The 71,659-nt window shown below is 46.4% G+C and overlaps 3 protein-coding genes and 1 non-coding gene across 5 annotated transcripts; 3 read left to right on the top strand and 1 right to left on the bottom strand.

The window, feature by feature from the left end:
• The first annotated feature begins 28,608 nt into the window (after nucleotides 1–28,608).
• On the top strand, nucleotides 28,609–32,815 carry LOC117839255 (uncharacterized). 2 transcript variants are annotated; one of them, XM_034719550.2, is made up of 4 exons: nucleotides 28,609–28,790; nucleotides 29,965–31,415; nucleotides 31,498–31,644; nucleotides 32,075–32,815. In XM_034719550.2, exons 2-4 carry the CDS (start codon nucleotides 30,203–30,205, stop codon nucleotides 32,566–32,568), a joined length of 1,854 nt encoding a protein of 617 aa, XP_034575441.1. In that variant the 5' UTR covers nucleotides 28,609–28,790; nucleotides 29,965–30,202; the 3' UTR covers nucleotides 32,569–32,815. The 2 variants fall into 2 exon arrangements, with proteins under 2 accessions (XP_034575441.1, XP_072146714.1); XM_072290613.1 differs by lacking the exon at nucleotides 28,609–28,790 and adding an exon at nucleotides 28,813–29,079.
• A 120-nt stretch (nucleotides 32,816–32,935) lies between these two features.
• TRNAY-GUA (transfer RNA tyrosine (anticodon GUA)) lies at nucleotides 32,936–33,021 on the bottom strand. The gene is given in 2 exon segments: nucleotides 32,936–32,971; nucleotides 32,985–33,021. It is a non-coding gene; the product is annotated as a tRNA-Tyr (tRNA).
• A 506-nt stretch (nucleotides 33,022–33,527) lies between these two features.
• On the top strand, nucleotides 33,528–34,847 carry LOC117837118 (protein PHOSPHATE-INDUCED 1 homolog). The gene has a single exon (XM_034716708.2). It carries the CDS (start codon nucleotides 33,593–33,595, stop codon nucleotides 34,589–34,591), a length of 999 nt encoding a protein of 332 aa, XP_034572599.1. The 5' UTR covers nucleotides 33,528–33,592; the 3' UTR covers nucleotides 34,592–34,847.
• Nucleotides 34,848–47,668: 12,821 nt separating this feature from the next.
• Nucleotides 47,669–50,131, top strand: LOC117838842 (SEC1 family transport protein SLY1). Its single transcript, XM_034719023.2, has 2 exons — nucleotides 47,669–47,828; nucleotides 47,933–50,131. The coding sequence occupies exons 1-2, from the start codon at nucleotides 47,798–47,800 to the stop codon at nucleotides 49,771–49,773; spliced, it is 1,872 nt and encodes a 623-aa protein (XP_034574914.1). The 5' UTR covers nucleotides 47,669–47,797; the 3' UTR covers nucleotides 49,774–50,131.
• The last annotated feature ends 21,528 nt before the right edge of the window (nucleotides 50,132–71,659 follow it).

Raw genomic sequence — 71,659 nt, 5'->3', positions numbered from 1 at the left:
GGCAGGCGGTGCAGGGCAGCCTCGCCAACGCCCGCGCGGCTCTGTCCTCGGTGCTGGGGGAGTTGGACAACGTCGTCCTCCCTGGTAGCCAGGTACGTTACCTCTCCTGTTGGTGATTGTCCCTTTTCCCGTTGCTTTACCCCTGATGGTGTACTGCTTTGTAGGCTCTCCAAGAATGTAGTCGGGGGAAATCTGATTTCCTCCGGCTGGAGCGGGGGCTCTGGGAGCGCTTCAACTTGGAGAGGGAGCGAACCAGGGAGCTAACTATGCAGGTTGCCGCCGCCCAGGGGGTCATCAACGACCTGCAAAGACGCGAGCAAGCGGCGCAGGAGGACGTGCGGCGGTCGGAGGCCAAATTCAAGGCTGTCGTCGATAAGGCCCACCTCGACCGCGAGGAACTCCAAGCTGCTGCTGTCGAGAAGGCCCGCCTTGATGCCGAGGAGCTCGGACGGCTGAGGGGGGATCTCGATGCCCTTCAGAAGACCGTCGAGCGCATCCGGCGCGAGCGGCAAAAGGCCTGGCAGGAGCGGGATTCCGAGGCGGCCCGGAAGAGCGAGGCTGAGAAGATGGCGGCCGAGCTTGGCGCGGAGGTCGGTCAGCTCCGGGTACAAGTGCAGGGGCTCCAGACCGCTGTGTCCCAGGGGGCCGACCGAGAGCGTGAGCTGAAGGCCCGGTCCGACAGTGAGACTCCTTTTCATTTCTGTGTCTCCGTGGTGATTTCTAACTTGGTGGGTCTTTCCGGGTGGTTCTTGCAGACAAAATCGCTCGGCTAAGGGAGCTACTCGACGCGGAGCGTGGTAAGCACGGTGCCCTGCGGGAGGCAGTCCGCGTCGTCAGCGACGGACTCGGTGTGGTCCAGGGGGAGGGGTCGAGCTCGCTGACGGCTCGTGTCCTCGGGATGTACCGCCGGGCCTGCTAGATCGCCGTGGATGTGCTCCACACCGGCGTGCGGCGAGCCTTCGGGGTCTTCGGCTCTCATTACTCTAGCATCAACTTCACCGGGATGAGCGGAGGATACGCCGCCGGCTACTCCGAGGCCGAGCTGGATGAGATCAACGCGTCGGTGTTCAACCCGGCGGAGGCCCTCGCGAAGCTCTTGGAGGATGAGGCCGTCCCTCCCGAAGATCCCCCGGCGAGCTAACTGTGTCGGGCTGGCGCCCTAGATGTAAATACATTAGTTTCAGACTTGTTTTGTGATGGCCATAGAGGCCTTTTCTATAACTTGTCGTAAAAAATTTCTCAATTCCCTTTCTTATTTTTTGGACTTGGAAAGTTTAGAGTGCGTTGTCGAGCATGTCAGTAAGCTTTGATGAGCGAGGGCACCGTAGCCGCTGGGGCGTAGGTTTTTTCGCAGTCCGATCAATCTTGCCTGAACACCGTTCGTGCACTCTCTCCTTTTTATGCCCAAAAGTTCAGAAAGGGGGGCTCGGTTCGGAAGGAAAAACATTTTTTAGATGGTGCCAAGTGGCTTGAGCCGGAGCCCCCGATAACCCCCGAGGGATATGCGACCCTGGAGCGAAGCCAGGGTCGGATATCCCTGAGCTCGACGGAAAAAGCTTGAACGGAACTGGCTTGAAATTCCTTTTTCTGTAAAAAGAAAGCTTCGAATTTACAGAAAAGTTTATGTACAGAACTTGGAAACGAAAACTAGGGGTAGAAACGCCTTAGTTGTTCTATGTTCCAAGCATTGCCGAAGATCTGCCCGTTGAGGGTCGCTAGCTTGTAGGTGCCTGGCCGTAGTACTTGCGCGACGATGAAAGGACCTTCCCACGGGGGAGTCAGCTTGTGCCGACCCCTGTTATCCTGGACGAGGCGGAGCACCAGGTCACCAACGTTGAAGACTCGGCCTTGCACCTTGCGGTTGTGGTAACGTTGTAGGGCCTGCTGGTATTTGGCCGAGTGCAGCAGGGCCACGTCGCGCGCCTCATCGAGCTGATCTTGTGCGTCTTCGAGCGATGCCTGGTTCCCTTGTTCGTCGTACGCCTTGACCCTCGGCGATCCGTATTCTAGGTCGGTGGGCAGGATGGCCTCGGACCCGTAGACCATGAAGAACGGGGTGAAGCCAGTCGCCCGACTGGGGGTTGTCCTCAGGCTCCAAAGGACTGCGGGAAGCTCGGCGACCCACCGTCCGCCAAACTTTTTGAGGCAGTCGAAGATCCGTGGCTTGAGACCCTGGAGTATCATGCCGTTGGCTCGTTCGACCTGCCCGTTCGTGCGGGGGTGCGCCACGGCCAACCAGTCTACCCGGATGTGGTGGTCGTCGCAGAACTGGAGAAATTTCTTCCCAGTGAACTGCGTGCCGTTGTCGGTGATGATGGAGTTGGGGATTCCGAAGCGATGGATGATGTCGGTGAAGAACTGTACCGCCTGCTCGGATTTGATTTGCGCAACCGGTCTTGCTTCGATCCACTTAGAGAACTTGTCGACAGCGACAAGTAGGTGGGTGAAGCCCCCGGGCGCTTTCTTGAAGGGCCCGACGAGATCCAGCCCCCAGACCGTGAACGGCCACGTGATGGGGATGGTCTGGAGTGCCTGCGCAGGCAGATGGGTTTGGTGCACAAAGAACTGGCAGCCCTCACAGGTGCGGACTACTTGGGTGGCGTCAGCGACCGCTGTCGGCCAGTAGAAACCTTGCCGGAAGGCGTTACCAACGAGGGTTCTTGGCGCAGCGTGGTGGCCGCAGGCTCCGGCGTGGATGTCCTGGATCAGTGCCTTTCCCTGTTCGATCGGGATGCAGCGCTGGAGGATGCCGGTGTGGCTTCTCTTGTAGAGCTCCTGATCGATAACGGCGAAGGATTTGGCGCGACGCGTGATCCTACGGGCCTCCGTTTTGTTCGCCGGGAGCGTGTCACGGATGAGGTAATCAAGGTATGGGGCTCTCCAGTCGGTTGGGGGGTCGGGCCCCACCGCGGGGTCTGCCGCGATTTCCATGACCATGGGGCTGGAGGGGTCGGCTTCCGGGGCCGGGTCAGGCAAAGCGGTGCCGACCCTGTCGGGGCTGGTGCCCGGGCCTGGGACAGGTGGCGCGCTACCGACCTCCCCTAGGTCGGGACCCGAGCCCAAAATTGGTGGCGCTTCGCCGACCCTCGCCGATTCTTGGTAACGGATTGAAGGCTTGGACTGGTCGCTGACGAAGATGCCGTCGGGGACGGGCATTCGGCCGGATGCTGCCTTCGCTAGTTGAATCGCCTTGTGACGTGGTTGAGCTCCAGCCCGTCGAACTTGTCTTCAAGCTTGCGAACCTCGTTGCAGTAGCCTGCCATCTTGGGGTCGTGGCAGCTCCACTCCTTCATAACTTGTTCGACGACTAGTTGGGAGTCACCCTGGATGTCTAGCCGTCAGATGCCCAGCTCGATGGCGATGCGAAGCCCGTTGAGGAGGGCCTCGTACTCGGCAACATTGTTGGACGCAGGAAAGTGGAGGTGGATCATGTACCTGATGCGCACGCCTAGAGGAGAGACGAAGACGAGGCCTACTCCGGCACGGGCCCTCATCAACGACCCATCGAAGTACATTGTCCAGTACTCCTGCTTCTCCAGCACCGATGGCGTTTGGATCTCCGTCCACTCTGCCATGAAATCGGCGAGTACCTGGGACTTGATGGCGGTGCGGGGGGCGTAGGTGATGCCCTGGTCCATGAGCTCGAGCGCCCACTTCGCGATCCGTCCCGTGGCGTCTTGGTTCCGGATCACTTCGCCTAGTGGGAACGACGAAACAACCATTACCGGGTGGAAGGTGAAGTAGTGGCGCAGCTTCCTTTTCATGATGAGGATGGCGTAGATGAGCTTCTGGATCTGCAGGTAGCGTGCCTTGGACTCGGACAAGACTTCGCTGACGAAATACACCGGGCGATGCACCTTGAGAGCGTGTCCCTCCTCTTCTCGTTCCACCACTAAGGCCGCGCTAACCACCTGGGTGGTTGCCGTGATATAGAGCAAGAGGGGCTCGCCGTCGGTCGGCGGAACCAGGATCGGGGCCTTCATTAGGAGGTCCTTGAGTCGGTCAAGTGCCTCCAAGGCCTCATCGGTCCATTCGAAGCGGTCAATCTTCTTTAGGAGTCGATAGAGAGGAAGCCCTGTGCGAGATGAAGCGGCTCAGGGCCGCTAAGCATCCTGTGACGTGCTGGACTCCCTTTATGTTTTGGATTGGCCCCATGTCGCTGATGGCCGCTATCTTCTCTGGATTGGCTTCGATGCCACGCACGGAGACGATGAAGCCTAGCAGCATGCCCTTTGGAACTCCGAAAATGCATTTTTCGAGATTGAGCTTAATACGCTTATCCCTCAGCCTTTCGAAGGCTAGTTCGAGGTCAGGGACGAGCTGGTCACCCCTCTTGGATTTGACTACGATATCGTCAACGTAAGCCTCAACGGTCCGCCCGATGAGGTCCCCAAAACATTTCACCATGCATCGCTGGAACGTAGCCCCCGCATTTTTGAGGCCGAATGGCATCTTAACGTACCAGTAGGGACCGAAGGGGGTGATGAAAGAGGTAGCAAGCTGGTCGGATTCTTTCATCGCGATCTGATGGTAGCCGGAATACGCGTCAAGGAAGCTAAGGGTTTCGCACCCGGCAGTTGAGTCGACTATCTGATCTATGCGTGGCAAAGGAAATGGATCCTTTGGGCATGCCTTGTTGAGACCGGTATAATCAACACACATCCTCCATTTCCCATTCTTTTTTCGTACAAGAACAGGGTTAGCTAGCCACTCGGGGTGGTACGCTTCCTTGATGAATCCGGCCATCAAAAGCTTCTGGAGCTCCTCGCTGATGGCCTTGCGCCTCTCCTCATCGAAGTGGCGTAGTCCTTGCTTCACTGGCTTGGTCCTCAAGGAGTGCTCGGCGACTTCTCTCGGAATGCCGGGCATGTCCGAGGGCTTCCACGCGAAGACGTCGCTGTTCGTGCGGAGGAAGCCGACGAGCGCGCTTTCCTATTTGGGAGATAGGGTAGCGCCGATCCGCACGGTCTTGCCGTTGGAGCTGCTGGGGTCGAGGAGGACCTCCTTGACGCCTTCGGTGGCCTCAAAGGAGGTGGCCGACTGCTTGGAGTCAGGCTGGTCCTCGGCGCCCTCCGCGAGCTGGACCGCCAGATCCCCAATGAAGGTGATGGCTGCGGCGTACTCGCAGCATTCCACGTCGCACTCGTACACCTTTTGGAAAGACGTGCCGACGGTGATGACCCCGTTGGGCCCCGGCAGCTTGAGCTTGAGGTAGGTGTAGTTGGGGATGGCCATGAACTTCGCGTAGCATGGTCGCCCCAAGATGGCGTGATAGGTTCCGCGGAACCCCACCACCTCAAAGGTGAGGACCTCCTTCCTGTAGTTGGAAGGGGTCCCGAAAGTGACGGGCAAGTCGATTTGCCCGAGAGGCATCGCCTATTTTTCTGGCACGACGCCGTGGAACGGCGCCTTGCTGGGGCGGAGGCGGGAGCGGTCAATCCCCATAGCGTCGAGGGTCTCGGCGTAGAGGATGTTCAGGCTGCTGCCTCCATCCATGAGCACCTTGGTGAGGCGCGTCGTGCTGACGATGGGGTCGACGACGAGGGGGTAGCGTCCTGGATGCCGGACGCGTCCCGGGTGGTCGGACCGATCGAAGGTGATGGCTGGTCCCGACCAGTCGAGGAAGGCCGGCGTTGCCGGCTCGGCCGCGTAGACTAGTAAATTTCTTTTATGCGCGTAAGGCTTCGGATGGTGGCGTGGGAGACACGGGGTTAGACTAGTTCGGGCAAAAGGAAGCCCTACGTCCAGTATCGAGGCTGCTCATGTTACCCACGCGGGGTTCTGTAGTAGGGGTTACAGATGGGCGAGAGAGGGAACTGATCCCAGGTCTCTTGAGTGTGCTTGTGCTCTAAGGGAGTGTGAGAGTGTACTGTTGGCTTAAGAAAAAGAGTCTGAGTCCCCCGTCTCAGGATCCCCGGTCCTCCTTTTATAGCACAGGAGGGAGCTCGGGGTTACAGCCGAGCTGGGCGTCAGGAGAAGAGGTAGAAAGGATAAGCCAAGTAGAAAAATAATGCAAGGGGAGGGTCCCAAGGCCGCCGTTCTTGCTGCGGCCTCCGGTCCCTGTCAGCGCGTCCGGCGAGGCAGGGCGATTCCTTCCAGATCTTGTCAATGATCTCCCTGGTCGCCGTCGCCATCGAGCGTGATGATGAGCCTCAGCCTCGGCATCCGTGCCCGCCGGGGAGGAGGTCCGATTCTGTTGCCCCGCCGATTACCGTAAGACCCGGACGTCGCATCCCTGAAACTGCCGTTGGGTGCACGGGACACGAGAGCAAGCAATGTGCCCTCCTGTGTCATTCGGCGCAGCTCATGAATACTCTGTGGCGAATCAAAAGGAGCCATGGCCACTGCAGCTCACGTCGCATGGTCGCGCACCGGTATTCGGGACCGGTTACGTTGGGGACGCCGCTCCCTTTTAGCTTGACAGGGCCGCGGTGCATTTATGGCGAGGTCGATAGGGGGACCCATGAGATCGTCATCCTGATCCCCCAGTCCGTGCTCGAGGCGAATATTCGTCTTGTGGACCCGAGCGAGTCCGACCCCCGCGCCCAGGGTCGGGTGAGGCGGAGTTTCTGTGGTGGGGGTCGAGCGCTCCCGACCCCAGTCCCCTGGGTCGGGTGAGGCGGAGTTTAGTCTTCAAGGGGTCGGGAGCGTCCGACCCCGGGACTCCGGGTCGGGCGTGGCGGAGTTTAGTCTTCAAGGGGTCGGGAGCGTCCGACCCCAGGACTCCGGGTCGGGCGAGGCGGAGTTTAGTCTTCTAGGGGTCGGGAGCATCCGACCCCGGGGCTCCGGGTCGGGCGAGGCGGAACGTGACCTCTCCATTTCATGTTGGGCTGACGACAATTTTGCTACCTTAGATGGGTCTGGGCCTTCATGATTGTTGCTTTAAGCGGCATTAGGAGGTCGTTAATATTTCCCCCCAACACATGTGTGTCCTCACATGAACTCCGACTAGGGACAACTTTAGAATAACCATACGAGTAAAGAGTTTCACATACAATTCACATAATTGCAAATCAATTCAAGTAGCCTTTAATGGATATTCAAGGAACACAATATAAATCATAGATACAAATCGAATACCATCATCTATATGATTGCCTCTAGGGCATACCTCCAACAATTATAAGTGAGCCTTCTATAATTTACAGGTGACAAAAGTCACTGCACATGTTCTGAACTCCACACAGATGATCCGATGATCATTGTCAAAATATAGTCTCTATATACATATGATAGAAGATAGTCACCAAAATATGTTGTACTTTTGTTGCTATTTCTTTAAGCAAAAATTGTTGCTTAAATTTTGAATTCAAGATGAGTCTTGAATTATTCTATGCAAAATCTTTTACATTGTGACTTGAATTACATGTAGTGTGAACCTTATCTTTTATAGGCGATGAAATTGTTGCTATTATCAAGTGTGACTCGATCATCATGTGCTAGTGAGTTAACACATCAAAAGGTAATCACCAAAATGGTGTAAACTTTAAACTAGTGGACAAGAAACTAGTTGCTATAGGCATAGTTTGCATGAGTGCAATAAATGTCTTAGACACCACTCATATATGTTACACTAGTAATATTAAATGGTCACATGGGGAGTAATCACCATGTTGGTGTTATGATTATGCAAAAATAGTGAAGGCAAGATGATTCTTGCAACAAAAATTAAGGTATATGTCAATGGGAAGTGCAACTGCTATAAATGTATTATTTTATATTCCTTTAGGAATTAATGACTTCATAGTCTTATTTAATTCAAATTTGTCATTGCATGAAATTTTGGATATACACATTCAAGGTAATCATCATAAGATGTAGACCTCTCAATGATAAGCAAATTTGCTACCTAAAAGCACGCTCTCAAGGCAAAAACATTCTTAGATAAGAACTTATCGCAGCCAGCGCCTAGGTTGCGTCACCTTGTGTTGTTCCAAAAACATTTTATATGCCTTAATTTTAATTTTGCATCATCTTATACATAATTTAGAATATTGATTAAGTAATAATTATGCAAACAAAATAAATTGCATAGGTAAAGATTGTTCTGAAACCAATGTGAGATTTGCAGATCATGAAGATTCTCAATTACTACTGTAAGTTTGGCATCCTTATTACATTGATGCTAATACCTGATGGTATATCTAGCAAAGTGTATGACAACACATAATTACAGAACAATCCAGGGACTAAAACATAAATATTTAGAATAGAATATTCTAAAACATGTAAATAGTTAGAAGCCTTGTGGCTTTATTGTAAAATATGGAGGCAATTCGGCTAAGGCAGAAATTGTTGAAGCCGGTCCAGTCTGCCTAGGTTTTGGCCTACCATGCGGATGTGGGGCCTGTTAACCTTGTGGCCCAAATCGGCTTGAGGTGGTCCGGCTAGCGGGAGCCTGGCTTGCAGGCTTTGCAGGCCACGTCAGCCTATGGCAGCCCAAGGTGGCTAGGCCTGCTACGACTCGGCCTGCTGGTCCGTATAAAAGGGTGAGGCGGCCACCTCCCCTGAGCCACCACCGCCTCCTATTGCTACACCGCTTCTCACCGAGCCGCAGTCGTGCTTGCCCAGCCACTTTTTGCTGCCACCTCACCTCCGCGGTCGCACTGCTGCCACGTCGCTGCCTCTTGCCCCGTACTCGGCCCCCATGTGCTGGCCCATCGCCGACCACTAGCCGGAGTCGAGGATGAAGCTGGAGTGGAAGATGTGGTAGGCGGGTGGCTGTTGGTGGAGAAGGCTTGTGCACCCTGGCGAGCCACCATTGTTCCGATGGTGAAGCTCGGATGCGCTGCCGCCGTCACCCTTTGTCATCCTTGCCCACCCCAGGCACCGGCTGTGGTCGGCCGCAAGCCATTGCCGGTCTACTGGTTGCGATGTGGCTGAGAGGGCTGGGTGCTGAGAGCGGAGCTAGCAAGGCCGGGGACGGAGGTGCCATCAGTGATGTAGGGCCAGGCTGCTGGTCTTGGTCCAGTGGTGGAGCAAGGAGGCATCCATGACGAGACGTGTCGTCGATGATCATCCGAGTCATGGCATCCTGCAGGATGTCAACCATGGTGTGAAGCCATCGTCTTTGTACGCTCATAGGAGGTACTGGTGCCACTGGTGGCCGCCATGCACAAACAGCATAGCCGCATAGCAAGGATGAGTTGCATCTTTCATTGTGTTGAGCATGGTACAAACTTGTTTGTTCATCATGTCTCATTACGTGTAGATGCAATATAACGACTCACCAGTTCTGTGCTTGATTTTGTGATTAAAGATTTGAACCACAGTGCCTCGCCATAGTTGGTGATAATGAAGTCGTGGAAGATGTCGTCGGCAAGGAACCCGATGCTGCTTGCATCGTCACTGGACAGAGGCCAACACCTCTTTCATTCTTCCATTCCTTCAATGGTTGCACTCTCATCGTAGAGCATGCATGACTGATAACATGTTGAAAATACAAAGAGAGACTGAAAGAATGAATACGATAATTCTCTTCATTGATTGAATGAATGACGTGGTTACATATTTATACATGGTGAAAGGACATGCCCAAAAAGGTAGATGTCCCTTAGGGGGGTTGGCTCCTTCAGGGGTGGCCCCTTCGAGGGTTAGCCCTTTCAAGGAGGCAGAAGCCAAAAGCCAAGAGCCACCCAATAATATTTGCACGTAATTGAGGACGTCCGAATGGTAGCAATCATGTACAACAAAGAAGTAATTCCACACACAGGTGACAAGTGGGTCTAAAGATGTAATTGCTCATTTGTTTGTGTGTATATATGCATCTATTGATACTACATCAAACTGACATATATAGGTACTAACTAATTAGGCGAGCCTCACTGCCTAAAAGTATATACTAATAAGGTCGTTTAAAGAGAGTTTTTTAACTGATAATAAGTTAGATGCATGCATTGATTATGAGGTATGTTGATGTTCCTTTTATATTATGCATTTCTTTCAATAAATAACTTTATTTTTCATATGGTTAGATCTTTACAACCTATAGTGTTGGATTGATGCATGCATTCTGCTAGGCAAACATACTGATAAGAAGTACCTGTTCAGCAGATGAAGCCCTCAGTTATTACTGACGACCTTATCGCAGATAGACATTGCAAGAAAATATAGTAACATGTATACAGCATGTCAGCAGATTATATATATTCGTGGTAGAATTTTTACCTGCAAATATTTACGAGTCAACAGTGGAAGCAACTTGTACTATGCATCTGTTCACTTAAGCCCTGGGCTAGATGAACCTTGCTGGGAGTCAGTATGTAGCTGCGACCAAAGAATAATTTACGAATCAATTCCGTTGACATGAATCAACCTAATCAACAGTCGCAAGTCTCGCGACTCTGCAGAAAAAACGAAAGGCACCGCACTGTATAATACTACTACATCTTGTTTTCGATATTGTGTATAGATCAACTTGATTATTCCGTTGCATGCGTATGGTTTCAAGCTACACGAAGTCAAACTCTTTATATAATGAAGTATGAAGACGACTATCATCAGCCGAGGCCAAATCACATGACAAGGAAACAAAAATAAAGAAGAACATAGTATATATGTGATGCTCTATCTGGCAGAGTACAATTGTAAAAAAAGATGAAAAGAATTTTATGTGCGGTTTGTTTCACGGACAGTAAATTTTACTGTACCATGACCCTACGATATTCCTACACACGTTCCAAATAGGATCTCAGATGCGACAGTGATGGTGGCCAACTTATGTTGCGTATGGAAGGAAGACAGTGTTTGGTACCGGGTGCTAAACTTTAGACGTGTCACATCAGATGTTCGGATGCTAATTAGGAGGACTAAACATGAGCTAATTATAAAACTAATTGCAGAACCCCTGGGCTAATTCGCGAGATGAATCTATTAAGGCTAATTAAATCATCATTAGCAAATGATTAATGTAGCATCACATTGTCTTAATAGATTCGTCTCACGAATTAGACTCCATCTGTGTAATTAGTTTTGTAATTAGACTATATTTAATATTCTTAATTAGTATCAAACATCTGATGTGATAGGTGCTAAAGTTTAGCACGTGGAAGTCAAACAGGTCCAAAGTTAATCCAACTGTTCTACTGTCGTCGCATGCTTTACCATGTCACTTCAGCAGAAGGAAAAGGAAGCAATCACAAATCATCCAGGGTTGCGTGGCATTCGTGTACCATATTTATGTAAACTACCCAGCTTGGTTGCATTGGTTGATTCTAATCTTTTTTCATTATTAGGTACGTCATCTCCCTGAATATAGATGCTTCTGGGAATTTTAGCGGCTTGCTTTGTTGTCGCTTGCGGTGTGCGTAGCCTCTTGATGGTTCAAGTTGACCAACAGAAAGCCTGCTCTCATCCTAGTAATTAATAACTATGCTTGGATCCACCTAACTAAAATTTAGTTAGCTAATTGCTAGAACTAAAATTTAACTAACTAATTAAAGTAGCAGGTAGTTAAAAAATACGTTAGGTTAAATGATAGTTGGAGATGTATTTATCTCATCAATCTTCACTCTCCCTTATTCTACTCCTGCTCCACGCCACCACCAGCGTCTCCCTCATTCCTCGCCTTCCGTGTGGGGCCACACGGGGCACTCCGAGTGGTGGTGAGTGGCGACCTGAGCCCACACCAGGGGCAGGAGCCATGGGCGGAGCGGCGACCAGAGCTCGTCGCATGGGCTGAAGCCACGCAAGCGAAGCGGCGACCGAAGCCACACGGTAGGAGTAGCGGCGATCACGTCAGAGACCCGCGACCGGAACCACACGGGCGGAGTGGTGGGCGCCGCTGACGGGCGAATAGAACTAGGAGGTGCAGCAGCCCGAAGCTAGCAACACGGGGCCGGACTAGCGCAGGAGGGGCTTGATCGGCAGGGGTGGACTGGTGGCGGTGGTGGAGTGCGGCAGCACTAGGGTAGTGGTAGAGAGATGACAGAATCTTGCGATTTGGGGGAATGAGCGGCTGTGTGCAGGGGGGTTCCGAGGAAGGTGGAGGGACAATTCAATATTTAAACTTCTTTAGCTGGGATAGTTTGCTTTCCAATTAGTTAGAAGAGATTTAGCTGCTTTTTAGCTAGCCTGTTTGAATCCATCTCAATCAACTTTAGTCAGCTAAAATTTTGCTAGTGGATCAAAACAAGATCGGGATATGTTTGGTTACATGTATCATTTGATTCATGTATGAAATGGTTTAAAATGGACAATCATCTTTTGTTTGGTTAGGTGAACTGTACCAACTCATCGAGGATGTGATGCCATCCCACTTGGTATGACTATCTACAAAGAACGATGAACAATATGGTTCAACCAAATTAGTTGACCCATATCATCCAGGATCATCCATACATGCATCATGTGGTGCACTCAACCAAACACACCGAAGTATCGATGGCTGTTCCAAATATTAGAGCAGGGTCTACAAATGCATGCATGAATGGTGTCTTTGCTTTCCTAGTAACTTACACACCTCACAGAAATTAGATACTCAATCTGTTCTCAAATAAACACTTTCAAACTGATGTGACATGTAAAGAAATAACTACTACTTGGGTAGTTAGTTACATGTACAATATGCTAGGATCGATGCATATGCATGTCCATTCTTTTGTTTCGAGAATATTTGATCTCTTTATCTTTGGTCTCTTTCCACCTATCCAAAAATTTACTTACCAATGCCTTTTGATTTCTTGTATACTTCTCAAGAAACAATTGGGCAGTAATGGATCAATACGTCAACGATATGGAAATTGTGCGCATATCACAACGAGATAAAAAGCTACTTCTAGTGTGCCTCAACTAAAGAGGATTGATTTGGGTGAACAGATAATTTCCAACGCACAATAAACAGTTAATCATTTCCCTTTTAGAAGAAGAATAATTCATGGACCGGCAGATGTGAAGGAACGACATGTCATCTCAGAGTATATATACTTGAGGTGAGATTTTTGCATTGCTCCAGGGATAGGAGAGGGATAGAATATGATGAACATCACTTTTGAAAAGGATGGTTATACTTGGACAGATATAAAGGTTTTTCTTTGTTGTATATACAATGCAGTAGTTTGATGTGACCAGTATTGGTATTTTTTTAGCTGAAAAGAAGAAACCCACTATTCCTTTTTGGACGATGCCTATTATTCGGAGATGTTTTCCATTTGATGAAACTAGCAAACATACCCATGTATTTCTATGGATGAGAATCATTGAGATATATTATATGATGCTTTTGCTACTGCTAATAATATAAGCTTTAACCATCTAATGCATTTTTGCTAATAAAACATAATCTCGATTAAAATATACATGTTCCTTCCTACATTAAAACATGTAATAATTGTATTATTTAGGCATCTAATATTATTAGTGCATAGCAGTAACATCATTCTCCACATACCACCTGTTAGATTTCTCAACTTTTCGATTTTTACTAAAGGTTATGTAGAAATACTGAGAACTCTCGTAATAGCTTCTTTGAAACTCACATAATTTTTTTCAATTTCTATCATATTGCACTCAAATAATCTCTACATTATTTTAGAAAATTTTTAGAATTTTAACTTTAACTTATATAATATGCATTACATCTCTATTTTTTAATATTTTAGCAAGATAGTTCCTAGAAAAAAGTAGTCACGACCATATTCTACCATAGAACAAGACCTCATTAGTATTGGAACAGATATTCCAAAAGGAAGCATTTTCAAGTTTGAGAATTGTTGGATGGAGCATGAGCATTTTATGGATATTGTTAAACATGGTTGGTCCCTACATGTTAATCATTCCGACAAAGCAAAGGTCCTAACAACCAAGTTCAAGAATCTTAGAAGAGTGCTTAAAGCTTGGCAGGCTCAGCTATCTAGTCTCAAATCCAACATCTCCAATGTGAAGGTAGTTCTTTCTCTTCTTGAGATTATTGAGGAATATAGAGATCTTTGTTTGGTTGAGTGGAACTTCAAAGTCCTTCTTGAAGAGAAATTGGTATCACTGTTGCATCAGCAGTGAATTTATCGGAAACAAAGAGGGAACATTAAGTGGTTGAAACTTGGTGATGAAGGCACTACATTCTTTCATGCAAATGCTACCATCAAGCACAAAAAGAACCTCATTACAAGTCTAGAATACAGTAATGGACATATATAATCATGGCATCACATCAAAGAGTCAATCCTTTGGGAGGCATATAAACAAAGGCTTGGAACTTCTGATTCTCATGGTATACTCTTTGATCTTGAACAACTCTTGAATGTTTCTAATAAACTTCATTGTCTAGATGATCCTTTCGCTCATGAACAAATTAACTATGTCATCAATAATTTACCTCATGACAGGTCACTGGGACCAGATGGCTTTAACACAGACTTTATCAAGAGGTGTTGGTTGATAATTAAGTAGGATTTTTATGATCTTTGTGCAGCTTTTCACGCTGGAGATACATGTCTTAGAAGCATCAATGGTTCATATATTACCTTACGCTCAAAGGTTGATGGTGCCTCTAAAGTCTCGGACTTCAAGCCAATCTCTTTATTATTAAATTCCACCATGAAAATTTTAACAAAGCTCCTAGCAAATATATTTCAGAAGGTCATTATGGGTATCATACATAAGAATCAATATAGCTTCGTAAAATCCAGAACAATTCAAGATTTTTTAGCTTGGGATTTTGGATACCTTCATTTATGTCATCAATCTCAGAAGGAAATTCTCATTTTGAAGCTAGATTTTGAGAAAGCTTTTGACAGAGTGGAGCATGAAGCCATGCTGGCCATTATGAAACATAAAGGGTTTAGCTGTGTTTGGTTAAAAAGGATGATAGCTATTTTTAGTTCAGGCACCTCTTCTGTTTTGCTTAATGGTGTTCTTGGAAAGACTTTTCATTGTAGGAGAGGTCCCCCTCTCACCACTTCTTTTTGTCTTGGCAGCAGACTTGCTTCAATCTATTTTGAGTGCACTACTACAAGAAGTAGTACTAATGACCAGAGTCTAACGACCGCCTACAATATGTGGTTGTCGGACCCTCTCCTCCATTCATCCGAGCGCTAACCACATTACACAATGACCAAAATAATGATTGTTATTATCCTACCATGTATGTCGTCGCTAACCAGGGTCCTGATTTTTTATCGGATAGATAAGTTGTACTCCATGCTAGCCTCGTCCTTGCTAAATGCATCTGTTCTCCTCCCCTCAGATCCGTTCTGTTGCAAGAGATCTCCATCTAGGCGATGCATCCCCGTCGCCTCTCACCTACCCTCCTCGTCCCTGCTACAACTATTCCTCAGCTCCTTAGTGCCCTTTGTCATGGCTGTGGATCAGCGGAAGGCCAAAAGAAGGAGGCAGCTGTGACCTTACGGCCACAGCTGGCGGTGGCGTGGTTTAGGACTAGGCGGTGCCCAGACAAGGTAATCTCTGCTGAGGTGGTTTCTAGTTTGTATTCCTCTCCTTGTCATATGTTGTAATCAAAACTGCGTGTTCTGCATCTGTAGAATTGAAATTACAGGTGTTCCGTGCTGACTACTGTACTTTTCTTAATTCATCTAGCAGCACTCAAAATTTACTAATCAGAAGCACCCCAATTCTCGATTGGATTGTATGATCCGGTTTAGAGTGTAACTTACACAAACTTTTTCATCAGTAAGTTACTAATTGTACCGCAGACTCTTGCATATCATTGAATTCTTTTATGTTCTGTAACTGAATTTGTGTGCTTGAAATAATGTTGGATGCAGTAGTACGTGGCAATACAACAACAAATCCTATCAATGGGATTTCTGTATCAGTAAATCCTTGCACAAATTCCTTATTAGGTGATAACTTATTTTTTTAATTTTACTAACTACATGTATTTAGATCTCTATTTTTTCTGGAGGGAGAACAGATGGGGCAAGGCTCCTGCTGATTAATATACATTTTGATCTCTAATTTACTGATCGGATACTTTTACTGCTGATTTTATACTGATGAACAACTCTTTTGCTTATATTTTTTTAATCATGTTACATCTGCCATAGTAACAAGATCCAATCTGTTCACTAGATCAGTAATAGACAAATGCATATGTTGGTTGACGGATGGAGAATTTACAGTAATTTGATTTTACTTCATCTGAATTGGTTCTAGCGTGGTAGTTCTGATTTCTGAATATGTAATAGACAACTTGTGAATCTGATGGACACACTGTTTGTAATCAGGCAAGGTCATATGTTAACCAGAATGACTGTGAATTATTCATGTAGGCACCTGAGCATCTAGGGACCAACAACCTGAGTAAGTTTCATGGTTTCAGCTTAATAATACTATTGTAGCATGTTCACATAGTCTCCTCATTTAGACTAGTTTATAGTTTCGAAACTACAATGGTAAATAATGTTCTACCTCCACATGTTCTCACTTTATGCTGGTCACTAATTATATCTTCGCATTTTTTCTATTGTAGATGCACCGTTGCGCACACACTGGTCTGTGGAGAAAGCTACTCATTTATAAAGCTCTTGCAAAATAGTATTTGTCCAATCAAATGCAAATATAGAAGGCTACCTAAAGTATTAGAATCTTCACCTTTTTTCGATGTAGCAGTAGATTTGTTTTTTTGTCCATTTAGTTTGTTGCTATGTAAATGGATATGTTATTTCAGGTTTGTTGACCACAATCAGACAAAAATGGTATTTCCTCCAAGTTAATTGATGTGTTATGAGATGGAAGAATTATCCAATACGGAATAGTAACTAGCAGTGAGATTGTGATATTGGTACTGTTTCAAATAAAAATATATGGTCGTTAATCAGCACACTGCAGTGCTTTCAACAAAACATTTTGGTCGCTACTGCTACAAAGTGGTCGTTAACATTCAAACATGGCTCCTATGTAACATTGGCAACAACAGGAAAAGTGGTCGTTATTTATGCATAATTAACGACAACATGCATATCCTGTTGTTAAAGAGTTAATGACTGAAATTATTATGTGGTTGTTAATACTTTTAACGATGGAGCCTTTAATGACCATGAATGACCACATTTTTGTGGTTGTTAATAACTTTTAATGACCACAATTAGGATTTTAACGACCATAATTCCCATCGTTAATACCCCAAACTCTTGTGATGCAAGAAGAAGAGTACATAGTCAGGAATTTCCCATTCTTCAGTATGCTAACGATACTCTTATCATCATGAAATGCTGCCCCTCTCATTTGCAAACCCGCAAGGATATTTTACACTCTTTTGGTTCCTCCACTGGTCTCAAAGTTAATTACTCAAAGTCAATGATGGTGCCTATCAATATTGCTGAAGACAGGTTAAACCTCCTACCACAAACCTTTAGGTGCAATGTGGGAACTCTAACTTTTACTTATTTAGGCCTGCCTCTAGGCCTCACAATGCCGAGAATTGAGGAGTTTATGCCAATGTTTTCTATATGTGAAAATAGATTGGTCAGCACTTCAACCTTTCTTTCCAAAGCAAAAAGATTGGATTTAACTAATTCAATCTTTACATCTCTCCCAATGTTTTATATGAGTACCTTTCTGTTGCACAAGACTGTCTACAAACAAGTGGATAAATACAAGAAGCATTGCCTCTTGAGAAGCTCTCATATCAATAACAAAACTTCTCCAAAAGCTGCTGGTAATTAGTTAGTTTGCCAAAAGGAGAGGGAGAGTTGGGGGTCCTTAACCTGCAAACTCAGAATGAAGCATTAACGATGAAGAACCTGCATAAGTTCTTCAATAGAGCAGATATTCCCTAGGTACACCTTCTATGGAGAAATATTATGTTAATGGGTGTTTTCCTAATCATGTTAATAAGGGCTCCTTCTAGTGGAAGGATGTGCTTAAACTCCTGGATAAATTCAAAGGTTTGGCTTCAATTTTGATTAATGATGGATAGACATGCTATCTTTGGAAGGATAGAGTTCCTGCTCGATCGTTGCCTCAACTCTTCTCCTTTGTAGAAGGAAGGATATCACCATTCAGAAATCCCAAGCCATAAGTGAATCAGGCTAGCTCTTTCATCTCCTTCTATCTGCTACTACTCTAGAACAACTCCCAAAACTTGCTTTCAGCTTGGAGAGTCTTGAGATTAATACTGCACATGATGTGTGGGCATACATTTGGGTTCTACTTTGTTTCGCTCAAAGAAAGTATGTTAGCATCTCACCGGTCATAGGCAGATCCATCCAGTTTTCACTTGGCTCTGGAGATCATCTTGTCAATATAAGCACAAAGTCTTCTTCTGGTTGGTTCTCAGAGACAGACTCAGCACATGAACATCCTTAGGAGAAAAAACATGCACTTACCCTCCTATGGTTGTGTTTTATGTGCGAATGGAGGGGAGGAAACTTTATTCCATGTGCTTCTTGCTTGTCCCTTAGCTCTAGAGTGTTGGATCCTACTGGGACCTTTCCTTGATATTTTCGATGAGCCTTATGCCATCTTGTACAGTTTCAAATGGCAGTTGCATGTGCCCTTCTTCATGAAAGTTATCATTATCATGAGCTGGTGTATTTGGATATCACGAAATGATTTGATCTTTAAAGGGATTCTTCCATCAATTCAATCATGCTTAGTCCATTTCAAAGCAGTGTTTACTTTAGTTATTCTTAGAGTAAAAGAGGACTGGAAAGTACCAATGTCTCAATGGCCACACCAGACATTGTAATCTTTCTTAATTTCTTCTTTATTTTTTAATTGTAATAGTGTAACTTTGCTCCTCTCATAATATCTTATTAATCTGTAAATACCCCTCCTATTTCAAAAAAAACAAGACCTCATCTCTTATTTTAATCTCTAACCTGAGTCGGCAAAGACTTATTTTCACATATGGTCCCACTAAGGGCAAGCATCACTGCCTCATGAGCTTAGCGTGCAATACGTGATGCGTGTGCTCGTGCACATCATCGCGTTGAGGCTTAGTGGACATCGTGCAAGACATGGGAATAGACGCACGGCCAAAATACTATTACTTTTTGATATTCTATTCGTACAGCAGTAACTATAAGAAAAATTAGCGGGTGTGTTTTGTTGCTTGTATCATTTTATTTGTGTATAAAATGCTTCAAAATAATAGTGATCTTTTTGTTTGGTTGCATGAATTGTACCAACTCATCAGGATGAAGCCATCCATTAAGGGTGTGTTTGGTTGGTTCTATCATTTGATTCATGTATGAAATGATTCAAAATAATAATGATCCTTTTGTTTGGTTGGGTGAATTGGACCAACTCATCCAAGATGAGGCCATCCCACTTAATACATTATTCTACTAATTAGAGTGAACCATATGGTACAAGCAAATTGGTTGAACCATCCCATCCAGGATCATCCATGCATGCATCATGTGGTGCATGCAACCAAACACACCCTAAATATATTATTCTACTAAGAGTAGTCAACCATGCTACAAGCAAATTGGTTAAATCATACCATCCAAGATCATCCATACATACATCATATGGTGCATGCAACCAAACACACCATTAATATCTTTATACATGATTAATATCTGCTTGTTTTAATCTCAAATGAAACTAGCGTGCATTGGAAACAAAGAGGCTCGATACAACCGGGCATGATATGTATGCGCCAGTGGGCTTGAGGGACGAAAAGACCTCGTATTATACTATGTTGTGTCGTCCTAAACACAAAAACAACTTAGCCCGTGTGGTGAGAATCATGTTCTTGGAGCTTGATGATGGCCTAGGTTTGAACCCCTCCCCCTCCTATATTTGAGGATTTTCAGAAAATCAAAATTATTTTCAAGCATGGTGGCCTGGTGGACACATAGGACTCCGGTTTTTCACCGGGGTGATCGGTTCACTGAGGGACTCTGGTTTTATTGGTTCTAACGATTTTTCACCTCGAAGACTTGGTTTCACACATTTTTCACCTAGGACTCCAGTTTTTAGCGAATTTTTACTGTGCGTGGGTGGGTTCCGTAATTGACGTAACAAAAACATTGCAGAAGCCTTTCTCACTTTATTAATAGTTAAAGATTATAACTTGCTACATAGTTAAAATAGAAATTTTATGTGCAAATCCTAATTTCGAACTCATTAGACCCTCTTCGTAGATAGCTACTACTGAAATATTAGTAGTTTTTTGAGATACACACCATAACAGGTAGGGTGGAAAGTGGTGCGTGGTTATCCTAATTATCAAAATTCGTATCACTAAACATGGTATATAGATGTCTATATCCGCATTCATTTCTAATATGATATCTTAAGTGGATTATTTGGATTCATTTTTTCATGATTCGATTTAGATCCATATTCGAAACAAATATGGATATGCCGTATTCGTATATAATAAACATATCTCTAGACCATGCTAAAAGCATATTATTTTCATCTAGTTGAAATTAATAATGTTTATTGATGTAAAATATTTTTGTATGATTTTTATTTATTTATTGATATTTACTTATTTCTCATTGAAATATTTTTATATATTAAATCAACAAGTAATTGTTGTCTACATACGTTATATATATTTGATCTCTACAAAAATTTATGGTACATGTATAGGATACAGTCATTATGTTTCATAATGATTTCGTTCAAAACCATCGATAAAAAAACAAATAGATACTTGTCGATTGCTAACATCCGAGTAGGTATTTAAATGCGAATCTAATTTTAAGCTATCCCTTTTGTATTCGGATCTGATTCCATGCATGCACCCTGCGCAGTCGTTGACTCTGATGCCGATGTCTTTGAACACTTGTTCAGCCTGTATGATCTCAGATTCCTGGTTCGGCCATTGCAGGAGCGTCGTCCCACATTTGCAACCAAAACTTGCCGCCGCCGGCGCGCCAGGCAATGACGTGCCCGACATTGAGTTTCTAGCGGGCAAAACGGGCGCGTGAGGTATGACGGAGCAACTGCAGCCGCAACGGCAACCGCAAGAACGGAATGAATTTCGTCAGCTGCAGCCCGATCCATCGGCTGGCCGGTGCACGCGCACAAGCCGACGAGGAGGGCCGTACAACGGGCCGGTATACGGCGTGTAAGGAAGGAACTAAAAGCGACGTCCGTAGGTGTCAGCGAGGGCCACGACGGCGACGGGCCGTCTGCGTACATAATAATGCGCCCTCGGGCCCACATGTCAACGTCCCACAGCTAAGCTTGCCCGGGCCCCACTCCCTGGCTGTATTATCGTGGAGTCACTCGTTAGTTCGGTACCCTTCGTCCTGATCTGCGACCGGCCACTCTTTTTTATATTGTATATGATTCCACAATCATACCCTTTTTATATGTGTACATAGTTCCACAACCATACTCCCTTGGTTCCAAATTTTAAGTCATTCTAATTTTTTTAAAGTCAAATCATCTCAAGGTTGACCAAATTTATACAATAAAGTATTTATGATATTATGTTAGATTTTTCATTAAATATATTTTTATATGTTATGTAATCCTCTCTATAATTTTGATCAAACATAAAATAGTTTGACTCTCCAAGATATTGGAATGATCTATAATTTGGAGTGGAGGGAGTACGTTTTTCTACTAAAAAACTACATATTCTTTTATTTGAGAGGCTAACAATTTTTGCCATCTCTCATGGCTTGATTGATTGCTAAATACCATGTTCCTTTCGAGTCCCGATTGAGTAGCAGTACATGTCGCGGCCACAGCAGTGGCTAGGAGTATGCGATAAGATTAGCATGTGGTTGCTCCTATCACTTCATAATTGTTTGATGTAACTTTGATAAATACACCTTTTTCTGTGGTGCGTGGGGTAGGCTTCTGCAACTCCTCTGAAAATACTGTCCGGTGGTGCTTCTTTCCCATATCCTAAATAAAATTATTGGATGTTACCTTAATAGTTTTTATGCCAAAGGTTTTGGCTCTTGTTTTGATCATCAAACTTGTATAGATGGAAAAGATCCTCCTTTTTTAATTAGAAGGAAAAGGAAATTATATTCATCTCAATCCAAATGGCTGATAGTAAAGAAGCCAACTAATCTGGCTCATAGGCTAGGAGCTCCGCATGCACAATCTCGTAAGGAAGCAGCAAAATTCACCCTATCATGGACTTTCCTTTCTTGTATTTTTCCCTCAATAGCTTCCATTTTTGTTTATTGTTTAAAATAAATCATGCAACATATTTAAGTAGAACACATGCTTTCTAGAAAAGTTCTACTTCTTCAAATGACTTTTCGGAAAAATTCTTCAAATATGTTTTCTAAAAAATTATTAAAAATAGCTTCTTCAAACAAACTTCTAAGCTAACTTCCTTAAATAAGTTCTAAAGAATTTCTAAAGATTACATAGAAAATTTTCTAGAAAACCATTTTACAAAATAGGACGAAAATGTTTGCTAGAGATTACAGAAAGCAAATTTTGTTTGAAAAAGGCAGAAGCAAAGGAGTAGATGACCAGGAGAGATGAAAAGGGTAGGAGAAAGAAAAAGGGTAAAAAAACAAAAGAAAGAGGAAGGCGTCACGTGTAGCGTGTGCAACTGAGGATTTTCTCAAGCATTTTAATATACAAGTGAAACTAGCTTCATATAATAAGATCAAAAACTTTATATGCCCAAATTATCACTTGTGTTTTTAGGAAAACGGGTAGCTACGCTAGCTATAACAATTTATCATCTACCATGTTCAGCTAGAAAATTTGAGAGTAAAGGGATCATGAATCGTTATCACTAGATGTGCAGTGGAAAACGAGTTGGGGCAATCAAATCAACATAGAAGCGTGTTGGTGTAGAGGAAGTAGTTGATCACGATTGCCTTGTTCTCGTTCCGCCAGCAGCAATCTCGCACCGTCGTAGCGGATAAGCACAGCAGCAGCACTGCGCCTCCACAGAGTCCACACGTACCGAAGCGGAATGTGTGTGCTAGTGTGCTAAAACCGTGCACCTCGGCTAGGGTTTCAGGGTTAGATCAAGTGGAGGTGGCTGCTGACACTGCTGGAAATCGCAGCTTTAGTTCCGATTGGATAGAACCATAGATCCCGAAAATCCAACCGGAACTAAGTTTTTGAGACAAAAGAAAGATCCCCTTTAGTCCCCGTTGGTAAAACCAACCGGGATAAAATGGTTAAAATAAAAAATAAAAAAGGCTGCGCGCCGACCGCTACCAGCGCCGCCCGCTCGCCCGCACCACCCACTACCCCCGCCGCCGCTCGTCCGCGCCGGCCCGCCACCGCTCCCCCTGGAAGATAGGAAGAAGTTAAGATAGGAAGAAGATAGGAGAGGAGGAGAAGAGAAGGTAGGAGAGGAGGAGGAGATAAGAAAAGCCTGCGTGAGGAGATAAGGGAGAGGACGCCACTCCCTGCCACCGGTGGAAAGCGCTTTAATCCCGGTTGGAAACACCAACCAGGACTAAAGGGCCCCCTTTATTCCCGGTTGGTAATTCGAACCGGGACTAAAGTGGAGCCTTTAGTTCCGGTTGGTGTTTCCAACCGGGACAGAACGCTCCGCCAGATTTTTTTCAACCCAGTAGCCGTTACAACTAGGACTAAAGGGGCTCTTTAGTCCCGGTTGTTATTACCAACTAGGACTAAAGAGCCTCCCCGTCGGTGGTGAATTTTTTGACCTGGGACTAAAGAGGTCCAAAGTCAATCGGGACAAAAAGGGTTGGATGGAAGGTTCCTAGCGTGGTGGAATGACTCACCACCAGTCCCTACCCCATATATTTATAAAGTATGGTAATGGGATTATTCCACCCTCTCGGTCTATAACTATACGTTGAAATGAGTTGATAGAAGGAGAGAGGAAAAAACTACATCCTCCATTCCAAAATATAGCTACTACTTGATTTTTTTCAAAGAGATTAATGATGTAGATTAAAAGTATATGTTACACTTCATTAATTTTCATGCACTAATTAAGAGGTTAATTATATCTTTCCTATTTAATTGGTGCACTAATTAAGAGGTTAATTATACATTTCCTATTTAATCTGCATGCCATAATTAATTTGCATGCATAAAGGATATTTTAGACCTCTCAAGCTAAATAAAGCACAGGGAGTAGTTATATTATGGGATAAAATTTTAATGATAGAAGTAGTAGCTTTATTATAGGACGGAGGTAGTATATATACATATATATTCACGCAATAAGGTTTAGAAGCATTCGAGGTGGTGGAGGAGAGGAGTAAATGTAAGAAAATGAACTCTCTCTAAACTACTATTTATGAAGAAAACCTGATATTTAAATTGGAAGTCGCTCGAAACAAAGCCAATCAACATGTGCGACAATTTTACCGAATCACACCTCCCATTTATGTATCCCAAACAAGAGGTAGTGTGGCTCTGATTTTTTTTTTTTTTGAAGCATTGCTGGAATGGCTCTGATATTTGTGACACGTCCAGCAAATAGCAACCTCCACTCCACATCGCAATCGCATGAATGAATGAGTGAACTGATGGCAAAGTGGGTTTGGTGTTCCATGCGTTTCACCCAAAGCAGCTACCGGAATGAGACACGTGTTGTACGGCTCCCAACCAACCATGTGTACGGCTTTGCTGGTGTCTATCTTGCCTGGGTCCGTGCTGGCCGCTGATGGTGCTCGGCGGTATCGAATATGACGTCTCTTCTATGCTGGCGTGTTTGCATTGGTTGCTTGCTCGATTAGGACGACGGTTACGGGTTCTATATTAGAAAAAATATTGATCTTTTTTTTCTTATATGGATGGATTTGGTCAGTAACTAAACAGGCTTGTAAAATTCATCCATTGTCGATCAGAAAATTTCTTCCCTCCATTCAAATTACGAGTCATTTTAATTTTTCTAAATATATGATTCTAGATACATAGCAACATCTATGTATCTAGAACAATTTATAACGGAGTGTTTCATGATAACATTTTGATCTTGTTTGAATTAGACTTTAGATTCTGATTAGATTTCAGAAGTTAGATTTTGGGTAGAATTGAACGTGGTTGTTTGGAGTAGATTCTAGAATCCAAATTCCCCCTCTCTATGGCTTTTCCCATATGCCTATAATCTAGCGAAAGCTAGCCAACTTCAGCTTCTGAGATTTTGAGAATTCCAGCTCCTAGATTTCAAAATCTGAGATTAAAATCCGCACTGTTTGGATCCCACCCAACTTCTAGAAGCTGGATTCTCATAATTCAGTGAGATCCAAACGGCCCCTTTATTATCTACTCCCTCCGTCCCATGAAAAATACAATTCTAACATTTGAAAAAAAAACCATAAAAAAGTGCAATCCTAGGATTTGGATCTAACTAATCACCTAATTAAGTGATCAGGTCTGATTTGCATGCTAAAACTTACTGCATATGGCAAATAAATGAGGGTATTAGAGTCTTTTTACAACAGCATTAACCTGTCTGAAAAAATTAGAATTGCACTCTTCATGGGACGAAGGGAGTAATTGATAGGTGGAGTAGCAATTTCTGCTTCTACTAGGCTGGTCCATTATATCCTATACCTTTTAAAAAAATATACATTTTACTACTAGTTGCCCCATGATCAACAGGTATAGTAAAATTCGTCTCCTATGCTTCTTAGGCTAGCTGTATACTCCAATTGTCTACATAATGCTTTGATTGGTAAATAGGAACAGGTTCTCTTTTTTTTATCACTCACGACCGTACTCAAAGGAGCGATAATATATAAATCTCATAGCTGAGGCAAATCAAAAAGAAAACAGTTTCTTTTTTTTTATCACTCACGATCGTACTCAAACGAGTGATAATATATAAATCTCATGGCTGAGGCAAAACAAAAAAGGAAGCAGTTTCCCTCTAGTGTAGGAGTAGGTATTATTATGAGATGCTAAACCTCTGCTTAATTTGCTAGCTAGAAATTGACTCGACTGTCACAGGTACTATCTGCATACTTAATCCAAGATTACGAGTGTGCGGTTCAGGAGGGGGCGGTGGGCCCACCCTCCCCATGAGATGGTGAGTTGGCATCTCATTCCCCGTGTTAGTGGGAGAAGGGATCGGAGGACCTGAAGTACACTCCCAGAACTAAATCGCTTCCCAACCACTGCCAACCCCAGATCAGTTGGCACTCTGTCTTCTGTCTTTCCCGGCCCCAAGCCTTTTGGCCTGCATACTTCACTTTTTGGGATCTGATCTCATATACTTAAGGGATGTTTGGGAGCACTCCACTCCAAATTTTTGAGCTCCACTCCACCAACTTCACCACATTGCAGCTCCACTCCACCGACTCCAAAAAATACCAGACTGTCCACATGTTTGGCAAAATGCATAGATCCAGCTCCGGAAATAGAAGATCTTGCTGTGTAAAGTCCATTATACCCATGTGAATGGGTCCCACTTGTCAGTGTCCTTTACTTCTCCCCTTCTTCTCCTCTTCTCCTTTACTCGGAGCAGGCAGGCCGCGCAGGACCGGCGGGCAGGCGGGCGGTGCGCGGCGGGCCTTGGCGGCGCGGCGGGCAGGGGCGGGCGGCGCGCGACGGGCCGCGGCGGCGCGGCGGGTGGGGACAGGCAGGCGGCGCGGGCTGCGGCGGGTGAGGGCGGGTGGCAAGCGGCGGCAGGCGGCGGGCGGCGCGGGGCGTGGGGCGCGGCGGGCGGCGCGCGGCAGAGGCGGGCGACGCGCGGCGGCGGGCGGCGCGGGGTGCGGCGGGTGAGGAGCGGTGGCGGGCGGCGCGGCGAGCGGCGGGCGGGCGGCGCGGCGAGCGGCGGGCGGCGGCGCCGGGCGGCGCAGGGCGCGACGGGCGGGAGCGGCGCGGCAGGCATGGCCGGCCAGCGCGACGGGAGCCTTTTTTATTTTGCGAACCGTTACGTTGTGTAACGAGTGGCAGTGGTGGGTAAATATCCACCAACTCCACGAGGAGGTCTGTAAAGCGGATTTTTGGAGTACCTCTTGAGGTACTCCACCAAAAACGTGTATCTACCCCCTGCTCCACCTTTTTTCCTGGAGCCGGAGTTGCTGGAGCCGAACGCGTTTGGCTGCGATTTTTTTGGAGTTGGTGGAGTGGAGTGATTTTTGGTGAAGTAAAGTGCTCCCAAACACCCCTTAGGTACTGATCTAAACTTGAGGAGACACTCAAGCATCGGGAGAAATATTTAAGGGTCCTTTTTCATATATGCATATCTGTAACTGTAAAAGAGCAATGGATATATGCTTTCTTTTCTGCCTCATGACTTGAGTTATATGAAATATTGTTATAGATCAAGATGAAGAGTGCGTCAAATAAAATCAGATCCTTGGTTAAATCATTAGTAAAATACATGTACTTCGAGTGCATACCACGCACCTAAATGCACACAATTGCAAACGATTGAGTTGAGCAATATACAATACTGCATATGCAAGGGAAGATCCGTTAACTGATGCTGCTAAGGCTGCTACATAAAAAGAAAATATTAAAAAAGTCATAAAAAGAAAAGAAAAACATATCTCGATCGATATGCATCATCCTGCAGAACGTATTTGGTTGTTTTATGCATGCAATCAGCTTAAGATTTAATTCGGGTGGCAGAACCTTACTTTGTTGACAGTGCATAAGATTGTGTAATTACGTACAGCGTCTCTGCTACTACATACGAATCCATTGAAAATTTCCTGAAAAGAATGGAAAAAGATCCATGACTTTTCCCCCAACTGTGAGGTAATTCTAACTCCAAGGGGATCAAAGTCCATTGAAGCATATATCAATGGTTTTTTAGGTTTCTGATCGTTTCAAACATAATTCCAAAAAAAGTTATTTTGTGTCAAGAGCTAGTGAAGTGTAACGAAGAAGCACCCTGTGAGTGTAGATATTGACGACCACTTGTTTCTATAACTTCTCTCAATTGAAATTCTTCCTGGCAATGCATAAACTGAACGAAGTCTCACCTCCACACAAATATATGCCAAAAACCGCTTTATTCCTGTGTACAGTAGCAGCCACCATAAAAGGCTCCAGCGTCCAGATAGCTCTACACAAATCCAGTAAAACCAGCACCGTATTGCATTCAACTTGGGATTTATCGAAGTGGTTGATTTGTAGGTGGAGGGGATTGCGAAACCAAGAATTTGAAGGTGACGTGAGAACACAAGGAACACGAGGGCTTTAGACAGATTCGGACCTCCGGAGAGTAATACCCTAAGTCCTGTACGGTGGTTTGTATTGTTCGAGAGTTGATATGGGATGGTCTCGGGAGGCGTCCTTGGCCGTCTTATATAGGCTGACGACCTAGGGTTACAAGTTGGTTTGAATCTAATATACTCGGTCGTTACATGGAAGGTGATCTGAGTCGGATGATAATACGTATCCCGCAGTATCCGGGCTGATTTGAATCGTTCGACCTCCTTGGTGCGTACTCTAAGTATCTTGATGTCCTTGGCCCGCACGTTCTTGTCGGGCAGACTCACCTCTCAGGACCAGCCAGTACCCTAGTCGGTAGGACCCATAGTATCTACATCCCTCACTTAGAAAACCAAACAAAACGATTCCCAAAGGACAAATAAATAGAAGGAAAATTTCCACGAAGAACAAAAAATGATGGACATAAAATATAAATAAAAAAATGAAAAATACCCAAAGGCTTAGGTGACTGTATTCCCTAGCTCTCCTCGGTTCTCACCGGCCCCAAGTGGGAGTGACGTCCGAATCTACCATCACCGTGTGCCCACCGCGTGCTCTGCTGTCTGCTCCCCTCCGCTCCCTCTATTTCTACCTCCTCCGGTCCTCGTCTTCAGTCCCTCCACACCACCCCCTCCCCGGCCTCCTCTCTCTGCCTCCAACTCCAACCCATCTTTAGCCGCAGGAGCTCCTCGCCCGATCGGCGCCCCGTAACGAACCGCCAGCTAACAAACAGGAGGCGCCTCGACGTTCTCGCCCTGCTCCGGCCGTTGGCGAACCGAAAGGTGAGGCCTCGCTGCGTGCGACCCCCTGTTTTGCTCTGTTTCCATCTTGGGCTCCTGTGCTTCGCCGGCATAAATGTTTCTCCATGTTTGGCGATCTCCTCTGTGCCTGCGTGTACCTGGGGTCAGTCATTGAGGGTTTGGGGGAGGGGGATTGTGGATTTAAATCCATAGGATTTAGTTCGAATTGGAGCTAGATTCTGGAAATCAATAAAACAATCCCCCTAAACAGGCCCTGATAGTGCTCTTGGCCGTCGTTATCCAGTTCTTGGAAACAATCTTCCATCTCCTGGTAAATTCATGGACCCTGTTGCTTCGGATTCCTTTTTTTATTTTTGTAGCCATGAGTTTTGGTAAATACTACGGTGTAGCTCTTCTTCTTATGGTCCTGAATTCTCGACCAGTGGTACTAGGGGAAGAAGAGGGTCCAAGCATTGGCTGTTGCCTTGCCTCCTCCTCTTGTTGGTGTTTCCCCGTCTGTCCCTTTCAGTATGATTCTGAATTTGCCATCTGCCAATCAGTTACTGGAGAGGAAACCAAGATCAGTTCCTTCCTGCTGCACTGTAAATCCGTCCCCCGTCGTGAATCGACAACACCGCAAGAAAAATCTAATACTCTGATGATGCTTTTCTTGGAGTTTTTTACCCACATGTCCAATCACAAGGAGACCAGACCATTTTACTCTCTCCCTTGTTGTTCTTGGCCAGCTGAGCTCACTAGTTTACCACGATGATTTTGGCAGCTGCAGAGCAGTCCCGTCCTTCCGTTTCGTTCATTCATTCGCAGCGTATCGCAATCTCTAGACAGCTCGATTCATGGTGGAGGAATAGTTTAATCGATTTTGCTGCATGAAAACTCCAGAATTGCCGCTGATTTGCGTGCCTCCATTATTGGCAACGAACCCGACCAAAGGTTCGGCCTGCTTTGAACTCGTCGTGCGCGTCTGTCTGATCAGTTAGGAGATCACATCGTGTCGCACTGTAGCACCCTACCAAGAAACAGAGCCCGCCATCCCCGCAGTGCCCCCTCCTTGCCATGCGGATCGAGATCAGTCGCCGGCCATGGCGGATGAGCGCTGTGTGTCTGTAGCAGCTGCAGTTCATTTTATTTTTTTTCATTGCAGGATTCCCAACCAAACTGTTCTGGATGACTCAGTCGAATGATTGATTTGGTGCAGGGCTAGCTGCCAAGACGGCTCTCGCGCCGCCGGCTCTCCCCCGTTCACTCTGGCCTTCCCCGTGCCGGCGCCGCCTCGCAGCCTGAGCGAGGAGCATGCGAGCTTGCCCTCTTCCTCCGTCGTCGTCGTCCTCCTCGCGATCATCGCGTCACTGCTGCGGAGGGCTTCTCCCGTAGATAACGGTTAAGTACTGCTGCTGATTCCGTCCGTGAACGCCGCGACAGGCGCGCAACAAGGAATGGCCAAGATGAGCTGCTTCCCCAACCTGCTCGCCGCCGGCAGGAAGAAGAAGAACCGCAAGGTCGCCGACGCCAAGAAGGCCAGCGGCAACGAGTGCCCCAAGGTGAAGCCGGTCGAGTTCATCGACTCGCCGGTCGCTGCCGGCGCCGGGAAATTCGAGAAGAAGGCCGCGCCCAACGACGTCAAGCTCGCCGCCACAGCCGCCGCGGACACGGTGCCCGTGGCGTCCCGCGAAGGAGGAGGTGATCAATTCGTCTCCAAGGAGTCGGTTGAGGGGGGTGAGCTGTCAGATTTCGACTTCGACTTCCACGCGCCCAAGAAGCCCGACGGCGACGGCACGGAGGAGGTGATCGCGGGCGACGCGGCGGAGGAGCCGGCGGACCCGTCGCCCAAGCTGAAGCGGTCTTGCTCCAACATCGAGACCAAGCGGCCCGGCCCGCGCGAAGCGCCAGAGATGCCGGCGCGGTCGCGCTCCTATGGCGATCTGGGGAATCTGATGGGCGGTCTCGTCGCGGACACGTGGGCGACTCCGCACGGCGCGCCGGAGGCGAGCCCGGTGTCGGTGAAGACGTCGTACACCGCCGACCGCGTCATGCTCAAGAAGCGGTCGTCGAGCCAGGTGCTGCCCTCGCGCAGTCGGAAGCTCTGGTGGCGGCTCTTCCTCTGGAGCCACCGGAACCTGCACCGGCCGCGGTCGGAGCGCCCTGTCGAGGCGCGCTCGCCGGGCCGCCACGGCGGGTACACCTCGGACACGCTCGAAGAGGACCGCAAGAACAAGAAGGTCATGGTCGACGACTCGCCGCCGGCGTCCGTCCCGAACCAGTGGGTCGCCTTCTGCGCGGAGAACTCCCTCCACGACCGCGTCAGCGCCTGGGTGTGCAGCATCGAGAACGAGCCGCCTCCGTTCCGCATCGCCGAGGAGGACGAAGACTACGACGGAGGCGACGACGAGGTTGATGACGACAACGAGCGCGGCGGGTGCGCAGCGCGCCCGCGTCCCCTCGAGCTCGGGGAGTCGTCTTCGGGGAAGAACCACGGCAAGCCCAAGCGTTGCGCGGCTGCCGACGAGGTCGTCCAGGCCAACACCATCGTGCAGTCCCTGAACGCCTTCTCGTCGGTGGCGCATATATCCGGGATGGGCCTCAAGGTCATGCCGATGATCGCGCCGTTCTCGAGCCTCCGAGCCGTCAACCTCTCCAGCAACCTCATCGGTGAGCACTGCACTGACAGCCCAAGAAAAATGTAGTAGCTTCTGTTGTCGGACAAGTGCTGAATTTGTGCTGCTCTTGGCAGTTCATATCTCCCCAGGATCGCTGCCGAAGGGCCTGCACTCCCTCGATCTGTCGAGGAACAAGATTGCAAACATCGAGGGGCTCCGGGAGCTGACGAAGCTGCGCGTGCTGAACCTCAGCTACAACCGGATCTCCCGCATTGGTCACGGTAAGCGCGTCGGTACTGATTACTGAACTTTCACTTCCAAATTTCCAGAGTTCAGGTTACTGCTCCGTGTCTCTAGGAGTAACTGGCAAAGACAAGGATTTGCTATCTGTTGCACACATGCACGATTGCATCTAGCCGACAAGTCGATTTGGATCAGAATCATTGAACGAGACATCCCACATTGTGGTACCTGTTTCATATCTTGGCTGCCAGAGGACACCACTGTTGGGGCTTGGGAGCTGGGACCATTGCAGTTGAGATGGCCTTGTCACAAGATCTCCCTGGCATTTTATTCACTCTGATCTTGGTATCTTGATAATCAGTTAGGATTTAGGAGCCGGTCCTTGGAGGAAAGGATTTGCAGAACAAAATTCAATCAGAAGCCCAATTGTTAGGCTGTTTTCTCAAGGACATCTCTCTGTCTCTGCAGGGCTGTCGAACTGCACGGCGATCCGGGAGCTGTACTTGGCGGGCAACAAGATCAGCGACGTGGAGGGGCTCCACCGGCTGCTGAAGCTGGCGGTGCTGGACCTGAGCTTCAACAAGGTGACGACGGCCAAGGCGCTGGGCCAGCTGGTGGCCAACTACCACTCCCTCCTGGCGCTCAACCTCGTGGGCAACCCGGTGCAGGCCAACGTCGGCGACGACGCGCTGCGCCGGGCCGTCACGGGCCTCCTCCCCAACCTCGCCTACCTCAACAAGCAGCCCGTCAAACCGCAGCGCAGCGCGAGGGAGGTTGCAAACGACAGCGTCGCGCGCGCCGCGCTCGGCTGGTCCGGGTCCGGCGGCCGGAGCCTGAGGAAGAAGAGGGCGTCACGGCGGCTCGCGCAGAGCCCCCGGTCGTCGTCGCTGACGAGGGGCCGTGGCGGCAGCGGCGGGGACGGCAGCGTGAGGAGCAGGTCCAAGGGCAGGCACCACGGCTGAGGCAGCGCGACGAACCCGATATTCCGGAGGCGAACACCATGAATTCCAAGAGCTGCGATGGAATGGAATGGAACAATTGATGTACATACATTTTAGAGAGAGAAAGAGAGATTTTGCTTAGATTACAACTACGGGCTTGATGGATTGTTTGTAGATGCAAAAGGGCAATTTTAAGCTTGACGATGCCAACGTTGCCCAATTTCTCGAATGACGAGGTATTGAATTGAAAGATCAAAGGTTGCGGTCACCGTTTGTTGCGTAATTTGATAGCTTTCTTGTTAAAGTTTATGTGAAGAAAAAAGATATGCTTGACATTTACTGAAAATGAAGCGGGTGAGAAAAACAAAAAAAAATGTAAAAGTAATTTTCCGACCTGCCGGATTCGAACCAGCGACCTAAGGATTTATCTGCAACAACTACAGTCCTCCGCTCTACCAACTGAGCTAAGGTCGGCTTGTGGTATAACCTGGATTTTATTTAATTTATTTAATATGTGTGGACTTCACATTACTGCTAGTTTGGTGCATGGGCCTTGGGCTGCAATCACTTATGATGCGGGCTTGACGATCATCATGGATGAATTTCATCATTACGAAAACAGAAGCGCCATGAATAAACGTCCGAAGGCACCAAGAAGTTAAACTCCAAATCTCACCACGAAGTAAAGAAGCGATTCACCGCGCATACGTTGCCGTCCTCACTCACTCAAAGCGACAAAGCTCATGCACAATACCAATACGTGTCTCGCCTTAGCCTGCCTTCCAAGCAATCCCCATCAACCTGCAGGTTCGTTTTGCAACGGTTCAACGCACGCACGCCGGGTATCCGTTCCATTTTCCACGCATGCCTTGCCTTGTCTGCTCGATTACCACCCCGCTCGAGCAAGCAACGACGATACCCAGCACGTCATCCATCCACACAGGCACAGCCACCTATATATATTCATCTCCGCACCGCAACCCCTTTAAGCTAATTGACTGCGTTGCACCGCGCTCTCGCATCCTTGTGCGTGCCGCGTGCGACCATGGAGAAGCCAAGGTCGTTCGGCGCCGCCGGCTGCGGCCTCCTCCTCTCCCTGCTGGTGATCGGCTTCGCGCGCCCATGCCACTCCTCCCTCTACCGCCCGCCGCCGCCCGCCATTGTCTACCACGCCGGCGCGGTGCTCGACGGCGCCGTGCCGGTCTCCGTCCTCTACTACGGCGCTTTCTCGCCGCACCAGAAGGCCGTCGTGGCCGACTTCCTGCTCTCCCTCTCCCCCCGCGGCCTCCAGCACCAGCAGCACCACGGCTTCGGCTCGCCGGGGCCGGCGCCGGCGCCGTCGGTGGCGCGGTGGTGGGAGACCGTGGACCGGTACGTGCGCAAGGCCGGCCGGGACCCGCCGCGGGTGCTCCTGGCCAGCCAGGTGCACGACGAGGCGTGCTCGCTCGGGAAGACGCTGTCCAGGCTCCAGGTCGAGCGGCTGGCGGCGCGGCTCGGCGTGGCGCCCGGGGGCGTGGCCGTCGTGCTCACGGCCGCCGATGTCACCGTCGAGGGCCAGTGCAGCAGCGCGTGCGGGGCGCACGGGGCCTCCACGCCGGGCGGCGCCGCGCACGTCTGGGTGGGCAACGCCGCCGCGCAGTGCCCGGGGCGGTGCGCCTGGCCGTTCCACCCGGCGGAGGGCTTCGCGTACGGCGCGCGTCACGCGCCCGGGCGCGGCGCCGGCCGCGGTGGCGAGACGATGGGCGCGCCCAACGGCGACGTCGGCGTGGACGGCATGCTGGTGAACCTGGCGGCGATGCTGGCCGGCGCGGTCACCAACCCGTACGGGCACGGGTTCTTCCAGGGGGACCCCGGGGCGCCGGTGGAGGTGGCGGCCGCGTGCCCGGGCGTCTACGGCCGGGGCGCGTACCCGGGGTACCCCGGCGCGGTGAGGCAGGACAAGGTCACCGGCGCGGGGTACAACGTGGTGGGCAGGAATGGCAGGAAGTACCTCGTGCCGGCGCTGGTCGACCCCGACAACTACTCCTGCATCATCTTGTCGTAGGCTCCTAAATCAGCTGGGGCGGCGAATGGTTGTTGCTGACAGCGCTTGAACGCTGGTATCCATAGTGATCTTCTAATGCTGCATGTAATTTGAGTCTAGGCGATGGGCGCCAGCTGATTATACTAGGAGTCGCTTATATTTGCCATATATGCCACAAACAACGAGAGGACTAAATGACAATGAAAAAAATCACATGCGCACTTGCTTCTATGGATCAATGGGAAACGATTGTCGTGTGTTAATGGCAGTTCCTAAACTTCGCATTTTACCTACACTTAGGAGTCTGATGAATTATTGGGAATTTTGCTTGTCTTATTTTATTTGCACATAACAATAATTGTTGATATGTTTCTATCAACTACTACCTCTGTCCTTAAATATATGACGTTTAGGACAAGCTAGTTAGTTCAATGCTTGTTCTAAACGTCATATATTTAAGAACGGAGGGAGTATGTAATTGTTTGAATTGTTCTGTTGCAGTGCATGAGCAATTTTGCTAGTCCTCTAAAATGAAGTCATGTGAATGTTCTAACATGTGCGGCGTGCATTAATTCAATGTGATATATATGTTCAGCCACACCAATGCAACAAACCCAACCGTGGTAGTGGTCTATTTGCACACCCGCTTCTTCGATCATGCATGTCTTCGCAATTTTATTGAAAACCTAATTAAAGTTTCCTGTTCTTTATCTGCATGTAAACCTGCCTCGCAGAATTCCCTTATCTTCATCTCTATTTACTCGTACCATGCATCCCTGTATGCTGCAAACATTTTAACCAACTTAATTAGAATTATTTTACACTATCCAGATGGAAGGGAAACATCAAGTATCCAGATATCTTCAACCATTATACTATACAATTATTCACGAAGGTGAAGACTGTTTCTAGACCTGAATTGTATACTGTACAGTTGCTCGGCACGGCAGCTTTATGCTACTGCCCTTGAACGGCACTGATCTTGTGGCTTCCATCCTCACGTACGCCGGCCTTCTTCCTTGTAGGACTCGGCATCTTCTCCTCTGAATGGAACTACGCGAGGGGACGCTTGGCTGAAGCAACATACAGGGTCTTCTTGCTAGGCGCCTCCAATCCGAGTCCATCATATTTGTCCTCCTCGATGGGCACCAGCTGCCCAACGGCCAGATTTCCCTTTGTTGGCGCTCGAACTACAGCTCCATCACTGCCACCGCTGCCATCATAGCCGCCTTGCCGCAGCCTGATTGGGGCAAAGTTGCATCATGGCCATCGGCAGCCATGATGGCCAAATGTATACAACGGCTACGCACAGGTACAAACAAATGGCCAGTTCCTTCTTTAACATCCTTTTGGCGATGAATAGAAAGAGGCAGGGTGGTGGTCTATTGGGTGCAAGCTGTGAACACGAGAGGAGAATTAGGAGTACAACTTTCTAACGTACCATGGCTGGTTTCTAGTTGTTGTTATTCTGTAACGCGAGAGATGCAAAATAGTAGTTTTGGAGATAGATGCCCAGGAGGCCTTCAGGGAAGCATGGTTTCCATCTAAAAAATCTGACGGGTGGGAGAGAAGATGCGTACACGATGGTTAACAGGTCTCACATGCCACAGCAAATCAGTCCAATCTAATGTGGATCCATAAGAAAAGGAACCAAAGCCCACCAAGCAACCCACCACGTAAAGACGGTGGGGAACCGGCCCAGCCCAGGGTTCGGCCGAACCTGGACGGGCAGTTCCCGCCCTCATCCTTCACGTGGCAGTGCCTGATTGACCAAGGATGGCGGTGGGAGAAATTCCCCATGGATACCTCCTGGAACCACCCTCAACCACCTATAAAAGGAGGAGACCCCCCTCACACACACCACACTTGAAGCCTCTCTCCCTCTATCTCTCTAGCTACTCTTGTAATCCTTAGGCTAGTGGAGTTAGGCTAGAGATGAATTCTTGTAGTGCTAAGCTAGTCTTCGGGTCGGTTGGGGGCATAACCTCCGGCTCTCAGTATGGCTTTGTACTCGACTTATTGGTATCCTATCTATAAAGAGTATGGTTGTTATGCTATTTCGATAGTATATTATGCCATGTCCTATGCTTTATTAAGTTATACTCATATGCTTAGACTGAATCTATATTACCGCATCAATTCGTTGTGCCTTCGGCCTTGCTCTAGTTCTATGCCTGCATGCGGTCAAGGCAAGAATCAATTTCGGGTCCAGAGTAATCAGGCTCCGCATTAGACAGAAGGACAAGGTATTCAGGTTACAGACCAAGAAAGAGGGATGTTACCTGGTCAACCCCAGTCAACATCCTTGTAGCCCGAAGAGGATAAGAAAGCACACGCGGAAGGCAAAAGCACAAACCCCGATTCTTGGGAAGGCACCAACGACACCTTCAGCCACAACCCCAAAGAAAACCCAGAAGGTATAGAAGGTGAAGGATGTACAGTCATCCGTGTCTCCTAGACCGGATGCACCATCCACAAGCTAAAAAGCCACAGAGGAAGTCCCGCTCAAAGGACTTAAAATGGTGAGCCGGCTGCCAAAGGTAAATCAGTAGTTATCTCATATTTAAATTTTCAAAATTTTGATTTCCGTTATTTGGTTTTCCAAACTGCATATTTGATTTTCCAAAAATTGCATTTGCATGCTAGAATCCCTTTCATAAAAAAACTTTCTGAAAATTCAAAAGTAATAAAGTGACTTGAGCAAAATACTTTGAAAATTATTTCTGAGCATTTCTGGAGCAAACTTTGGCTGGGCCTCCCCATTATGTCACCATATAGCCGTTAGGGGTCATGGGCCAAAGCTGGCAACCAGTGGGGCCACCAGGGGTCGGCCGAACCGTTGGTTCAGTCGAACCAGGCCCAATGGCTCTTGGGCCCCATCGACTCCAACAGGTCCTAGCCGTTGCCCTTAGAGGTGAGTGTTGAGCATCCATTCAACATTTTGCTCTCTCACTTCCTCTCCTCTCTTTGGCTCTCGGGTTTTCATTGAGTTTTTGCACAAGTTCAAGTGCAAGAAACCTCTCTCTCTCTCATTTCCTTTGCTACAAGAATCAACCAACCTTTGGGGAGCATCTCACGAGTAAGAGCTCATTTTGATTTCACTAACGTAACCCGTGTGCAAGTTGTGTTTTGCTCCATCCACCATGAAAGGAATTGGATGGAAGCTCTCTAGTGCATTCAGGAAGGTGATGGGATCGAGCTCAAGCAGCTCCCATGGAAGCGCAAGCATGCACCACTCCGACGACTACACGCTAAGCCCAATGCGGGAGGAGGAGGTGCCGCAAGAAGAGCAATTTGAACCACAAGCCATGGAGGTTGAAGAACTTCAACCCAACCTACATGGCAACCGAGAAGCACAAGCCTATGCCCTCATCAAAGACCGAGTCTCCATCCACACTCGAGCATTCGACTTCGAGCTTCTTGAGAACATAGGTATGGATGTTGACTTTGCTAACATTTGTCATATAATTGGATGGAATGATTTTGTGCCTATTTCTGAGGAAGGTTCCCGCCTCCTCACCATCCAATTCTTATGCACATTGCAAAAAGACGATGATGGTATTTCCTTCCGTCTCTTTGGAACAGAGTATGAACTCTCTTGGAAAAACCTAAGTCTATTGTTTGGTTTTCATAAGAAGTTCTTAATTGACTTTAACAAAGCTGTCCGCGATTTTAATCATCATTCCTTTTGGACAAGTATTTCCGGTTAAGTCATCGTTGGCAAGTTTTCTCCTTGCTGTAATGATATTCATAATCCTACTTTGAGGTTGATGCATAAGTGGCTTGCTTTATCACTGTTCCCTAGGGAAGATGTTAGGCCTATTCGTAATGATGAGCTTAAAATTCTCTTTGCCATGGTTAAGAAAATTAGAGTTTCTCCTGTTAAGCCTATGATTGCTCAGTGGTTAGAACATTTCAAGATGACTGGTCTTATTGAGTGTACCTCTTTGATTACTCACATTGCTTCCAAAGTCGGGGCATTAGATGGTATTGCAGTTCCTTATTGATGAAGCATATTTTATTCAAGGTCACATTCTTAAGCATGATGCAAACCAGCCACTGGTAATTTTCTTCCCTGACTATACAAATGAAATCCCGTTACCTAATCCGGAGTTTTATTTATATAAGTTTCAGGAGCTAACCCTTCCTCTTATACCACAAGAGGAAGCTCGCAGGAGCAGTGTTTATGGTAGGGTAACTCAGAGCAGGTCCAGGAACAAAGCCACTACCTCACAGTACCAGCCCTCGCAGTCCCAACACGTCATGTAGCAAATGTACCAGGCAAGGTGGGTTCCAACCGGGCAGATGTCAGGGTTTGCACCCGGGTATCAGCAAGGTTGGGACAAACCACCACGACCAACATGAAGCTGGAGGCTCAGGCTGGCAAAGCGCAAGCAGCGCGGAGTGGGAACAAGGACCACATGGACATCACACCTCTTCCAGCTCCAGTGGTCCGCCCCCACTATTTGGTGCACGTCGATCCTTCTCAGCAAGAGGATACTGTGACATCACGGACCTCAGTCGTCAGCTGAACGATCTCGACGTTCGTACAGGTGAAATCCAAAACACTGTTAACACACATGTCTAGGGTTCGCCATGTGGCAGCAGTAGGTCGACACACAGTTCAACGCCATCAACACCTCGCTGCAGCAAAGCCACAGCAACATACAGACCTACTTCCGCTCCTAGGGGTACAACCCCCATCCAAGCCTGTGAGCAAAGAACAAGCTTGGGGGAGGACACTCCAAGAGAGGCAACTTGTATCTTGTATCTTTTCATTTCCTATCTTTGTATATAAAAAAATATATCTGCATATGTGTGACGACCGACCCCTAATCTTTCGGGTTAACCTTAATCCTAACCCTGATCGTTTGTCCTGTTTTGCCGCGCCTGAGTGCTCAGCCTTCAGCCCGGTTCCGACCCCTGAGGCCCGACCCCTTCCCGCTTCACTCCGATCCCGACCCCGGCGAACCCAGCTCACCGTCAGATCCTTCTAAGCCTTTCACAAACGCCGTTCCATCCGACCAGTGGACCCTTGAGATCTTTTTCCCCCAGATCTTCCGCGACAGGCGCACTCGAGTTGCATGCCCGCTTCAGAGCCTTCCCGCCGCGTGGCTCATCTTCTCCGACGCCCGCCGCTCAGTTTTGTCTCTGGCTCACGACCGAATGGATCCTCGCGCCCCTTTCCCCAATGGTGGCGGAAGCCCCTCTGCAACCTTTCTGCAGCACCTCGCCTCCCGCGCCCATCATCACACCGCCAGATCCCGGCCGCAGAGCCCGATGTCGCCCGTCTTTTCCGTCATTTCGAGCTCAGTCGCGCCGCCTGGTCTCCGCTACACGACGATTCCTCCATCGCCAACCCTGGCCACGGCAGCGACAGCTCCTTTCCCCGCCCTGCCAGAAGCCGCCCGACAATCTGTTGCTCCGCGCTCGCCCGTGCGCCCGCGGCTGCATGTCTTTTCACCTGTGCGCCCTCGATTCTAGCGCCGTTTAACCAGTCTCTTCTATCAAATCTTCCGCACGACGACGCCCGCCTCCGCCAAATCTCAACCACCGGCATACCCGCTCCTGCGCCGCCCTGACGACAGAACCCAATGACCGCTGGCGTCATCCCCGAGTCCTGCACCACCGCCCTCTTCGCTCAATCGCCGCCCCGGCAGAGCACTCCATTGCTTCCTCCCCGGCCTTCGCGCCACTCTCCTTCTCTCTCCCGCGCCGCTTCCCTTCCCCATTCCAGCAACTATAAAAAGGAATGCACAAGCCCGCCGGAGTTCCCTCCGCCATTGTTGCCTTCAGCCATTCTCTTGCTCCCTGCTCAAGCTCCTAGCGCCGCCGCTAAGCTCTTGAGGAACTCTCCCCTCGGCTTCCCTCAGTTTTCGCCAAGCCACCCAGCCGTTTGCTCCTCAGTGCTGCGTAAGAGCTCACTTGTGATCCACAAGAAGCACCGCCGTCGGAGCACTGCCAGTCTTAGCCGTTGTTCAAAGCCTTAGTCCCTCCGCCCAAGTCTGTTTCTTCCCGACCCCAAGCCTTCCTTTTAGGAAGAAGGTAAGCTGCCGACCCCAGTCCGCTTCGCCCGACCCCTCCTATCCGCCCGACCCCGGTTCCATCTCGCCCGACCCTATCTGTTCCGCCGACCCTTATCCGCCTCGCCCGAGGGCTCGGCTGTGATCTTTCTCTTCAACCTGAGGGTGTATGTGTAAAACTTAGGAACCCTTCAGCGCTTACGTCTAAGGATTCCTAGTATACCACATCCTCTAGTTCAAGGATCAGATCATAAGTTCCTTTCCGACCCTTGCCTCTTGATCTTCACCAGCTCTCTTGAACCTCACCACCCTCTTACTCTTTGTCGCGAGTTTCTGGGCTCAGGCGAGCAAGTGTTGCTGTTGAAATAACCGTCTATGCTAACTCTTGCATTGCATTCGTGTAGAGCTGCGCCTCGCCGACGGCTTCTACGAGCTACACCCGACGCCAGAAGACGACGCTGTAGCTGAGCTCCTGGCTGCTGAAGCCGAAGTCGCCCCCGAAGTCGAGCAGTTCTCTTCCTCTTTGCTCGAAGGCAAGCCCCGGTTGCATGAAAACCCTGCGTTGTTTTCCAAACTTGTGCATGCCTTCTGTAACATGTTTGTGCATTTACGTATAGGAGTTGTTGGAAACCCTAGATGCATGACTTAGTTATCCCCATGATCTGAGCACTAGCTGTTGGACCGAGTAGTTGCCTTGCTTAACTAGAAGACGGTAAAAGCCGAGTGATTTCCTGTCACTCGCGAGTTGTAGGAGTTGCATGTCTACCTTTCTGTTGTAACTATAAGGACGATGGACGGGGCAGGGTTTTGGTAACTCTTTGGTGGACGGATGGTTGCCCCGTCTGTCTATGAAAACTTGATAAGGCCCGACAGTGGTGGTGTTCGTGATCAAGTGTTTGAAAGTACTAGCCTCATACTTAGTATGGGATGAGGAAGCCTAGTACCGGATTGAACCTAGACGTGAGCGGTCGCCCCATTGTTCTTGGAACGGAGTTTCCCCTGCTGGTTGTCGCACGTGGTGGCCTGCGTGGTCACAGAACGGCAGAGGCCGGGTCTGTGGAACCTTGCACCAAAGGAAATGGGCCCGACACGGGTTAGGGGATTGATGGGGAAGGCCGACACAGGAAGCGACCTCCGGGTACGTGGATGTCGTGAGGCTAGGTTCACCATGCATGGTTTAAGAATTCGAATCGATTCGTCTGCCTCTCACAGTTTGAGATTGCTTGATCGCTATGTCACCCTGAGTAAATGAGGAATCTGATGATGACATGGTTTGTTGATATACATACCTTGTTTGGTTCTATGATTGCTTAGAATAGGTTGCAAAACCTAGACTGGTTAACGAACTTAGAATCGGAGCTAAAACTTGAAAATAGGGTTCACTTAGTGCCTTTGGCAAACAAACCCCTCAGCCATAAAGCCTTGCATGTCTAGAAGTGTGGAGTAGTTTTACTCCTATCGATTAAGTCTTGTTGAGTTTAGTAGCTCAGCCTTGTTGTGGCTCCTGTTTTTCAGGTGAAGTTGCTGCTCCTGACCCCTCTTTTGCTGGCGCTTGGCCGCCCCAGCTCCCGCCGGGCTGGACGGTCGAGTGGGATCCCTCCTCGGACGGCGAGGAGAGGGATCAGTGATGTCCCGGCTGGCCTCACCAGGACATCCGACCCCGACGATTGCTTCCGCTAGTGTTTTACCTTCTGTTGTTTTCCGAAAGCTTGTAAAACTCTGATATTCCTTCGCAACTAAAATCCAGTGGTTAATTTGTTAACTCTTGGGTGGACTTGTTGTACTCTCTGGAACCGCTCACCTTCGTGTGAGTCTGCTAAATCGGTCCTGTTCAAGTGGTTAAAATCGGAGGAGAATCCGACGGCACTTCGTGTTTACTCGGCTTAGGCATGAGTGTCGCATATCAGGCGGCCAAATCATGTCTAACCCAGTAGATCCGAAGTGGATCCGCCACAGCATGACAAAAAGAACAAAAATATTTCCTTGCTTTCATATGTGTAGTAAGAATGTTTTAGTTCTTCCTTGTGGAGATGATGAATAGTTACTCTACCCCAATTTCCTTCATGTGCCTAGTTTACAACTTAGTATTCTCCCAAGTTTTGAGTTTGTTGGCTGTCGTTCATCCTAGAAGCTTGAATCTTGTGGGATGAAAAGCCTATTAGATGTAGGATGAAAAATGAGGCAACTCATATCTTGGTGCGAACTATACACATTGAGTGATCAAGAGCATCATATGAGGAACTTATTTTCTTTTCAAAAACTTATAAAAAAACATCCGAAAAGAAACTTGAACAAGGAGTAAGAAAATGGTGACTTTATATAACCATTCTATCATGCAACTGCCTAAGACAAGGAAAAACCCAAAAGCCCCATGGGACTAAGGTAAAAAGGGTAGACAATACCAACTTATTCAATTGAAGGAAGAGTCCTCTGCTGTACACATGGTACATGAAAGAAACAAGGTATTGTAGCAACTCCTGATCAACAACCTAAGTCTTAGATTTTGCTCGGGACAAGCAAAGGGCAAGCTTGTGGAAGTTCGTTGATGGTCCTTATGACAGAAATCCGACCGTCACACTACTCAAAGAATAAAAAGGAAAACTAACATTCCTTACTCGCATATTTGTTATCAATAACCTAGTTCCACATGTATTGGTAAATAAGTGATTTTAGGGATTCAAGTCTGTACGAGAGAGGAAACATGAGCAAACGTGGACGAAACATACAGAAGAACACTTAATGCATACATGATGGTTAAGATGGCCCACATGACAGAGCTAATCAGCCCAACTCAGCGTGGGTCCACGAGTAAAAGGACCAAGGCCTACCAGGCAAAGGTTGTGGGGAACCAGCCCAGCCTAGGGTCGGCTGAACCTGGACAGGTGGTTCTCACCCTCATCCTCCACGTGGCGGTGCCTGGTTGACCAAGGATGGTGGTGGGAGAAGATTCCCTATGGATGCCTCCCGGGAACCGCCCTCAACCACCTATAAAAGAAGGAGACCCCTCTCTCACACACACCACACTTGAAGCCTCTCTCCCTTTCTCTCTAGCTATTCTTGTAATCTTTAGGCTAGTGGAGCTAGACTAGAGCTGAATTCTTATAGTGCTAAGCTAGTCTTCGAGTCGGTTGGGGGCGTAACCTCCGGCTCTCGGTATGGTTTTGTACTCGACTTGTCGGTATCCTATCTATAAAGAGTATGGTTGCTATACTATTTTGGTAGTATATTATACTATGTCCTATGCTTTATTAAGTTATACTCATATGCTTAGGCTGAATCTATGTTACCGCATTGGTTCGTTATGCCTTCAGGCTTGCTCTAGTTCTATGCCTATCGATCGCATGGTCGGGGTTCTGGAAGGGTTAGAGTAGTGATCACGTGTACGAGTGTGGTGCTTGGGTGCGTTGGGATCCATCGAATATGACTGTGCTCCACGGTCTGAGTAGTAGGCGGCAGGTGGTGACAGCCCTATCCGTCCCTTTTAGTCCTCCACGTTCGGGTATGGTGTAGGAGTTCTGAAAGATTCCTTACTTTGGTAGATCATGAACGGGTATTGTCCCCGTAATGTTGTATGCCTAGACTTAGCTCTGATCATGTGCTTGTATAATCTTTGCTAGTATAGATAGATGCCATTAGGACCCCTTGTATGGGTTGCTCCCGCTAACTTTAGGCTTATTCTTTTATTCTTTATTCTTGAGATTGGCTTGTGTGTGTCATATTAAACTCATATATTTATCATAGTTTACCCATGTATGAACTTTGGTCTATTATTTAAGCTTATGATCTGGATATGTATCCGATCTAATGTCATCTTTTGGAAAAATATAAATATCGATACCCGGAATACTATCCGGGTGACGTATATCCGTAAGCGAATTTATTCGTAACGTCACCTAGCCAACTCAGGCATCTTGGGGCAGTCCATGCCACCGAGAACAGGGATGACGCTGCAATGGAAAGGTGCTGTGGTAATCTGCGAATAGGAGGAGCCGGATATGTGTGGGGATGCGCGCGGGAGGGAATGGGATCTGGGAGTGTGGGTGTAGCGTACCTGCCGTTGGAGATGGCTGTGTTCGACGATTGGCATCACCGGCCCCCGAGCAGTGACCAGACCCTCAATGCGGCGTGTGTGACGCGCCCAAGGATTCACGAGGTGGAGACCTCATCAGCCACCGCATCGTCAACCTCCCCCAGCGAGCCAATCGACCTCCCAACCCCAAATCCTTGAACCCTATCCAGTTTATGCCTCAAGCTGAGAGAGGGAGGAGCATGGGGAGGAAGAGGGGAAGAAGGAGGAGGTGAGGAGGAGGAGGAAGAGGGCGCTCGTCGCCGGCCGTCGGCCGTGAGTGCTCTAAAGAAAGTAGTGAACCTTACCCACTAAAGATTTTACAAGCCATAATGAACTATGGTTGTCAATTGTGGTCACATTAACATATTTCCACAAACTATATAGTTATTACAAAGGTCATAGCACATCCATTTCGCTTAGGAGTTAGGAATCCCTCGTGAACAGCCTTTTATTTTTTTTAAAAAAAACATGATCCTCGTTAGTGAAAAACGATTTTTCTAACGTGAAACTGCCCTCCTTGGCTCGCTAAAAAGAATCTGATTGCATAAACGTGAGATCTCCAAACCTTTTCTTTCCCTTTTCTTCCACACAAGTCCAATGCTACAACTAGCAAAATACCCGTGCGTTGCTATAGTAAAATGGATAGTATTTTTCAAAATTTATGTATTTTTTATTTCTACTACTATATTTTTTATTACACTTCATGGATTTTATCAATAGAATTTTTTCTTAACATATTTTCTTCTACTAATATACTGGTTGCATCCTTTTTTATTTAAGCAAGTGATTGCTAGAGGCAAAAATAGGTATAGACATATTTTTATTAAAGGGGGTGTTTGGATAGCAGGGGCTAAAGTTTAGCCCTGTCACGTTGGATGTTCGGATGCTAATTAGGATAACTAAACATGAGCTAATTATAAAACTAATAGCAGAACCCCTAGACTAAATCGCGAGACGAATCTATTGAGCCTAATTAATCCATCATTAGCAAATGGTTACTGTAGCACCACATTGTCAAATCATGGACTAATTAGGCTTAATAGATTCGTCTTGCGATTTAGCCTAGGGGTTGTACAATTAGTTTTATAATTATTCTATGTTTAATACTCCTAATTAGTGTCCAAACATCCGATGTGACAGGGGCTAAAATTTAGCCCAAACCTCTCAAACACCCCATATAACTTCTGTACTTAGTACCTATTGAACTCCCATACATGTCCTTATCCTTTAAAGTCGACAAATGGTCCCTATAATTTAAAAACTAAAAAGCTAGCTAGAATAAAAAAATACTTGGCGTTACGTATACATTTACGTTCTTTGCGAGCTATATTTTTACTATTTACGAACAGCTACCTGACAGCCAACTCTGATTACATAATTTAAATATGCTTCGCAATCACAAGCAAAAGGGCAGCCTAGATGGTGGCATTCCTTCGTGGGAAGCACTTGCGGAGCTAAGTGGAGGTCAAGGTGGGCCATGGCCCCCCTTCTCTGGAGAAAGTTCCGAAGAAGGGTGTGTTTGATACCACCTGCTAAAGTTTAGCACTTGTCACATCAGATGTTTGGATACTGATCAGGAGTATTAAATATATGCTAATTATAAAACTAATTGTATAGATGAGTCTAATTCGCGAGACGAATCTATTATGCCTAATTAGTTCATGATTTGATAATGTGGTGCTTCAGTAACCATTTGCTAATGATGGATTAATTAAGTTTAATAGATTCGTCTCGCGAATTAGCTCGGGTTCTGCAATTAGTTTTATAATTAGCTCATATTTAATCCTCCTAATTAGTATCCGAACATCCATGTGACACTACTAAAATCTAATACCTAGTATCCAAACACACAAATAGAAAGCCCATGGCACTAGCTTCTAGCTACTACATGCAGTGCTGTTGTAAATTTGCATGGCTGCATGCATGCATGTCTCACCTTCCAGCGCTGGCTCTCTCAGCTAGCTTTATTAACCGCTAAGTATGCCTGCTATATGCAAATTATTGCCGATTCTTCTTGAGACGTTAACATATTCGATTGCTTTTTCATACTAGCTATAATATATTTTCATGGAGTTAATTTGGGATTACGAGGTTGTTGAGATCATCATGAAATTGGCCTCCCCTTGATCTTAATCCTAGCTCCGCCACTAGTGGGAATATTGAGGTTGTGGTTTTGAATCCCCGTCCATGCTTGTGTTTTTGGTTGGATTTTTTTTCTATTTAATGTCAGTTTTTTTCTGCAGTAGCATGCGCGGTCTGATGGTTGCGTGGCGGTTCTAGGGGGTGTTTGGATACGAGGGCTAAACTTTAGCCCTGTCACGTCGGATGTTCAGATGCTAATTAGAAGGACTAAACATGAGCTAATTACAAAACTAATTGCACAACCCCTAGGTTAAATTGCGAGACGAATCTATTAAGCCTAATTAATCCATCATTAGCAAATGATTACTGTAGCACCACATTGTTAAATCATGGACTAATTAGACTTAATAGATTCGTCTCGCAATTTAGCCTAGGGGTTGTGCAATTAGTTTTGTAATTAGGTTATATTTAATATTTCTAATTAGTATCCGAACATCCAATGTAACAGGAGGTCAAATTTAGCTTAGGGGAGCCAAACAGCCCCTTGCTCCAGTTTTGGATCTAAACCTCGGTTTTTGCAACCGTGGGTGAGTGAGTTGCGGTTTGAGATGATGTACGAGGGAAAACTGGAAAAAGTTTTACTCACTGTAATAATATAGGTAAAGATTAATGTTTCCTCTTAAATTTTCATGTAATTTCTTTGAAAAATCTAAACTCAACATCTCTAGTACTCACATTATGAAATTCTTACGCGATGCTATTTGGTTCGAACTTTCCTGTCTTCTTTTTCAGGCAACAATGCAGTGGCTATGTTGCAGTGTAGCACTGCTGACAGTGAACATTTGCAGCAGTTTTGCTTGCTTCGCATCGAAGCAGCTCGAAGCGAGGAAATCAACGGCCGCGATTGGATAGTCGGTCTAACGACAATCAATCATAGTCGCCCGAGCAACAACCAGTGGTTCCTTCCCCCCGTTCCATTCTTTCCTCCCCTCTCTCCCCTCCCAGAGTCCCAGATCCGATCTGATCCCCGCCGGCGACCACCGGGGCACCGCCATGGCGCTCAGCCTCCGCCGCAAGCAGCTCGGTAAGCTCTTACTCTCCGTTCGTCCCCACTGACCTCGCCCCCCTCTCTCTACCTGCGCGCGCGCCCATGTCTGGCTCTAACCGCGCTCTCTGCCTCCGATCCAGATGTGATCGTGCGGATGCTGCATCTGAACCAGCAGCAGTTGCCGAACGGCGGAGAGGGGCAGGGGGAGGAAGAGGCGTACAAGCTCCTGGTGATGGATCCGGCCTGCGTCTCCCTCCTCTCGCCGGTGCTCAAGGTCGGCGACCTCCGCCGCCACGGCGTCACCCTCACCCTCGGCATCGATCGGCCGCGGCAGGCGGTCCCCGACGCGCCGGCCGTCTACCTCGTCCGCCCCACGCCGTCCAACGTGGACCGCATCGCCGCCGACGCCGCCGCGGGCCTCTACGCGTCGTTCCACGTCAACTTCTCCACCTCCGTCCCGCGGCCCGTCCTCGAGCGCCTCGCCGCCGCCTGCGCCGCCGCGCCGCCCGCGTGCGCGGGCCGCGTGGCCCGCGTCGCCGACCAGTACATCGATTTCGTCTGCCTCGAGGAGGGGCTCTTCTCTCTGGCCCAGCCCCGTGCCTACGTGGCACTCAACGACCCCGCCGCCGCCGACGCTGACATCACGTCCCTCGTCGACGCCGTCGCGCTGGGCCTCTTCTGCGTCTTCGCCACGCTCGGTGTGGTGCCCGTTATCAGGTGCGCACGCGGAGGGCCTGCGGAGATGGTCGCTGCTGCCCTCGATGCCCGGTTCCGCGACCACCTACTCGCCAAGCCCAACCTCTTCACGGAGGCTGCATCAGCCGCTGTTGCGTCGTTCCAGCGCCCTGTGCTGTGCCTCTTCGACAGGAATTTTGAGCTGTCTGTGGGGGTGCAGCATGACTGGAGCTACCGGCCATTGGTCCATGATGTGCTTGGCTTGAAGCTTAACAAGCTGAAATTGCCTGCAGAGAAGTATGAATTGGATGACTCTGATAAATTCTGGGTCACAAACAGCTGGTCACCATTCCCCAAAGTTGCTGAGGAAATTGAGGCACAGCTTGCCAAGTACAAGCAGGATGTGGATGAGGTGAACCAGCGCACTGGTGGTGGCAGTGGAGTTGAGTTCGATGGAACTGATTTGATTGGCAACACAAGGCATCTCATGAATGCGGTCAATTCGCTCCCTGAGCTGACAGAAAGGAAGAAGATGATTGATAAGCACACAAATATTGCAACAGCATTGCTTGGGCATATCAAGGAGAGGTCTCTGGATGGATACTGTGACTGTGAGAATGATATGCTTGTGAATGGCACTGTGGACCGGAACACATTGCTGAGTCTCCTTAAAGGGAAGGGCACCAAGGAAGATAAGCTTCGGCTAGCTGTGACCTACCTGCTGTCCTTTGAGACACCACCATCATCAGAATTGGAGCAGGTTGAAGCTGCACTTCGAGAATCAGAAGTAGACATGTCAGCGTTTCAGTACGTGAAGAGGATAAAGGCATTAAACACTCAATTTGCTGCTGCATCAGGCACAGCAACCAAGAGCAACATTGTCGATTGGGCTGAGAAGCTTTATGGGCAGTCCCTTAGCGCTGTAACTGCAGGTGTGAAGAATCTCTTGTCAGATGGGAGGCAACTGGCCTTGACGAGGACAGTTGAAGCTCTAATGGAAGGGAAACCAAACCCAGAGGTGGATGACTACCTCCTTTTTGACCCACGAGCTCCTAGGTCAGGAACTGGTGGTCAGTTTAAAGGACCCTTCAGAGAAGCTGCTGTTTTCATGATCGGTGGTGGAAATTACATTGAGTACAGGAGCTTGATGGAGCTAGAACAACGCACACAGCCTTCCAAGCATGTTATATATGGTGCAACAGAAATTCTTAGTGGGGCAGAGTTTATTCACCAACTTGCGGAATTGGGGCAGAAAGCTGGATTGGGTGGTGGCAGCAGCAACATACCACCAGGTGCAGCGCAGTAGATAGAAGCTCTTATGTTAAGGATTGATTCAAGCTTCAGAGATTACAGTAAATAGGCTTATACCCCACATCTTATTTTAAGGAGTGATTCAGGCTATGTAGATTAGTGGCGTCGAATTTCCTAAACTCAGGTTTATGCCCAATGGAATGAGCTGTCAATGCATAGCTTTGTGGTTATTTCAATTTGGCAGTCTGCTATGATCCATTGCCCATGTATGCCAATTTTAATTTGCTGTATTCTATTTCCTTTTGCCCCCTTTTAGTTTACCGAGAAATTTGTTGGTGGAATTTTGTTTGCACCCTACCAGGGATCAGTTCATAAATATTATGATCAAACACCATTTCTGATCTTTTGATAAATTGATTTTGGTTGAAATCATGGTACTACAAGGTGCTTATATATTTTCTTGCTGTAGTGCATGAATGCCTTTGTGCTGAGCATACCTGAGTTCCTGTGATATCTAAGTGATTCACTATGTCATTAACATGTGTGTGCGGTAATACTATTATGTGAATACATTTTGCCGATTGGGAATATACCTCAAGAATGTGGCAAAGAATCATTTGCCTTGCATAGTTGGATGCTTGGATTAGGGGAATGTATTTTAGCGATTGCAAGTTCAAGGCCGTATTAACTGTATTGCATTTTTATTGAAGCTCAACTGGTGAATTGTTCTGTTTCCAGTATTAGTGTTCTTTTTCTGTCAAACTAGATCATAATGATATAACTGTACACATTAAGAATGCGAAGTTTAATAAAGTGTCTTTAACCTTAATTCTTTTAATCTTCAGCTAACTCTAGCTGAGATTGCGTTCTATTTCATGTTCACAGCCAAATTGCTGCTGCCATAACTGTGTTGTAAATTTTATTCACTCCCAATTTTCACTATGACTTGTGTCAGTTGTCCCCTTCCAGTTAAGTGATTGTTATGCAAGCATTCTAATATTTTTTGTTGGTTTCCCTACGAATAAGGCATATACCTGTACATAGTTGAAGTACATGATATTATTTATTTGCTGGCACACCAGAAAAACCCCTTTAACTTGCATACATTATGAGCGCATCTTAACTTGCATAGCATTATTGTTCTTCAATTAAAATATACGCTCCCTGTTCATTTAAATGGCACAACTGGATGGTTCTGCTACTTCCTGCAATACACTGTATGTATCACTATGCCTAATCATCATGGAACCTTGTATTTTGTCAGATCGATCAATTTTGGGACATGACTTTGGTTGAATTGCAGCAAAATCTGGCTCTACCTTGGTTATGTCTGATCCTGGATTGGCCATCCAATTTGATCCTGATATTCATCTCATAAAGAAACGTGTTTTCTGCATGGTGCAGTGGAAACTGGTAAAGCAGCAGCTAAACTAATAAGTTCCCTTGTATCCTTGTGCTGATACAGAATCTTTAGATGTCACACGAGGTGTCATATGTCGACAATGATTTTGCGTTCTAGGCCCTCTATACCTGCTTCCAAATCATAGGATTTGTAGCTCCTTACTTGAAACTGTGTTGCCCTGCTTGCAAAAAGAAATGGTGACATAGTTCATGCTATGTGTCTTGTCAACCTTTTTTTTTGCTTCAGCTTTTTGTGATATTTGTAGGTAAATTTTAACAACAGCTGGTGTCCTTTTGCAGTTGTTAAGTTGTATGTGATCCAAAATACTGCTTATCTTGCCCTATACCCAGGAAGGAGCATAATAACTAGTAATATTAGTATAGTAGGAGCAGAGAAGCTTGAAAACATGTAAGGGAAAGGAAGGGGAAGGTCAAAGCTCTGGAATAACAATTTAATTAGACTAGTACTCCCTCTGTCCCAAAATCTAGTTCGTTTTCGATGTCACAAGTCATACTTTTCTAACTTTTACCAAATTTATAGAAAAATGCATCAACATCTACAACATCAAATTAGTTTCGTTAAATCCACTGTCAAATATGTTTTGGCAGGGCATTTATCTAGTATCATAGATGTTAATCTATTTTTCTGTAAGCCTAGGCGAACTTAGAAATGTATGGCTTAGGACAAAGCTAGAACAACCTACATTTCGGGAGTAGAAGATAACCTGGCTAGGGCTGCCCATTGTGCCGACGAACGGAAATTTCTGTGCTGATATTCTTATTGTTGGCCAAGGTCTGTGCTCTGTGTTGGTTCTGCCATTTTTCATTGACCTCATTTGACACTGCAAATTGTACCGGACCAGAACCTTTTGTACACTTGTACTGGACATTATCAGGCCAAAGATTCAGACAAAATTCGACGGTCACCTGCTGATTCATGTTCTGTTTGATCTCGCAGGCACTTATGACTTGACTTTTTGTTCTGTAATTTTACTTGCAAGCTAGGTCTGCATCCAGGTAATCCAAGGCACTTATTACTTGATTTTTTGTTCCTATTGAGCACTCCAACATGGTTAGACCCCTAAATGATACTTTTGGTAATGGTATTGTTTCGCGTCTCCCCTTGGTTTGGTTTTTCATGTCTTCCTTGTGACCCTCCAAACATTAAGTCTTTTTTGCTTGAAGGTAACATTGCATAAGCAGATTCTAATGTTGGAACCCCCTGCCATCGCAATATGCAGCATACCAATATTCATACCTTTTCTGGACGGCAAAACTTACCTAGTGAAACCTAACCTGCCATTGATATTTCACCATTTGCCAATAAAATTGGCGAATCCTTGTGAATGTGAGTCTCGGCTCTCATTGTAGGGTCTGCTTGTGAAAGGTGTGAGTCTGGTGTCACCTCACCTTCCCTTGCTGGCGCTGGCAATGAGGTCTTGCCAGGCCGGGTGAGTCGATTTGCCTCTCCTGCACTTGCAAGCTAATTCTTGCTTGCACAAACATCGAGGAAAACTATCTGCACATCCAAACTCATTGCTCGCTGGGTATCCTTGACAAGCAAAGTCATACAGTGCTCAGCAAGGGATCCAAGTGGAGCCGTAATTGGCACTTCTCATTCTCTTGTGAAATTGACTTCTGTTGTAACTTATTCAATGCGATCAACTTTTGTTGTAACCTATGCAACATGATTAAAATCAGACATCAATGCATGGATTAGCTCAATAGCCTGTCAGAAATTAAGACAATTAGGAGGTGGCCTACCTGTTTAATGAGGGGCATGATGGATTTTTTCCTGCCTAAGTTGTCCTAAACATCCATGAAATGATTTAAATTTAGGGAGAAAGATTTTATATTAGGGATTGAGGGAGTACAAGGAACAGCTGGAGAAACTATGTGCGATGATTTGACAAGGAATTATGAAGCCTGGTGGACATGCCACTGTATCCTGAGAGTGAGACATTGACAAATGCACCTAATTCAGGGGAATGTGCACTACTAAGATCAGGCAACCATACATGGATTCAGTTATCATATATCATGAGAACCAAATGTAAGCAGAAGTTCAGTCCTTTTTCTGTTTGTCCTCACCCACCTTAAATTCACTCTAATTTTCATTTGTGTTCCCAATGTTCTGCTTTGTTGTTGCTTGTTGGTACCGGTCAATTGTTAATTAGAATTTCCGACATGTTAATATTGTTTTAAATGATTTTTCCATGAACAAGATGTATTCCTATACATAGTGGAATTACATAATATTCTCATCGCTTTTCCTCAAAAAGGAAATAATATTCTCATCGCAATAAAAAAACATAATATTATTAATTTATTTTTTCTGGCACAGCAGAAAATCCCGATGTTGTGCAGCATATTATTATTATTCTCGATGCCCAATTCCTATTCATTCATTTATCTCCATGGCAGGACTGGATGGTTGTGTTGCTTCCTGCAATGAATTGCGTCACAGTGCCTTATTTTCAAGGATCTGTTGTTAGATTGATCAGTACTGGGGCATGAATTTGGTTGAACGGTAGCAGAATTGTTTTCAATCTTGGTTATGTTGATCCGGCATTGGGCATCCAATTTTATCCTGATGTTCATCTCCCAAAGAACTGTGTTTTCTGCGTGGGGCGTTGAAAACCGGCAATCAGTAGCTGAGCCCATAAGTTGTCTTCCATGCCTGTGCTGATACAGCCTCTGAAGGTGGCGTGCGAGGCGGCACATGTTGTCAATAATTTCACGTTCCAAATCCTTCTCTATATCTGCCTCCAAATCATTACGGATTCGTAGCTCCTCAGTTGAAATTGTGTTCTCTGGTACGGCACCCTGCTAAATAAAGGAAGCGTGAGACAGTTCATGCTATGCTTCATCTCTACTTTGCTTTTTCCCCTTTTTTTTAATCTGCAAGAAAGTTTTATAAACAGCCTGATCTGATTTTGTGATCCATACAGCATACTACTGCTTAGCACGCTCCTGGAGTATTAGTATTGTGATGAGCTCGGAAGCAATTTTGTGATCCATACTAGTGCTTAGCGCTCTCTATATGCCCTGAAGGAGCATTAGTGTTGTGATCACAGCTCGTAAGCTGAAGAACATGACAAGGGCAGAGGAAGGAAAAAGAAAAATCAATGTTACCCAAACATGAAACAGCAATGTAATCAGACTAGTAGAGGATAACCTGGCTGGGGTTGCCCATGAGGAGCGCCGAAATGTTAGTCACCTTCTTGTTTCTATCTTTTTTTTTTTGTGTGTGTGGGTACCTTCTTGTTTCTATGTTGATGTTTTTGTTTTGTCACAGGGGTCTCTGCTCTGTTGCAGTTCTGACATTTTCTCATCTGGCCTTGTGGGCATTTATAAACTGCATGTTGTGACAGACGAGGCCCTTTCGTACACTAGCTTTGGTCATTATGGAGCCGAAAATTCAGAAGAAATTCCATGATCACTTACTGATGTTGCATGTTCTTGTAATCTTGTTTGCTCCTGCAGGCGTTTATCACTTGGTTTTTTAATCAATAATTTTAGCAGCAGGCTGGGGCGGTGTCGCGTCTGATTTGGCCGTGAGTTCTTTTACTGGGCAGGTGCAACAAGAAGTTGTCAGTCTGGTCGCTCTTGGAAGCAAAGCTGCTGCCCTGTTGCACACCAATGGCACCGTTTTGAAGGAACACCAGGTGCTGCGTCAGCTGGAAATTGGAATGGCCCCAAGACGCATTTTGAAGGGTATATATGCACATAATGCAGCACTTTAGAGTGTATGCATCTGAGATGAGTTGTAACTTGATAACTCTTTGGGGGCTCACGGTTCCGTGTTAAATAAATAGCCGGGAAGAGCCATGGCATGGCTTACAGAAGGAGTCGTCTTGGATTACAAGATACTTATGATACAAGCAAAGAAACAGATCAACGTATCCTGTCCTGAAGATACAATTGGTATATGGAACTGTGTATAACAAACTAACAATATCTTAACACCCCCTATCAATCACAACTATATATCCACTAAGTTGAGATTACCGAAAGGATGGCAATTGCCATGACAACAGAGGCTTTGTGAGTCCATCAACAATTTAATATACAGTGTGAATAAATCTAATATCTAGTACCTTCTACAACACTTGCTGTCTCGAAATGATAATCAATTTCACTGGTTTGGTTCGAGCATGAATACTGGATTTTTCATAAATATTCCACAATTATGGTGTCTCACCAGAGGCGTACATCATAAAGATATGGAATTTTCAATTCATCTGAAGTTTCCGAACCCTCAGAGATGGCCTGGACTATTCTAGAAAGGGGATAGGGCTGGACTAATCTAGAAAGGGGATAGGCCTGGACTGTACTCGCTTCATTCTCTTTTGATAGTATTATTTCTTATTGACACAATGACAAAGGAAAACAATTTTACCTATCATCGTACTTATCATCCATTTAATCATGCCATTAACTAGTCCTTGTAAATAAGTGATTCATTAAGACCTACACTTTTTGATGCCCATGTAGCCAATCTCAATTGGAAGAACGAAGCGTCATACATCGGATCCAAAACAATCATTAAACGGATGGATAGTTGGACTGAAATAAAACTATCAAAAGAGAATTTTTCAGATTTGGAAATATATCTATCAAAAGCGAATGGAGGAAGTGTATGAAAGCTAACGTCCATTGCAAAGCTAGAGCAAGCTTCGCAATTAAAGCTCCACAGCATTATTCAGCCCCCATGATAGCTCTGCATCTATATGCAGTTCAACGACAGAGATGTACCTGCTGCTACTTTACGTGGTAGCCGCTAGCCGGTAGGTTCACTGGTTTTTGCCTGCAAGGACAAAATTCGCTTTTGAAGTTTTTGCCTGCCAGCGTCGAGTTCTAAATTGCGGCCAGGAGGGTCTTGCCGTCGTTGACGACACATGTACACACAGATTTCACTTGCCCGTGGAAAAGGAAAACAGAACCTGACGACCACTTATCCCATCTAATTGTAACACAAGCTGAATTGCGCACACATACAAGACAAGCTGTTGCAAACAGGTCATATACACTCCTTTTCGTTCTATCCAAATATAATCTTTAGTTAGGGTAGGGACTCGAGTGTTACAAATTTACAATAACCGTGTAAGATCATGACCTCGATTGTAAACTAAAATTGCTATAGTTTAGAGATTACAGAACCTTATAAAATGTTTTTGAGGGGGACAAGTTTAGGGAAAACAGATGATGGTGCTGTCTTTTATTCCAAGGGAACACATAAAAAAATAAGTCCTGTTAGAAAATGTTCGAAATATAGACATTCCGAAATATCTATGGTTTTAGATTATTTTAAAACAAGAATATTAACAACTGGTTCTCGTAAACTTGACGATCACAAAAGGTTAGTACAAGCTACGATGCTAGTATATTTTTACTACTCAAATACCAGATATACCACCCTGAACTTAAATATGGATTATCACTACATTAAAAAATGCTTGTTTTGACTGTGGCCACTTCAGGGTGGCTGAGGACTAAACAATTTTTGAGGGTGGGTTCAGGTGATCAGTAAAATAAACCTATTCCTGCCCTAATGTGCAGTGTCTGTCTATAGTCATATGGTACAAGTCCCTTTTTTTTCCCCAATATCATCCTCTAAATCCGTTTCTTGCATCCTCTTTAAATGTATCTGCATTTGATACACGGGGAAGTGCTTCACCACCACACGATCTGGAGATGGTGCTCTAGTTTGTTGGAGCATAACAAGACTGAAGCTCGTATGGGTTAGCCGATTAGGTCGTCGGCTGGTCACGCTACGGTCTGCTGGAAACCATTTGATGCCTGATGGCGGTGGTCTGCAATAGGCAACATCGGAAATGGATTTGGATGCTTATTAAGAAGCCACCACATACGTTTATAAGCTGCAATTATACCTGCCTTGGGTATCCGTACTCTCTCTCCAAATTCACACCTACTTCAAATAGAGAGGGTATGGGTAGAAAATTATATACACATTAGAAATGGGGAGTATAGGGTATGGGGAGGGTACAATTTATCAATTGGATATGTATATAAGAAATGGGGAGAGTAAGGTACGGGGAGGGTACAATTTATCAATTGGATATGTATATATACATAGCACAATGTTAATTATTCACTGGATATGGGTGGGATTGGGGAGGGTAAGGAGTGGATAATAATTATTTGGATTTGAGTGTGAACAAGAGTTTGTCCATACCCTTAGCAGGTATAGCTGCAATGTGGCCAGCAGGTAATTAACTTGTGTTCTGAAGAAACAGCAGTGTCTATTTTATGCATGCATCAAGTACAATGAAGCACCAAATACTTTGAGATTATCATAGTTTTAAAAAAACCTAAGCGCTCCAAGTTGCAAGAGCTACTTATAACCGCTTGCACCAAGTACAATGAATTCGAATCAATCCATCTTGACAGTTTTTTTTAAGCGGACATAGCTAGGGGCCTAATACACCGTAGGTCGCTGACCAAACAAAATTAAGACGGCAGATTATTAGAGCAATGCTTCCAAACTCTGTAATCTGGCATAGCTATAAACCAAGAACTCAGTCTTTCCTCACCTACTCCACCCACATGATTTCTCCAAGATTCGCTCAAATTATTTAACCCTGCATCTTGTTAGAGCATATTGTACGGACCAATAGTAATAATGCCTGTAATGCGGCGCAAGGTTTGTGGTTTTGCTGAAACCAGATGCAACATTGGGGCTGGGATATGGTCCTGTCAGTCTGTGCTCGTCAAAACTATGTTGACGAACTTGACGGTAAATTGCAAAAACGTATGGCATCTTTGCATTGGTTTGAAGAAGATGTATTCATATATATTGATATAACAGATCTTGCTTTCATAATCCAACGGTTCAAACCATTCTAACACTCTCTGTTTTCCTGCTGATGCCAGCCCCCCCCCCCCCCCCCCCCCCCCCCCCCGCCCTACCGGAAAGTTAAAAATTGCCGAGTGTTTTTTTTCGAACACTCGGCAAACAAGCTTTTTGCCGAGTACCAAGCTAAAAACACTCAGCAAAGAAAAAACACTTGGCAAATCGGGTCTTTACCGAGTGTCAAGAAAAAAACACTCGGCAAACCCGCCTCTTTGCCGAGTGTCAAAAAAAAAACACTCGGCAAAGAGGGGGCTTTGCCGAGTGTCAAAAAAGACACTCGGCAGTGTTTTTTTGACACTCGACAAAACAAAAGTTTTTTTTTCTCTTCTCACCTTGGAATTTTTTCTACTCCCCGCATACAACATGTGGTACTTCATATTAAAATTTGGTATATTTTTGGATTTGTTTGCTATATTTAATTAATTAATTGCATTTGAAGGGATTTTTTGGTATAAGTCAAATTTGAACTGCAAGTGATTCAAATTATAGAATAAAATGAGTAGAAAAATGATATTTATGTTATTTAGCCCAGTTTGAGGCCTTACCCATGAAATGAAAAGAAATTTCAAACATCTTGTTCAGGAAACATAACCACAAACATGTGATCAAATGATTTTTAAATTCTAAAAAAGGCAAACGAAGTCGGAAAATCATGAGATTGTCATGATGTGATGATATCATATGTGGAGGTTGTGGTAAAAAATTGAGAAGATTTTGCACATTTGGTCACGTACGATGTTTACAAACCGAAGCATCTCCGAAGAAGAATAGTAGCGTTGAGAAGAATTCGATTAGATTTAGAGTCAAAGTGACGGTCGAGTTTCGATTTGACCACAAAACTTTTTTTATATGCAATAGAGAACATATATTGTTTCATGTGTCATTTTGCTAATTTTTTGGAACTGTTGGATATTTTTAATAATGTATTAAAGGTAATTATAGAATGTTTGCCGAGTGTTTTTCTTTTCACACTCGGCAAATTTTTTTTCTTTTTCTTTGCCGAGTGTCCCACATCAAACACTCGGCAAACGTCAAAAACAACTAATTCACCCTGCCCCCACCCCCCCGACCCCAGCACCCCCTCCTTCCTTCGCGACACCCCCAGCAGCGCCCGACGCCCGACGCCCCCCTCCTCTTCCTCCGCGCAACACCGACCCACCCCTCCCTCTCCCCGCCGCTGGCTAGCCGCCGCCGCCACCCCTTCCCTCCCTCCCTCTCCCTCTCCTACCGGCGCCCCTCCCCCTCCTCTCCCCTCCTACCTCCCCGGCGATGGCGCGGCCCACCCCTCCCGGCCGGATCCGGCGGCGGCACGGGCCCTCCCGGCCGGATCCGACGGCGGCGCGGCCGCCCCTCCTTCCCCCGGCAAGGCCCCCTCCCCTTCCCCCGGCGAGGCCCCCTCCCCTTCTCTCCGGCAGCGGCGCGGCCGCCCCTCCTTCCCCCGGCGAGGCCCCCTCCCCTTCTCTCCAGCGGTGGCCCCTCCCCTCCCGGCCGGATGTGACGGCGTGGCGGGTGGCAGCGGGCGAGGCGGCATGGTGGCTGGCGGCAGCGGGCGAAGCGGCGTGGTGGCGGGTGGCAGCGGGCGAGGCGGCGTGGTGCGGGCGTGGCGGCCGGTGGTGGCCGTGGCCGGCGGTTGGTGTTTTTGTTTTTTTTATTTTTTCCAAAAATGTTTGCTGAGTGCTTTTTGACACTCGGTAAAGCATTTGCCGAGTGCTCGACGTTTGACACTCGGCAACTCCGCTGTTTGCCGAGGGAAAGTTCGCGGAGTCCATTTCGCCGAGTGTTACACTCGGCAAACTCTTTGCCGAGTGTTTTTGGGCCTTCGCCGAGTGCCTGAGGCACTCGGCAATTCCAGTAGTGCCCCCACCCCCGCGACCAATTATTTGATTAATTACAATTTTCTGCCTTTTGATATCATCATATAGCCTGTGTTCATTAATTATTACAATGATCCATTATGGACAGGGAAACATACGTAAGATTAAATGCTTATTATGTGGCTAACAATTGCATGCTTTTTGATACCCAAGGCAATAGTGATCATGCGCCAAATCAAACTAGCAACACTCAAAGCAAAGGTGTTGTATGTTTTGTTGTGTCTACAAAGGCAACACTTTAGGCTACCATTCCAGTTTCTTTTAGGAAAATTATCCTTGGTCAAAATAACTGCTCTACCTAAGTAACACAAGAAGACCTCTTTCTTGAGCGGGATCTTAAGCTTCCATAGACATTTTGCTAGGGTATAAGTGGGTTGTGTCATCATTTGCTTGTATGGAGTGAACTCAAAAAATGTGTGCAACATGCAAGCTCTCCAATTTAAGATAGCATGTCCATTACCCAAATGGACAGTGACAAACTTTGATACCATATTATACCAAGCAAACAGTTTATTATCCTGGTAATTGGTCTATGGAACGGGAGCTAGCTACCTCGAATGATTTACGTAGCTATGTTAGTAATCTCGTAGCTCAATTGGATACAGCTTGTTGATGCAAAACAGTAATGTTTGCTTGTCATATCACTGCTTTTGCAACCACACATCTAGAAGATACTGCCTAATTTATTTAAGACAGGTAGGATGGCAATCAAGCAATATAATCATAGGAAGAAACAAATAGATCTTATACAGACAGAAATATATGGAAAATAGAGTAGGGACAATATGCCTTTCTCCTTTTTGAAAAGGTCAGTTACTTGGTGGGTCTTGTGCACTTAATTTTGCCGGCTTTCCTTTACATTGTTTTGATACAGAGGCTAATGGAACGAGATAATATAATGATGGTATCATGGAAAAATGAATGTACAATTGCCATGTTGCTTGGTGCGTACAATTTATGGAAGAGATGTATATATAGCTGTTCCTTTAGGAACAAAAAACTCAACATTACGCCAAAACAATTTGTAAGGTTATGTTTTAGTCATGAGAAATTTCCTCAATTTCTTTGATAATTTAATAGCTGTCATGAAATTTTGACAAGGCTGCATTTTTTTTTGAGAAATTCTTTAGTTCACTTTTCGAGATCCAACACGCGTTTGGTTCCCATTACTTATTTTTAGCACGTGTCACATCGAATATTTAGATACTAATTAGGAGTATTAAACGTAGACTATTTACAAAACCCATTACATAAGTGGAGGCTAAACGGCGAGACGAATCTATTAAGCCTAATTAATCCATCATTAGCAAATGTTTACTGTAGCAGCACATTGTCAAATCATGGACTAATTACGCTTAATAGATTCGTCTCGCCGTTTAGCCTCCACTTATGTAATGGGTTTTGTAAATAGTCTACGTTTAATACTCCTAATTAGTATCTAAACATTCGATGTGACGGGTGCTAAAAATAAGTCAGAGGAACCAAACCAGACCTAAATTATGCACTCGATATGTTTGCAGAGTAGATAGAACATGCTGCACTTTTCGATACTTTAGTGGTGACTCATCTCTAGTCCGTTGTACTAGGTCTACACCCCTGAACAGATTCCCCATGAAGGAAGAAAAAAAAAAGAGAGAAGGAAACAGCTTTCATCTTCTTAAAACTTTAACATCAGTTTTCATAGCCAAGAACAAACGGTCTGTTCGCTTCAGCTTATTCAGCCGGCTTATCAGCCACCAAACAGTGTTTTCTTCTCATAACAAATCAGCCGTTTCAGCTTTTCAGCCGACTTATAAGCTGAAGCGAACATGCCAAAGCCCACCATATTATACCTAAGCAAGAAAAGCACCACTACTAGTACACTTCTCGGCCTGTGCATCAGAATGTGATGTGAACAGAAAAGAATGGTACAATCAGGCCACGCTAGATTCCAGGCGTGTCAGAGCAGCAAAAAATGTAGAGAGGGGAGAATCATGTTGGAATTATTTTGTCCATCTCCAGCACCTGGAGATCCAACAATATCGTCAGCAGCCCAATCCGGGGTTCTGCCCCTAGTTTCACTCTCATTCCCGTGGCTGGTTTCAGATCTCCACTTGGACGTGTGTCCCAGTTAAGTGCCAATGAGCATCTGCACTTCTGCAGTGCTGTGCCCTAATAATTTTTCTTCCAAATACTTAGCTTGTTAATTAATCATTTGGTGTTAGTTTTTCTATACCTGTTGTCGTAGCAGCACAGAGAGGCATTTGCACTTATTCCGATCCTCAACTACAGGTGCGGACACGTACGTCGCCACAGTGTGTGGTCGGCGAACCGCGTGCTGTCAGGCGAGGGAATACTTGGGCTGTGATGTGTGTAATTCCTGTCTCCGATCTCTTGTTGCTTTGTTACTTTGGAATAGTGTCTTGTTCTGTTGATCTACATGATTTTGCATTCCATATGCATGCAAAGCGCTATATATCTTTGAATCTTTCACTTTATTTTACTTGCCGTTTTGGATATTACTAACAGGATTGTCATAAACTTTGACCAATTTCTCTAATTGCTAGTACTCCCTTTCATTAGGGCGGGTTCAAGTATTTAACTGTATCAAAAGGCCAAACACCAAAGATCCAACAACAGCAATGCGTGCCGAGCAAAGTTTAAGCATGCATGGGTTTCTTTCTGGTAGTCCATGGAGCAAAGAAAAGTTGGCATCCTCTCATCTCGAAGTGGCTAGCTAGTTTCTTTCAGCTAATTATCAGTTTTAATTTCTCTTTTCTCTCCCTTTTATCTGTTATTCGCTCTTGTACGATATTTAATATAATTAAGTTATATGTAATCATTAGGGGCTTGCCCTCCTGTTTTTCCACCAGCTTCATGCCTCCTCTCTTCTTGTAGTAATGTACTAGGTTACGCATGGAAAAGAAAAAATGTTCTAATTGGCAAAATGGTGATTCATTACCCTAAAATGGAAGTCGAGGTAATTTTTTAGTTGAAGAGGCTAGGTGCATGCATCTTTCGCTTTCCTCCACTTGTTTGCTGAGACGTCTATGTTTTCATTGTTGTTGCTCACTGATAGAAATATACAATATAATAAAATAAGGCAACATGTATCAGTATAATCATAGTAACATCAAGCAAGATCTTGCTGATTAGTATCCATAAAACCAAATAAACTTTCGATGGATCTTTCTTTATTAATTTTACATCAAGCCTATCTGTATCTTTGCTAGATTCAGAGATGACAACAAAATATGGCACTGCACCAAATAGGAATTGCCTTGGTATACAGTGGTTTCTATTGACAGTCCTTAAATGTCATATCCGACCGTCAACTCTGGTAGAGAACAATGACAAAACAAACACCAGACTACAGATAGGGGTTTAATTCTAACTATTTCCATGAGCTTTGGCGAATCACTGTTGATCACGTTTGCACACGGGGATAAACGTGCTCGAGAACACACTCAAGATGCAAAGAAACACAACTCCAGCTAATCAAGGAAGAGCACATGGATCCATGAGCCCACATCAGGGGTAAACCGCCTTAACTTGGCGCGAGACACTCTGTACCCACTTGAGGACCCACCATGCAGTGTCCCAGCCAAAGGGCAGTGCGAAAGGTGGCAACAAGGGGTCGACCAAACCCCAGTGAGCCCCTGCGCGTCTATCTTCCACGTGTCGGCTCCTGACGTCCTGAAGGCAGTTGCGTGGGGTTAGCGCGAAGCAATGAATCCTAGCAAGCCCCAGCAGGAATCCAAGTCAAGCCATGAGAGCCCCTCAGCAGCCAAATCCAACCCGTTACCTTCCACATCCCAAGATTTGTCTGTTGAGTCTCTCCTGAATCACGAACATCTAAGGAAGAAGAAATTCAACCTTCGGAGTTCTCTTTCCCATTCGAGGATGATCCTTATGAAAACCTTAGAAACATCTCAAATTACCTCTGCAAGAAGAGACCTATGGTACACCCTTCTCCTCCCAACAAAGCATCTCTCAAGAAGACCATGAAGGAGGAATGGTCGGAGGAAGTGAGACGCTCTTCCGAAGCAATTCGGATGAGCTCACCTTCCACGACCATCCGTTGTTCTTTGAGGGGAACTACCGTAGAAACCCTTCACGACCCCACTGCCGAGGCTTGTATCATCACTACAAGAAATCTGCCGACCTATGATGAACTAAAAAGTGTCATAAACATGTTTTTTTTGTCATAAATCATGATTTATGATGCTTGAGTGATGAAACTCTTCTTCATCAGTCGAGCGTCACAAACCGTGACTAGTGACGTTCCTTATTTCGGTGCGTCACTAAGATAATGATGAATGAAAGTTCATCCCACATATCGTCATAAACTAGCTCCTGCGTAGCATGCTATTTCGGACCACAGTCTGATGTGACATGACGGTTGTGACGAACTGTTTCGTCATAGATCGAATTAGGCTAAGTTCTTGTTGGACTGAGCCCAATAATTGCTATCATCATAGATTGATTTAGGCCCAATTCTTGTTGTGCCGAGCCCAATAATTGCTGTCATCATAGATTGATTTAGGCTCAATTCTTCTTGGACCGAGTCCAATCATTGCTGACGTCATAACATGGTTTAGGTCCAATTCTTGTTGGATCAAGCGCAACATATGTTGATGCCATAACTTTATTTAGGCCCAATTCTTAATGGATTTAGCTGCTGGTGTCATAACTTTGTTTAGGCCCATGAAATAATGGGCTGAGGGGGCGAGCCCACAAAATTTTGGGCCCAACTATTTTTGGGTGTAGCCCAGGTAGCGCTTAATTAAAACATAATCTAATTTAATATTACATACAAATCAATTTTGTAATTGACAGCACAATTAATCTGTACATACCACACATACAAATAAATGTTTCTCACACTTCACACATTATTATTCATGACCAAGGAACAAGCATAGGCATATTATCCATAAGAGATCACAAACCACTACACATGATATCTCTCTGACCAAGAACAAAGCTAGCCTAGAAACACACTGAGCACAAACCATAATACCCACAAACCAACACAAGCAGTTGGGAGGACATGAGCAGATGCCTAAGAAACCCATGGACCTTACCCTTTGAAGTTTAGCAGTTGACGAAGGAGGTACTCAGTTTCTCTTACTGCTTTATTTAAACTCTCAATCTCCTCATACTACATTTTTATTGCTGCATTTGAAGCTTGTGCCTTCATCTTCAAGTCCCTCAACATTTGCTCCTGTTCAACAACTTGTTGTTTTAGTTCTGCAGCTTCTTATAACCCTCCCAAAGAAACTTTAGATCTTGAGTAGCTGAGGCTGGTTGCACAGCCACATAATCAAGGAAGAGACTTGATTGCAAATCATGAGGACCAAACCCCAAGGACTGTTTTCAATATTTCAGCCTACAAATGAAAGGAGCAGAAGTCAAACCTCAATCTTAAACAAAACAACTGCATAAAGTAAAGAATACAGGAGTAGGATAATCACTTGTTTAGTTACATACCATGACATATGATTGAATTTCAGCACTGTAGGAATGTGGTACTAGGTCCTGCACAATAAGTATTTAGTCAGTTATCTTAGATATAAGGAACAGAATGTACCATGATCATAAAAATGCAGATGCTGGCCTTGCAGATAGATCTAGAGCGACCAAGGTAAGAGAAGGATCTCAAATCTAACACAATACACCAAGAAATTTATTTTTCGCTAAAGAAATACTCCAGCAGCATGGGGCCGTGGCCACATCTAGGCGTAACTAGGCTCCACTCCAGACAGAAATAAACTTGAGCAGAGTGCTCTCCGGTGAAGCAGATGTAGATCCAGAAAATTGGAGGGGATTACAGAGAAGAGAAATGAGATTCTCACTTGTGGAGCTCGAAGATGTAGTGGCACATGGTTGGACGGGGCAGCCGGTGCTTGCGCGACATCCTCGCTCAACCGCTCAGCTACGCAAGCATGGGCGCAGCCGATGCAAGGATGCTGAGATGTTCCTCCAAGAGTGCCGTCGACCATGCCGCACCTTGATGCCTGCCGCCCGTGGAGCTTGCCGCCGCCACTGAGGTACCCCGCGGCCGCCGAGGTCTGCTGCCATCGCAGATCTTGTTGGACTTTAGAGACAGCTATCGTATATACATCTATGGGCCCACCAGAAGGTTTGGACAGTCTTAAATATAGGGCTGGATATCGAGACGTATTTGACATGGAGACTATAGCGCAGGACGGCGTAGTCTACGTGGAAAGACATGAACTAGTCGAGGATTAGAAAAAGTACTCATAATAATACGAGTAGAACTCCTCTAGTCAAATCTGACTAGTATTCTTATAAACCAACCGACCTGTAACCCTGCCCCCACCAATATAAGGTGAGGTAGGGACCCCCCTCCAAAACAATTCAATCTAGTCAACACACAACACGTAGGGTATTACACTATTCAGCGGCCTAAACCTATCTAAATCGTGTGTCTGTGTTTACCTTCAAGTTCCTGATCTTGATGAGCCCCACTAATCGAAACACTACCTCGGGCACCCTCCAGTAGGTTGCTAGGTTTAAACATCGACAGGTGGGGCGCCAGGTAGGGGATCTCACCGAGAATCCACCAACGAACTCGATGGCACAAGTCATCATCAAGCCAATCATCACGTTTGAAGCAGACGTTGTCGGGCATGCATCCCAGGCCCACGAGTAGGCCCTGTATGGCCTACTTAGCGGTGTACTCGGACGTGATCAAGGCTCGGGGGCTACACGACAGAAGAGTGTGGCCCACTTGGACTCTTGAAGACTAGTTGGTATACATATGGAAACTACTCTGTTTACACCAAGTAGAACTCTGTAACCGTACTCGACTAGAATTCTACCCTGTAACCTTGCTCCCCCGATCATATAAGGGCGGGCAGGGACCCCCTCCAAAACAACTCATCTAAGTTCAATACAATCAACACATAGGACGTAGGGTATTACGCGATCTAGCGGCCTGAACCTGTCTAAATCGTGTTCCTTGCATCACCATCGACTCCTTGATTCTCAACGACACCCACCGCACAAAAGACCACCTAGGGTACCCCTAGGCGGGTTGCCGGTCTAAAACACCGACAGCTGGTGCACCAGGTAGGGGAAGTCGCCAAGTTTCTCCGCGCGAGTTCGATGGCATCTGTCATTATCAAGCTTGCTTTCACCTTTGAGGCAGGCGCAACCTTCATTTTTGGATCCTGGCTTTGTGTCACCGACGGTGCTAGATCGTTTCAGCGCCACATCGTTAGCGTCCAGGCGAAGGAAGATCTCGACGAGAGCTTTTTTCAGCAAGAAACGGAAAATTTCGTCAAGAAAAATCAAGTTTCCAACGTTAACGAGTTCGACTACAGCTCGGACTCAACCTCGACTCGGACTAGTCAGCACAAGCTAAAGCCCCAGTTACCCCGCAAGCTGCCTTCAACCCGAAGACGATTCCCGTATGGACTCCGTAACTCAGCTGAGATCCACCAAGGTCTCCTTACTCAAACCCAACTCAAACACAGGAAAGTTAAGGACTGCGACCTTGACTCGGACTACGTCCAAGAAATTCCATTATCAGGACTGGCTCAAGGTCTGGTAATTACTTAAACTTCACAAGGCAGATTCGTTTATTGGCCGGAGATGAGGCCATCTTCCCTTACCTATGACTACGAGTCGCGCCTTGTCGCTCACATAGACAACCTCCCGTATCAAGAAGGCGTCCCGCTCACTTCAAACTGCGAGGAAAGCACTACAGAAATCGCAACATCAAGCTCTGGAAGCTACTACCCAGACAGAGAAATTTTTGTCATCACTCAAAACAATAATGTGGGTACTAGCCAACAGAAAACCCTTCGACGGATAGCACAGCCCGATAACGTTTCAGAGACGAGTCATCAGCTGAACTAACTGAAGATTGTAGTACCCGAGAATACCTCTAAAGAAGTCGGAAGTAGGCACTGCCAGTCCTCTCTCGACGAAGTGTGCAAGCATGACAGTCTCCTTCGGGTGCTCCTCAAACTGCCAGGCATTGCCAAAAGCAGACCTCCACTCGAGTTCAAGCTTTGACTGAAGAAGCTTAGCATCAACCAAAGCCTGAACTGCCGGTTCCTTCATCACAGAGTGCTGCCAGGTGATCCCAGGTGGTGGTGGCATAGTCTGATTTGTCGGGCCACACTTCGGTGCCGGAAGTTCAAGCTCTTTCCCCTTTTTGGACTTGGATCTCACCTTACTGGCGGCCGCAACTTGTCCTTGGGTCTTCTCCGGTTTCTTCCCCATCTTCTTGATGCGCATCAGTCAATCTCAGGAAAAGTGGAGAAGAGAAGGATTAGCAACAAATCTCACTCAAGGGCAAGGAGACAGCAACAATGGCGGCGGCAGCTCAAAGATGAACAGGAAAGAGGCGCACAAAATAGATCTGCCAAAAAAGAACGTAACGCTAACCACCAGTGGGCCCGCCCTATTATATCTCCATCACCTCCAGATTCCAAGCGTCAATTAAGCAATGGTCAGATATAAATCAGATTTATCACCATAATACTCAACGGATACTCAAATCAAGAGGTTTGACCACTTCGTCGACCATGAATAATCGCCTAAGTGCTCGGGGGCTGCGGATACCATACCCGCTGGACATATTTTTCTTTTTTCTAAGACTACTAAAGCCAAAAATCAAAACACAGGATTGACCCTCACCCTGATTCTTTGATTCAACCTAAGGCTCGGGGGCTACTCCATATGGAGTGTGATTGTCATCGCACGACCATATAATATCTCGAAGGCAAAAATAACTCGAAGCAAAAACAGACGAAGAGTACCTTCCAGCAACGCGACAATACTCGAGTACTCGAAGACATCACAACCACTACACTGGGATTTACTCGGATAACGACTTCTGAGTACTCGAAACTGTTCCACTCGACTACAAAGTACTCGGGGGCTTGCCTTCGGCTCCTAGGTTTGTATTGCAGATGGCACTGGAAGTTTCCACTACCATATCACGTCAAATTCGGAGAAGAATCAGCAAACCATGAAGCTCCAGCGCCAAGCTCTGAGGATCTTGTTGAGAATTTCGGCAATTTTTCAATTTCTGACCTAGTCAGAGGCTGCGGGGATGAGTCCAAGTACAAATTGATTTCTTCCACCAAATGGATTAACCAACATGAGATGGCACATAAGCCATTGTGCAAATCGGATTGCCACCAGAGTCGATTCCCATTCGGACTCCACAACACGGCCACTGTTTTTTAAACGGCCCTGTCCAGATCATAGTTCGATACGGATATGATCGAGGACCTCGACTACTACTCGGACCCGGACGAGGAGACTCCTTTATCAGGTCCGCAGTAGGGCCTGATAATCACATTAACTCCCAAGATAGATTCATCTACTGGCCCAACATGAAGCCACCCGCTCTTGCGAAAAATGATGATTCCCGCCTTATTGCTTACCTGGACACTCTCCCGTACTAGGAGGGAACTCCTTTGTCGCCCATCTATGAGGAAGGCGACACCATGGATGTCATCACTTCAAGCATGAGAACCCGAATGCCCAGTGGAAGACCTCCGCAACGAGATCAACACCAGCCGCGACGCCCGTACCATCATCGATGGACGGCGCCACGAGCGAGAGCAAGAAGTCGAACATCCAGGAGATGATACTGACGGGTTCCCCACCTTCTCAAGATGTGTGAGGAGGAAAACTCTACCTGAAAAGTTCAAACCTCTAGGTATCACCAAGTACGATGGCATGTAAGACCCAGTCCAATGGGTATGGTGCTACTCGCTGTCAGTACAAGCAGTTGGGGAAAACGATGACACCAAAGTCATCTACTTCCTCATCTGCATGGAGGCAGTGCCACTCACATAGCTCGAATTGTTGGATAAGAACTCCATGGACTCGTGGAAAGACCTCAAGGTGGCATTCAGCAACAACTACGCAGGGGCAATGCAGCGTCCTGGCAACAGGACCAACTTGTCTTAGGTCAAGCAACACGAAGGAGAGACCTTGCGGAGCTACTTACATCATTTTTTGGACAAGAAGGCCACAATTGTGGATATCATGGAGCGCGATGTTATTGACTGCTTCCAGAATGGCCTCCACGACCGCTGGATGTTCCAGGACTTCAGCAGAAGATGCCCCACTGATGTCAAATCCCTTAAGATCATGGTACATACATGGGCAGATGAAGAAGATAGGGAGATCAAAAGGTTCAAGTCCAATCGCAATAAGGGTCAGAACAACAATAATCAGAACAATGGCCAACGCAACGACAAGAACCACAACGATCGCCCCAACAATGACAACCAAAATAACTACTTGGAAGGTCACAACCGCAAGCGAAAGCCAAACAATACTGTCTCGGCAATATCACAGTCACCCAAGAAAGGTGGAGGCAAGAATCAAGATAGGCCCTTGTTCAACGAGCTCCTGAAGAAACAGTGCTCATGGCATCCATACCACAAGCACTCTGCGCAGAATCATGAAGGACCTGCCAGAACCATCTAGCACCAAAGACAAGGGCAAGGCCAAGGAAGATGAACCTGCGACGCCAACCTTCCTCAAATGGTCCGAGGTGCTAATTACCTTCTCCAGAAAGGACCAATGGACTAGTTTCTTAGACTCAGGATGGTATCCCCTCGTCCTGGATCCGGTTGTTGCTGGCTCTAGACTCACCAAAGTACTCATCGATGGCGGCAGTGGTCTGAACGTCCTATTCACCAAGACATTGATGAAGATGGCCCTCAACATCACCGACATGCTCACCCCAACGAACTCTCCATTCTATGGGATCGTCCCAGGCAACATGGTTGTACCCCTCAGATAGGTGGTTTTTCTAGTTACCTTTGGGACCAAGGAACACTACCGGGCAGAATACATCCAGTTCGAGGTAGCGGACTTTAAAATATCGTACCACGCCATTCTCGGAAGACTAGCATTGGCCAAATTCATGGCCATCCCGCACTACATGTACCTAGTACTCAAGATGCTGGGACCCAGGGGAGTACTCTCCCTGCGCGGAGACTTGAACAGGTCATATGACAGCGATACAGAAGCCGTGGAGCTAGCAGCAACTTCCCAAGTACTAAACTCGATGATGCAAGTCTTCGTTGTATCCGATAACGTGTTCTCATCAGAACTTGAGATTCTAGAAAAGAAGTTGGGGGCAACCAAGATCAAATCGACAAGTGAAGTAGACACCAAAGCCATTGACCTTGAGACTGGTGATAGCTCCAAAACAGCTCTGATCGGCACAGGGCTAGATCCTAAATAGGAAAGCACGCTCGTTAGCTTCATCCAGGCTAACCGAGACATCTTCGCGTGGAAACCAGCGGACATGCCGGAGGTGCCTAGGGAGTTGATCAAGTACTCACTCAACGTGAATCCAAAAGCTACACCAAAAAAGCAATGCCTACGACGATTTGCCCAAGACAGAAGGGAAGCCATCAAGAAAGAGCTTGCCAAACTACTCGTGGCGGGATTCATAAAAGAAGTCTATCATCTAGAGTGGCTCGCTAATCCTATCCTAGTATGAAAGAAAAATAACAATGAGTGGAGGATGTGTGTCGACTACACAGATCTCAACAAACACTATCTAGAGGATCCCTTCGGGCTCCCTAGAATCGATCAAGTCATCGAATCCACAGCTGGATGTGCCCTACTCTGTTTTCTCAATTGCTATTTGGGGTATCACAAGATAGCTCTCAAGGAGGAAGTACAGATCAAGAATGCGTTCATCACCCTATATGGAGCTTTCTGCTACACAACAATGTCTTTCGGGTTGAAAAATGCAGGTGCTACTTATCAAAGGGCAATCCAAGAGTGCTTCA

This window comes from Setaria viridis, chromosome 9, assembly GCF_005286985.2.
Source record: "Setaria viridis chromosome 9, Setaria_viridis_v4.0, whole genome shotgun sequence".
In the NCBI taxonomy this organism is placed as follows: domain Eukaryota; kingdom Viridiplantae; phylum Streptophyta; class Magnoliopsida; order Poales; family Poaceae; genus Setaria; species Setaria viridis.
This window is presented reverse-complemented; position numbering and strand designations above follow the sequence as displayed.

Coding starts and splice junctions, on each gene's coding strand:
- LOC117839255 (XM_034719550.2), top strand. CDS start 30,203: ATGGCCAAGATGAGCTGCTTCCCCAACCTGCTCGCCGCCGGCAGGAAG. Junction 31,416..31,497: donor CCTCTCCAGCAACCTCATCG/GTGAGCACTGCA, acceptor TGCTCTTGGCAG/TTCATATCTCCCCAGGATCG. Junction 31,645..32,074: donor GATCTCCCGCATTGGTCACG/GTAAGCGCGTCG, acceptor CTGTCTCTGCAG/GGCTGTCGAACTGCACGGCG.
- LOC117837118 (XM_034716708.2), top strand. CDS start 33,593: ATGGAGAAGCCAAGGTCGTTCGGCGCCGCCGGCTGCGGCCTCCTCCTC.
- LOC117838842 (XM_034719023.2), top strand. CDS start 47,798: ATGGCGCTCAGCCTCCGCCGCAAGCAGCTCG. Junction 47,829..47,932: donor CCTCCGCCGCAAGCAGCTCG/GTAAGCTCTTAC, acceptor CCTCCGATCCAG/ATGTGATCGTGCGGATGCTG.